Source organism: Oncorhynchus kisutch, linkage group LG23 (genome assembly GCF_002021735.2).
Source record: "Oncorhynchus kisutch isolate 150728-3 linkage group LG23, Okis_V2, whole genome shotgun sequence".
Taxonomy (NCBI): Eukaryota; Metazoa; Chordata; class Actinopteri; order Salmoniformes; family Salmonidae; genus Oncorhynchus; species Oncorhynchus kisutch.
This window is the reverse complement of record NC_034196.2, coordinates 27,742,115-27,814,203: the sequence shown is the minus strand read 5'-3', so window position 1 is coordinate 27,814,203 and position 72,089 is coordinate 27,742,115. Positions and strand designations below refer to the sequence as shown.

General features: G+C 43.2%; 1 long non-coding RNA gene across 1 annotated transcript; it reads left to right on the top strand.

Annotated features, from left to right (window-relative positions):
• Nucleotides 1-39,551: 39,551 nt before the first annotated feature.
• LOC116356629 (uncharacterized) lies at nucleotides 39,552-49,101 on the top strand. Its single transcript, XR_004205047.1, has 3 exons — nucleotides 39,552-39,975; nucleotides 48,036-48,150; nucleotides 48,302-49,101. It is a non-coding gene; the product is annotated as an uncharacterized LOC116356629 (long non-coding RNA).
• Nucleotides 49,102-72,089: the final 22,988 nt, after the last annotated feature.

Below are 72,089 nucleotides of genomic sequence, written 5' to 3'. Positions count from 1 at the left end.
CTGGGTTAATTCACTATGTTTACTGGGTTAATTCACTATGTTTACAGGGTTAATTCCCTATGTAATTATCCAAGATGGCGTAGCAGTCGGACGTCTTGTCGTGTCGTGTCCCTTGTATATATATGTATGTATATATCGTTTAAAAAAAAAATATTTTTCAATAAATATTTTTCTTCGTATATCTTTTAAAACATTTTGCTAAACCTCAACTTCCAAATACTCTCCTGCAACCCGCCTCACCCAATGTTGCTATTTTTTCTGAAGTATTTATATTTACTTCGGATCCGGATCCCCTCAACTGAAGCTAGCCAGCTAACTACCAGCTATCAGTCAGCAAACCATTGCTAGCGGTCTTCAGCTAACCGGTCATCAGCTAACCTTTAGCTCGGAAAGCTCTCGCCAGTTCGAACAACGCGACTCTATCCAGAGCATAACGGACCTATTATTATTTTTTATCCCCGTATTCCCACCGGATTCCCACCGCAAACGGAACATTTTCAACTGGATCTTCACAACTAGCTAACCGCAACCCCGGATGATTACTCCTGGCTAGCGTTTCCACCCACTTAGCTTGAAGCTAGCCCGGCCAGAGCTCCTGTGCTACCACCGAAGCATACTCCTGGGCTACAATATCCGGACCCACGACCGGTCTATCGATGTCACCGCATGAAGAGGCATAAACAGACTCACCCCATCGCGACGCCCCCCCAAAGGCTAACTTTCTAGCCCTTGCTATCTGCTTACTTGCTAATTCGGCCTGCTAGCTTGTTTAGCCCCGGTCCGCTAACTGCTAGCTTGTTTAGCCCCGGTCCGCTAACTGCTACCTTGTTTAGCCCCGGCCTACTAACTGTTAGCTTGTTAGCACAGGCCTGCTAACCGTCTGAATCGCCGCGTCACAAACACTCACTGGACCCATATTTACTTTCAATCTCTTTTCGATTTTTAATTTGTTTATACCTTCCGGTAACCTGCCTCACCCAATGTGATACGGAATCGCTATTATTTTAAATTTTTAGAACACACTCAAGAACCTCCAGAAGCCAGCTAACTAGCTGCAAGCTATTTAGTCATTGTACTCGCCAGTCCAGCTTCCCTGCCCCATCCACCGCTGCCCCCTGGACACTGATCACTTGGCTATATAGCTGATGCATACTGGACTGTCCATTAATCACGGTACTCCATTCTGCTTGTTTATGTTTTATCTGTCGGCCCCAGCCGCACTCAGGCTCTGTGTGTAGTTAATCCGACCCTCCCTGCCTAGTGTTGATGAATAGGTATATGAGAAACGAGACCAAGTCGAGACGCTGGACAAGGCGGTTACGGTATAGTAAAGGCCGTTTATTCAAGAGTAATGATATCTGGCAATTACGTGCACGGCTCCGTTTCGTCAAGTTCTCATTCGAACCATTGGAAAAAGAAAGAGGCCGGTCACAATCGTACAGTTCATTTTATACATTGAAATGACGTATGTAGATTCTAGTAGTCCTGGCTTTCTGGTAGGTTGTTTGCAGATGATAGACAGTCTCCTCCAGCCTGGTGTCAGTATCCCATTGGTTCTCGACGGAGTTCTTTGTCTTTGGAGCCCATCCAGAAGGGGAGGGGCTGCGTGTGTGTGAGTGTGTGTGTTCCTGTCTTGGCAAGTCTGTGTGTCTTTTCAGTGAGTGCGTGTGTGAGAGATTCTGTATGGCCCTTCCATGTTTTACTGTGAAAATACGTTGCTATGTGTGGACTGGCGAGTACAGAAGCCTCCTGCCTAAGTTTGTTTTACTCACTGCTTTAGCACACTCTGCTAACCCTGATGTCCTTGCCGTGTCTGAATGCTGGCTCAGGAAGGCCACCAAAAATTCTGAGATTTCCATACCCAACTATAACATTTTCCGTCAAGATAGAACTGCCAAAGGGGGAGGAGTTGCAGTTTACTGCAGAGATAGCCTGCAAAGTAATGTCATACTTTCCAGGTCCATACCCAAACAGTTCGAACTACTAATTTTGAAAATTACTCTCTCCAGAAATAAGTCTCTCACTGTTGCCGCCTGCTACCGACCCCCCTCAGCTCCCAGCTGTGCCCTGGACACCATTTGTGAATTGATCGCCCCCCATCTAGCTTCAGAGTTTGTTCTGTTAGGTGACCTAAACTGGGATATGCTTAACACCCCGGCAGTCCTACAATCTAAGCTAGATGCCCTCAATCTCACACAAATCATCAAGGAACCCACCAGGTACAACCCTAAATCTGTAAACAAGGGCACCCTCATAGACGTCATCCTGACCAACTGGCCCTCCAAATACACCTCCTTCTGTGAGCAGGCCTTTCTAATCGACCTGGCCCGGGTATCCTGGAAGGACATTGACCTCATCCCGTCAGTTGAGGATGCCTGGTCATTCTTTAAAAGTAACTTCCTCACCATTTTAGATAACCATTCTCTGTAAAAAAAAATGCAGAACTAAGAACAGATATAGCCCTTGGTTCACTCCAGACCTGACTGCCCTCGACCAGCACAAAAATATCCCGTGGCGGACTGCAATAGCATCGAATAGTCCCCACGATATGCAACTGTTCAGGGAAGTCAGGAACCAATACACGCAGTCAGTCAGGAAAGCTAAGGCCAGCTTCTTCAGGCAGAAGTTTGCATCCTGTAGCTCCAACTCCAAAAAGTTCTGGGACACTGTGAAGTCCATGGAGAACAAGAGCACTTCCTCCCAGCTGCCCACTGCACTGAGGCTAGGTAACACGGTCACCACCGATAAATCCATGATTATCGAAAACTTCAACAAGCATTTCTCAACAGCTGGCCATGCCTTCCGCCTGGCTACTCCAATCTCGGCCAACAGCTCCGCCCCCCCATGCTACTCGCCCAAACCTCTCCAGGTTCTCCTTTACCCAAATCCAGATAGCAGATGTTCTGAAAGAGCTGCAAAACCTGGACCCGTACAAATCAGCTGGGCTTGACAATCTGGACCCTCTATTTCTAAAACTATCCGCCGCCATTGTCGCAACCCCTATTACCAGCCTGTTCAACCTCTCTTTCATATCGTCTCAGATCCCCAAGGATTGGAAAGCTGCCGCAGTCATCCCCCTCTTCAAAGGGGAAGACACCCTGGACCCAAACTGTTACAGACCTATATCCATCCTATATCCATCCTGTGCACTTATTTACTTTTCTGCTCGTTTGCACACCAATATCTCTACCTGTACATGACCATCTGATCATGTATCACTCCAGTGTTAATCTGAAAAATTGTAATCCTTCGCCTACCTCCTCATGCCTTTTGCACACAATGTAAATAGACTCTTTTTTTTCTTTTTTTTCTACTGTGTTATTGACTTGTTAATTGTTTACTCCATGTGTAACTCTTGGCCAGGTCTCAGTTGCAAATGAGAACTTGTTCTCAACTAGCCTACCTGGTTAAATAAAGGTGAAATAAAAAATTAAAATTAAATAAAATGTTTACAGGGTGAATTCCCTATGTTTACAGGGTGAATTCCCTATGTTTTCAGGGTTAATTCCCTATGTTTTCAGGGTTAACTCCCTATGTTTACAGGGTTAATTCCCCATGTTTACAGGGTTAATTCCCCATGTTTACAGGGTTAATTCCCCATGTTTACAGGGTTAATTCCCCATGTTTACAGGGTTAATTCCCCATGTTTACAGGGTTAATTCCCCATGTTTACAGGGTTAATTCCCCATGTTTACAGGGTTAATTCCCCATGTTTACAGGGTTAATTCCCCATGTTTACAGGGTTAATTCCCCATGTTTACAGGGTTAATTCCCCATGTTTACAGGGTTAATTCCCCGTGTTTACAGGGTTAATTCCCCGTGTTTACAGGGTTAATTCCCCGTGTTTACAGGGTTAATTCCCCGTGTTTACAGGGTTAATTCCCCGTGTTTACAGGGTTAATTCCCCGTGTTTACAGGGTTAATTCCCCGTGTTTACAGGGTTAATTCCCCGTGTTTACAGGGTTAATTCCCCGTGTTTACAGGGTTAATTCCCCGTGTTTACAGGGTTAATTCCCCGTGTTTACAGGGTTAATTCCCCGTGTTTACAGGGTTAATTCCCCGTGTTTACAGGGTTAATTCCCCGTGTTTACAGGGTTAATTCCCCGTGTTTACAGGGTTAATTCCATGTGTTTACAGGGTTAATTCCATGTGTTTACAGGGTTAATTCCATGTGGTTACAGGGTTAATTCCATGTGGTTACAGGGTTAATTCCCTATGTTTACAGGGTTAATTCCCTATGTTTACAGGGTTAATTCCCTATGTTTACAGGGTTAATTCCCTATGTTTACAGGGTTAATTCCCTATGTTTACAGGGTTAATTCCCTATGTTTACAGGGTTAATTCCCTATGTTTACAGGGTTAATTCCATGTGGTTACAGGGTTAAAACAGAAACAACACAAAGGTTAACAGCTTAGTCATTCATTCCGAGTGGCTCAGATTAGGGCTATGGTTAAGGGAAGGCTTAATAAGTATTGAGGCTTGAAAGAGCATTGTGAACTGCAGTGGCGCAGTGGTCTAAGCAGAGCAGTCTGGCGCCAAGCAGCACCAGATCACGCCCAGTGCAGGATACAATTTGGCGATACATTCTTGCATGACCTGTTTATCAGTTATGACAGATATGACACAGTACTCTAACCACAGAATCTGATGTCATTATCAGCTGTCTCTCCCCCCCCCCCCCGTCCCTATCTCTCTCACTCTGGCCTTATATGACATTAGGGATATTGCTCACATTAATGTAATAATGTTATTAGATAATGGAGACAGACATCTGCTGGCGGAATATGTAATCATATCATATCTAATCCTATCTCGTCATCGCTGATGACTATCTCTCTGGGCAAATCTCTGCAACAGTAAATTATAAACCAATCCCGTTGTAGAGCAAAACGTTTGACATGAAACACGTGACTAAAAACTTTTTTAAATGTTTCAGTTTTTTAAGATCAAATGCAAGGCAAGGCAAATCGTTAGACTGAGGCATACAACACCCCTGCTGTCAGTCTAATCTCTCTCTGGGTCTCTATACATGAACAATATATCTGGGGATGAATAATGTATGATGATTGGCTTCGCAACCATCTTCATATCCAATCAGAATGGCCCAGGAGTAATGATGACATTTTACCTCTGGGGTTGGGGTCACTGGAGGTAATCTACGGTCGCACCCTTTAAATGGCACCCCCAAGGGTTACTGTGGAACTCAGTCCAATGTGTGAGAATGTATTAGTTTATCAGGCTCTCACCAGGGGTGGAGGGTTGCTTATCTTATGATGATCTAACTGTACACACACACACACACAAACGTATGAAGACCCAGACACACATATGAGGGGTATTACAGGCCTACACACGCTCTCCCTGGCTGCTCTTAGGCCTTATTTCTCCTACTGCACTGGTCATACATACTGACACTCCCTCAAACCACCACCAGCCAGGTCACTCCAGATCCAATGCAATATTCGATGTTCGTCCACTAGGGGCAACTTCGAGCACCATTACCATCAAGCAGAGGCTTGCGACTTGCTAGGTAGTTGTGGGTGCCTAAACATAACCGTTAAGTTGTTTCTGATTTAACCCTATCCAAACCGTAACCCTTAAAGTTTAAGGGTTAATGTTTGGGATAGGGTTTACCAATCAGAATGAATGCCTAAAGTTCAACATTTAACCTTAACGTTTATCTGGACAAATGTTGAATATTGTATTCAGATTGTGTCAGACGGTGAGATTTTGTTGCTCTCACATCACTATAATCACACTTATGGTAGTCCGTCGTAGCCGATGATGACTTCTGGTTAACAGTGAATTCTTTGGTGGCTGTAGAGTCCCATCCGAGATCTACAAACTTTATTGTGCCTTCAGAAAGTATTCTCAGTACTAGACTTTTTCCAAACTTTGTTGTGTTACAGCCTGAATTTAAAATTGTTTAAATGTAGATTGTGTGTCACTGATCTACACACAATACCTCATAATATCAATGTGGAATAACAAATTATCTATAAGGTCCCTCAGTGAATTTCAAGCACAGATTCAATGACAGACCAGGGAGGTTTTCCAATGCCTTGCAAAGAAGGGCACCTATTGCTAGATAAAAAACATTGATATCCCTTTGAGCATGGGTGAAGTTATTAATTACACTTTGGATAGTCACTACAAAGATACAGTCATCCTTCCTAACTCAGTTGCCCGAGAGGAAGGAAACCACTCAGGGATTTCACCAATGGGGATTTTAAACCAGTTACAGAGTTAAATGGCTGTGATAGGAGAAAACTGAGGATGGATCAACAATATTGTAGTTTTGTAATTGTATTTGTATTTATTATGGATCCCATTAACTGCTGCCAAGGCAGCATCTACTCTTCCTGGGGTCTGGCAGAATTAAGGCAGTTAAACATTTTAAAAACATTACAATACGTTCATTACAGAATTCACAACACACTAAGTGTGTGCCCCCAGGCCCATACTCCACTACCAGATATCTACAACACAAAATTAATGTGTATGTGTGTGTATAGTGCATGTGTTATCATGTGTGTGTATGCATGTGTCTGTGCCTATGTTTGTGTTTGTTACTTCACAGTCCCCGCTGTTCCACAAAATTTATTTTTACCTGCTTTTTAAATCTGATTCTATTGCTTGCATCAGTTACCTGATGTGAAATAGAGGGTCATGTAGTCATGGCTCTGTGTAGTACCTCCCATAGTCTGTTCTGGACTTGGAGATTGTGAGGAGACTTCTGGTGGCATGTCTTGTGGGGGTATGTATGGGTGTCTGAGCTGTGTGCTAGTATTTTGAACAGACAGCTCGGTACCTTCAGCTTGTCAACATCTCTTACGAAAACAAGTAATGAAAATGTCAATCTCTCTTCCACTTTCAGCCATGAGAGATTGATATGCATGTCATTAATGTTAGCTCTCTGTGTACTTTTAAGGGCCAGCCCTGCTGCCCTGTTCTGACATTACTGAACAGTAGTCCAGTTGTGAAAAAAACAGGGCCTGTAGGACCTGCCTTATTGATAGTGTTGTTAAGAATGCAGAGCAACACTTTATTATAGACAGACCTCTACCTGGATCATGTTTGAGAGGCTTCCATTAAAGAACACCCTCTGTGTTCTGTTAGATAAGTACGTTTTTATCCACATTATAGCAGAGGGTGTAAAGCCATAACAAATCAGTTTTTCAGCAGCAGACTATGATTGATAATGTCAAAAGCTGCAACAACAAAACAACTGTAGTTTCTCCACATCACTAACCTAAATGACAGTGTGAAAGAGGGTAGCCTGTAAAAATACAAATATTTCAAAACATACATCCTTTTTGCAATAAGGATGTTTGGGGAAAATCCATCACTGAGTACTACTCTTCATATTTTCAAGCATGGTGGTGGCTGCAACATGTGTATGTTTGTCATCAGCAAGGACAAGGGATTTTTAAAATAAAAATGAAAGGAATAGAGCTAAGCACAGCGTTCGTCGTCCTCCTCGTCTGAGGAAGAGTAGGAAATATCGGACCAATGCGCAGCGTGGTACATGTTCATGATGTTTATTTGCCTAAACACTGAAATACAAAATAACAACGTGTATAAACGAAACAAACGAAACAGTCCCGTGTGGAACAAACACTGACACAGAAAAATAATCACCCACAAAACACAGGTGGGAAAAGGCTACCTAAGTATGATTCTCAATCAGAGACAACTAACGACACCTGCCTCTGATTGAGAACCATACCAGGCCAAACACAACCACAACATAGAAAAAAGAACAGACTACCCACTACCCCTAAAACAAAGACATAACAAAAAAACTAAGGTCAGAACGTGACAGTGCCTCCCCCCCCAAAGGTGTGGACTCTGACTGCAAAACCTGAACCTATAGGGGAGGGTCTGGGTGGGCGTCTGTCCGAAGTGGCGGCTCTGGCGCGGGACGTGGACCCCACTCCACCATAGTCTTTGCCCGCTTGCCTTTAGAGCGGCGACCCTCGCCGCAGACCTCGGACTGGGGACCCTAGCATTCCAGCAGCGCCGGACAGACTGGAGATTCCGGTAGCGGCGGACAGGCGGGAGACTCGTCCTCCTCGTCTGAGGAGGAGTAGGAAATATCGGACCAATGCGCAGTGTGGTACGTGTTCATGATGCTTATTTGCCTACCCACCCCAACTCACGCCCTGACCAACCTAAAACAAAGACATAACAACAAAACTAAGGTCAGAACGTGACACACAGGCAAGGTCCTAGAAGAAAACCTTGTTCAGTCTGCTTTCCATCAGACACTGGGAGACAAATCTACTTTTCAGCAATGCACTAAATCAGGGTCGCTCAGAGTGATTCTTGGTACAGTAGTCTTAAACCAATCAACTTTGAAACAAAAGTATACACCTCACACACGTGGTTATAGGCTTAGAAATAATAAAACCCCTCTACCATGTCAGATATAGAGTTAAAATGTATTACATTTTCAGTTTGCATCCCAATATTACACTTTATATAAATCACAAAAGACTGAAATATAATGAAACTGTTTTACATAGACATTTTTATTAATTATGAAATTATGAAAAATATTATTAACATTCCACCCATGAGGCCAAAGAGGACTTGTTTGGTAATTGACTGCAGTAAAAAGCTGCTCACTAGAGTTACTTACCAAGAAGACATTGGATGTTCCTGAGTGGCCTAGTTTAGACATAAATCGGCTTGAAAATGTATGACAAGTCTTTGAAATGGCTGTCTAGCAATGACCAACAGGCAACTTGACAGAGCTTGTACAATACAGGTTTGCAAATCTCTTAGAGACTAACACAGAATTTACAGCTGTAATCCCTGCCAATGGTGATTCTAACATGTACTGACTCCGGGGATTGAATACTTATCTAATCAAAATATGTTACTGTTTTATTTTCACTTTGTTTTTAGCATTTTTCTTCTGCTTTCACATTACAGTATTTTGTGTAGATCGTTGACAAAAAATGACAATTAAATCCATTTTAATCCCACTTTATAACACAACATAATGTGGAAAAAATAAAATGGTTTGAATACTTTCTGAAGGCACGATATTCAAGCCTTGAGACAATCGAGACATGGATTGTGTATGCGTGCCATTCAGACAGTGAATGGGCAAGACAAAAAAATATTGGTAGGTGCCAGGTGCCCCGGTTTGTGTCAAGAACTGCAATGCGGCTGTGTTTTTCACGCTCAACAGTTTCCGTGTGTATCAAGAATGATCCACTACCCAAAGGACATCCAGACAACTTGACATAACTGTGGGAAGCATTGGAGTCAACATGGGCCAGCATCCCTGTAGAATGCTTTCGACACCTTGTAGAGGTGCAACTCAATATTAGTAAGGTGTTCTTAATGTTTGATATCCTCAGTGTATGTCTGTGTTGGTGAAGGCAGGCATGGTTGTATGTCTCCTGAGCTGTTTTTGCGGTATCTTTGTGCTCATTCCTTTCCTCTTCACCTCTGTACACCGCTCTAGCTGCTGTGCCCTCCAGGTCTGTGGGTTAATTGTTGCACTTCTTCAGCAATGTTTTCAGCTGGTCCTTGTAGCGCTTCATCTGCCCCCCTGTAGACCGCAAACCAAGGTGTAGCTGGCCATACAGGATCTTCTGCTACAGGCACTCCTGAGACAATCTGATGACATGCCCGAGCCAGTGGTGCAGTTGGTGTTGGGTGACGGTGGCCTCCATACTCTTGCAGTTGGTTTTAGCAATTCCTGTATGGAGCACACAGTCCTGCCAGGTTATTCCCAGAATGCGCTGCAGGCATCCTATATGGAATCTCTCAAACAGCTTGATGTGGCAAGGTGACCCAGGCTTCACAGCTGTAAAGAATTGTGGTGATGCTTTGGAGTGGAGATAGACGCAGATTCTTCCAAAACATCTCCGAGTTTCCTGAAGGCATCTGAGGCTTGATTGATCCTGTTTTGAATCGATGCTGCAGTTCTCTTAGAGGATGGTGTCCAGGGATTTGAATGACGGGACTATTGCCAGTGGTTTGTGTTTAATGGTAAGAACTGGTATGGTGGGTGGAGGGCTAGATAGGAGGAAGATGTAGAAGAGTATTTGTATTTGTCATGGTGTCATGACTTCTGCCAAAGTCGGTTCCTCTCCTTGTTCTGCGGTGCTCCACCTGCGTCAGGGGACGAGGAGTGCACAGGAGTTCGCTTTGTACTTTCGGACCCTGGCCTCTGGAGCGGGATGGAACGACAGGGCCCTGATCGACCACTATCGCTGCATTCCCCTCGAATATAAATATGCCGATTTGGCTCTCGCCTTCTCCAAAAAGAAGGCGACTCAATTACGACCCCATCGACAGGGGGATTGTGCGATAAATCTCCTGGTAGACACTGCACATCCCAGGAGTCATGTGTACCCTCTGTCACAGGTGGAGACGGTGGCTATGGAAACATATGTCTCCGAATCCCTGCGTCAGGAGTACATTTGGTCCTCCACTTCCCCCGCCTCCTCAAGTTAATTTTTTGTGAAGAAGAAGGAGGTAGGTCTGTGCCCATGTATTGACTTAATCAGATAACTGTGAGGTACAGTAACCCGCTACCTCTTATTGCCACGGCGATTGAGTCAATGCACGGGGCGCGCTTGTTCACCAAACTTGATCTCAGGAGTGCTTACAACCTGGTGCGTATCCGGGAGGGAGACGAGTGGAAGACGGTGTTCAGTACCACCTCAGGGCATTATGAGTACCTCGTCATGCCGTACGGGTTGATGAATGCTCCATCAGTCTTCCAAGCCTTTGTAGACGAGATTTTCAGGGACCTGCATGGGCAGGGTGTAGTGGTGTATATTGATGACATTCTGATATACTCTACACGCGCCGAGCATGTGTCCCTGGTGTGCAAGGTGCTTGGTCTACTGTTGGAGCATGACCTGTACGCCAAGGCTGAGAAATGTCTGTTCTTCCAACAGTCCATCTCCTTCCTAGGGTACCGCATTTCCACCTCAGGGGTGGAGATGGAGAGTGACCGCATCTCAGCCGTGCGTAATTGGCCGACTCCCACCACGGTAAAGGAGGTGAAGCGGTTTCTAGGGTTTGCTCATTACTACTGGGGGTTTATCCGGGGTATTGGTCAGGTAGTGGCTCCCATTACCTCCCTGCTGAAGGGGGGACCGTTACGTTTACAGTGGTCGGCTGAAGCAGACCGGGCCTTTGGTCACCTGAGGGCTCGAAACTATGACGTGGGGGACTGGGAGCTGTTGGCTGTCGTCAATCTTTGAAGGCTTTGAAGGCGTGGAGACATTGGCTTGAGGGGGCTAAACACCCTTTTCTCATCTGGACTGACCACCGCAATCTGGATTACATCCGGAAGGCGAGGAGACTGAACCCTCGCCAGGCAAGGTGGGCCATATTTTACACACTTTTTACCCTGACATTGAGCTCCCCTTCAGTGTCCCGCTGGGCGTCTGTATGTTCCGTCTGCTGTCCATGACCGGCTGATCTATTGGGCCCACACGTCACCCTCCACTGGTCATCCAGGCATCGATCTGATTGGGAAATACTGGTGGCGCACTTTGGCTAAGGACGTGAGGGTTTATGTTTCCTCCTGCTCGGTGTGCGCCCAGTGTAAGGCTCCTAAGCACCTGCCCAGAGGTAAGCTACACCCCTTATCCGTTCCACAGCGGCCATGGTCACACCTGTTGATCGATTTCCTGACTAATCTCGCCCCATCACAGGGAAACACCACGATCCTGGTTGTTGTGGATCGTTTCTCTAAGTCCTGCCGTCTCCTCCCTCTGCCCGGTCTCCCTACGGCCCTACAGACTTCCGACGCCTTGTTTACACACGTCTTCCGGCACTACGGGGTGCCTGAGGACATAGTGTCTGATCGGGGACCCCAGTTCACTTCGAGGGTCTGGAGGGCATCTTGGGGTCTCGATCAGCCTTACCTCAGGTTTTCACCCCGAGCATAACGGGCAGGTGAAGAGAGTAAACCAGGATGTGGGTAGGTTTCTGAGGTCTTATTGCCAGGACCGTCCAGGGGAGTGGGCAGCGTTCATGCCCTGGGCAGAGATGGCCCAGAACTCACTACGCCACTCCTCCACTAACCTCTCCCCCTTCCAGTGCGTACTGGGGTATCTGCCGGTTCTGACACCTTGGCATCAGAGTCAGACCGAGGCTCCTGGACAACTGGTTCCGGCGCGCGGAGGAAACATGGGACACCACCCATGTTCACCTTCAGTGCACCGTGCTACACCAGAAAGAAAGTGTTCGCACCGGGGGACCGGGTCTGGCTCTCGACCCAAAACCTGCCCCTCCGCCTGCCCTGCCGAAAGCTGGGTCCGTGGTTTGTGGGGCCATTCAATGTCATGAGGAGACTTACAGGTTACAGCTTCCCCCCCGATTACTGTATTAACCCCTCGTACCAAGTGTCTCTTTTCACTTTCCATTTGTTTTGTCTTTTTTTCACATGCCTGGTTTTCATTCCCTCATTACGTGTTGTGTATTTAATCCTCTGTTCCCCCCATGTCTTTGTGTGGTATTGTTTGTTTGTAAGTGCTTGTGCACATGTTGACTGGTGCGCGTTGGGTTTTGTACCCAAGTTGTTATTTTCTTGATGCCGTTGGTTTTGGTATTAAACTGCTCTGGCTATTACCTAGTTCTGCTCTGCTGCGTCTGACTTCCCTGCCACCAGTTACACACCCCTTACACATGGATCCCCATTAGCTGCTGCTTTGGCAGATCCAAATCCAGAAAATCACATTGCAGGATTTTTTATTAATTTATTTGCAAATTATGGTGGAAAATAAGTATTTGGTCAATAACAAAAGTTTATCTCAATACTTTGTTATATACCCTTTGTTGGCAATGACAGAGGTCAAATGTTTTCTGTAAGTCTTCACAAGGTTTTCACACACTGTTGCTGGTATTTTGGCCCATTCCTCCATGCAGATCTCCTCTAGAGCAGTGATGTTTTGGGGCTGTTGCTGGGCAACACGGACTTTCAACTCCCTCCAAAGATTTTCTATGGGGTGGAGATCTGGAGACTGGCTAGGCCACTCCAGGACCTTGAAATGCTTCTTACGAAGCCACTCCTTCGTTGCCCGGGCGGTGTGTTTGGGATCATTGTCATGCTGAAAGACCCAACCACGTTTCATCTTCAATGCCCTTGCTGATGGAAGGAGGTTTTCACTCAAAATCTCACGATACATGGCCCCATTCATTCTTTCCTTTACACGGTTCAGTCGTCCTGGTCCCTTTGCAGAAAAACAGCCCCAAACTATTGGTTTCATCTGACCATATGACATTCTCCCAATCTTCTTGTGGATCATCCAAATGCTCTCTAGCAAACTTCAGACGGGCCTGGACATGCACTGGCTTAAGCAGGGGGACACGACTGGCACTGAAGGATTTGAGTCCCTGGCGGCGTAGTGTGTTACTGATGGTCGGCTTTGTTACTTTGGTCCCAGCTCTCTGCAGGTCATTCACTAGGTCCCCCCGTGTGGTTCTGTGATTTTTGCGATCATTTTGACCCCACTGGGTGGATTCTTGCGTGGAGCCCCAGATTGAGGGAGATTATCAGTGGTCTTGTATGTCTTCCATTTCCTAATAATTGCTCCCACAGTTGATTTCTTCAAACCAAGCTGCTTACCTATTGCAGATTCAGTCTTCCCAGCCTGGTGCATGTCTACAATTTTGTTTCTGGTGTCCTTTGACAGCTCTTTGGTCTTGGCCATAGTGGAGTTTGGAGTGTGACTGTTTGAGGTTGTGGACAGGTGTCTTTTATACTGATAACAAGTTCAAACAGGTGCCATTAAAACCTGTTGTGCCTAGGGAGCAGTATTTTCATTTTTGGAAAAATAACGTTCCCAAAGTAAACAGGATATTTTGTCAGGACAAGATGCTAGAATATGCATATAATTGACAGCTTATGATAGAAAACACTCTAACATTTCCAAAACTGTAAAAATATTGTCTGTGAGTATAACAGAACTGATATTGCAGGCGAAAGCCTGAGAAAAATCCAATCCGGAAGTGCCTTATGTTTTGAAAGCTCTGCGTTCCAATGCGTCCCTATTGAGCAGTGAATGGGCTATCAACCAGATAACTTTTTCTACGTATTCCCCTCGGCGTTACTCTGGACCCTGATCTCTCTTTTGAAGAACATATCAAGACCATTTCAAGGACAGCTTTTTTCCATCTACGTAACATTGCAAAAATCTGAAACTTTCTGTTAAAAAATGATGCAGAAAAATGTATCCATGCTTTTGTCACTTCTAGGTTAGACTACTGCAATGCCCTACTTTCCGGCTACCCGGATAAAGGACTAAATGAACTTCAGTTAGTGCTAAATACGGCTGCTAGAATCCTGACTAGAACCAAAAAATTAGATCATATTACTCCAGTGCTAGCCTCCCTACACTGGCTTCCTGTCAAGGCAAGGGCTGATTTCAAGGTTTTACTGCTAACCTACAAAGCATTACATGGGCTTGCTCCTACCTATCTCTCTGATTTGGTCCTGCCGTACATACCTACGCTACGGTCACAAGACGCAGGCCTCCTAATTGTCCATAGAATTTCTAAGCAAACAGCTGGAGGCAGGGCTTTCTCCTATAGAGCTCCATTTGCCTACCCATGTAAGAGACGCAAACTCGTTCTCAACCTTTAAGTCTTTACTGAAGACTCATCTCTTCAGTGGGTCATATGATTGAGTGTAGTCTGGCCCAGGAGTGGGAAGGTGAACGGAATGATGTCTCAGGATGATAAGTTGGTGGTTGAAGATATCACTCTAGTGGTGTGGGGGCTGTGCTTTGGCAAAGTGGGTGGGGTTATATCCTTCCTGTTTGGCCCTGTCCGGGGGTGTCCTCGGACGGGGCCACAGTGTCTCCTGACCCCTCCTGTCTCAGCCTCCAGTATTTATGCTGCAGTAGTTTATGTGTCGGGGGACTAGGGTCAGTTTGTTATATCTGGAGTACTTCTCCTGTCCTATTCGGTGCTGTACAGAAACCCAGCCTAAAACCCCAAACAGCAAGCAATGCAAGTGTAGAAGCACGGTGGCTAGGAAAAACTCCCTAGAAAGGCCAGAACTTAGGAAGAAACCTAGAGAAGAACCAGGCTATGAGGGGTGGCCAGTCCTCTTCTGGCTGTGCCGGGTGGAAAGTATAACAGAACATGGCCAAGATGCCAATAATAATAATAATAATCACAGTGGTTGTCGAGGGTGCAACAGGTCAGCACCTCAGGAGTAAATGTCAGTTGACTTTTCATAGCCGAACATTCAGAGTATCTCTACCGCTCCTGCTGTCTCTAGAGAGTTGAAAACAGCAGGTCTGGAACAGGTAGCATGTCCGGTGAACATGTCAGGTTTCCATAGCCGCAGGCAGAACAGTTGAAACTGGAGCAGCAGCACGACCAGGTGGACTGGGGACAGCAAGGAGTCATCAGGCCAGGTAGTCTTGAGGCATGTTCCTAGGTCTCAGGTCCTCCAAGAGAGAGAATGAAAGAGATAAAGAGAGAAAGGGAGAAATAGAGAGAGAATTAGAGAGAGCATACTTAAATTCACACAGGACACCGGAAAAGATAGGATAAATACTCCAGATATAACAGACTGACCCTAGCCCCCCGACAAATAAACTACTGCAGCATAAATACTGGAGGCTGTGACAGGAGGGGTCGGGAGACACTGTGGCCCCGTCCGACGATACCCACGGACAGGGCCAAACTGGCAGGACATAACCCCACCCACACCACTAGAGGGATATCTTCAACCACCAACTTACCATCCTGAGACAAGACCGCGTATAGCCCACAAAGATCTCAGCCACAGCACAACCCAAGGGGCGCCAACCCAGACAGGAAGATCACGTCAGTGACTCAAGGCGCTCAAGGGATGCATCACTCCTAAGGACAGGATAGAAGAGCACCAGTAAGCCAGTGACTCAGCCCCTGTAATAGGGTTAGAGGCAGAGAATCCCAGTGGAGAGAGGGGAACCAGCCAGGCAGAGACAGCAAGGGCAGTTCGTTGCTCCAGTACCTTTCCATTCACCTTCACACTCCTGGTCCAGTCTACATTCAATCATAGGACCTACTGAAGAGATGAGTCTTCAATAAAGACTTAATTGTTGAGACCAAGTCTGCGTCTCTCACATGGATAGGCAGAACATTCCATAAAAATGGAGCTCTATAGGAGAAAGCCCTGCCTCCAGCTGTTTGCTTAGTAATTCTTGGGACAGTAAGGAGGCCTGCTTCTTGTGACCGTAGCGTACGTGTAGGTATGTACGACAGGACCAAATCAGAAAGATAGGTAGGAACAAGCCCATGTAATGCTTTGTAGGTTAGCATTAAAATCTTGAAACCTTTCATAGTGTAGTTACTTTTTCTTTAGTTTAGTCACATGATTTCTTACATTTGCCTTACTTTTGCCAATCAGTTGGACTGCCAGACTTAATTGCCATACCTTCTGCCTAATCCCTCTCAATCATACAATTTTTCAATTCCTCATCAATCCAAAGGGATTTAACCGTTTTCTACAGTAATTTTCTTAATGGGTGCATGCTTATTAGTAACTGGAATAAGTAGTTTCATAAATGAGTCTAGTGCAGCGTCTGGTTGCTCCTCATTACACACTACAGACCAGCAAGTATTCTTTACATCATCAACATATGAATCACCACAAATCGTCTTGTATGACCTCATATATACTATATTAGGCCCACGCTTTGGAACTGTGGTTTTCCTAGATATAGCTACTATACTGTGATCACTACATCCTATGGATTTGGATACTGCTTTAAAGCAAATATCTGCAGCATTAGTAAAGATGTGATCAATACATGTTGATGATTTATTCCTGTGCTGTTTGTAAGCTGCCCACTCAGGAAAAAACTTTAAACTGTAACCAGTGCCTGCCACCTGGATCAGGTTGTCAGTACCAGGGTTGACTGACACCCTGATTCAGGTGGCAGGCACTGGTTACAGTTTAAAGTTTTTTCCTGAGTGGGCAGCTTGATGATAGCCAGTCAATATTTAAATCACCCTGAAAATATACTTCTCGGTTGATATCACATACATTATCAAGCATTTCACATATATTATCCAGATACGGACTGTTAGCACTTGGTGGTCTATAGCAGCTTACCATAATAATGGGCTTTAGGTGAGGCAGATGAACCTGTAGCCATATTATTTCAACAGTATTTAACATTAGATCATCTCTAAGCTTTACAGGAATGTGGTACTAAATATAGACACCGCCTCCGTTGGCATTTCTGTCTTTTCGGTAGATGTTATAATCATGTATTGCTACCACTGTATCATCAAAGGTATTATCTAAGTGAGTTTCAGAATATGAATGTCATCTGTTACAAGCAAGTTATTGACTTCAAGGACATTGTTTCTTAGGCTACCTTTGTTAATATGGGCTATTTTTAGCACTTTTCTGGGTTGCTTGATTGTTTTTAGTGCTTTACTGGGAAGCTTATCAGAGGTAGACTTACTCATGTTATTTACATTGGAGCTGAGTGCAGGGTGAGCTGCATAAAGTGGTCCCCCTACTATTGCACACTACCTCAGTGCTAACAGCGTAACTGGTTTATAGGCTCAAGATGACTACTTACAGTAGTTGTAGGATAAACCAATGTACACTACCATTTGAAAGATTGGGGTCACTTAGAAATGTCCTTGTTTTTTAAAGAAAAGCACAAAAAAAGTCCATTAAAATAACATCAAATTAATCAGAAATAGAGTGTAGACATTGGTAATGTTGTAAATGACCTTTGTAGCTGGAAATGGCTGATTTATAATGGAATATCTACATAGGCATACAGAGGCCCATTATCAGAAACCATCACTCCTGTGTTCCAATGGCACATTGTTAGCGAATCCAAGTTTATAATTTTAAAAGGCTAATTGATCATTAGAAAACCATTTTGCAATTATGTTAGCACAGCTGAAAACTGTTGTTCTGATTTAAAGAAGCAATAAAACTGGCGTTCTAGGTGAGTAGGTGAGTATCTGGAGCATCAGCATTTGTGGGTTCGATTACAGGCTCAAAATAGTCAGAAGCAAAGAACTTTCTTCTGAAGCTTGTCAGTCTATTCTTGTTCTGAGAAATGAAGGATATTCCATGTGTGAAATTGCCAAGAAACTGAAGATCTCGTACAACACTAAGTACTACTACCTTCACAGAACAATGCAAACTGGCTCTAACCAGAGTAGAAAGAGGAGTGGGAGGCCCCGGTGCACAAATGAGCAAGAGGACAAGTACATTAGAGTGTCTAGTTTGAGAAATAGACACCTCACAAGTCCGCAATTGGCAGCTTCATTAAATAGTAGCCGCAAAACACCAGTTTCAACGTCAACAGTGAAGAAGCAACTCTGGGATGCTGGCCTTCTAGGCAGAGTTGCAAAGAAAAAGCCATGTCTCCAACTGGCCAATAAAAATAAAAGATTAAGATGGGCAAAAGAACACAGACACTGGACAGCGGAAGATTTTTAAAAAGTGTTATGTACAGACAAAAATAAGTTTGAGGTGTTCGGATCACAAAGGAGAACATGCGTGAGATGTAGAAATAAAATGAAAATATGCTGGAGGAGTACTTGACACCATCTGTCAAGCTTGGTGGAGGCAATGTGATGGTCTGGGGGTGCTTTGGGTTGGTAAAGTGGGAGATTTGTACAGGGTAAAAAGGGATCTTGAAGAAGGAAGGCTATCACTCCATTTTGCAACGCCATGCCATACCCTATGGACAGCACTTAATTGGAGCCAATTTCCTCCTACAACAGAACAATGATCCAAAGCACAGCTCCAAACTATGCAAGAACGATTTAGGGAAGAAGCAGTCAGCTGGTATTCTGCCTATAATGGAGTGGCCAGCAGAGTCACTGGATCTCAACCCTGTTGAGCTGTTGTGAGGGCAGCTTGACCGTATGGTAAGTAAGAAGTGCCCATCAACCCAATCAACTTGTGGGCGGTGCTTCAGGATGCATGGGGTGAAATCTCTTCAGATTACCTCAACAAATTGACAATTAGAATGCCAAAGGTCTGCAAGTCTGGAATTGCTACAAATGGAAGATTCTTTGACAAAAGCAAAGTTTGAAGGACACAATTATTATTTAAATTAAAAATCATTATTTAAAACCTTGTCAATGTCTTGACTATATTTCCTATTCATTTTGCAACTCATTTCATGTATGTTTTCATGGAAAACAAGGAAATGTTTAAGTAACCCCAAACTTTTGAACGGTAGTGTATTCGGTGCAATTAGGGGTACATAAATTAAATTACTTACATTGTGTTTGACAATGCCCCTAAGATCATGTACATTTGATGCAGCATTATGACGACTCATTGTCACAATGGAAGGGATTAACTGAGCTGGTCTTGGATCATTTACCAGTCATTGCTTCAATGCAGCCTTTAAATGCGAGTCCAAAACCAAAAAGATTTGGATGGACTCCGTCATTCCTGTAGAGTATCTTCTGTTTCCAGGTGTCAAAGTTATCAATAAAAGTGACTCCAGCAGAGCTATAGTAGTATTTTAGCGTGATGTGTAATGCCAGCCGTCTGCTGGATCTAGCACACCAATGATGGTACTGGACCTGAAATTATTGGACATTTTTGGAGTCTTTTAATGCTAAAATCAGTTCTTTAAAATCCATCAATGTTCCGAGCTAGCCCTCCTGATGTCGTTTAACCCCACATGGACTACGACAGAGTCAGCTCCCGGCATCTGGGTAGAACAGTCTGAAGCAGCCTTGTGATGTCCTGTACTCATGCTCCTGGGTAGAACAGTCTGAAGCAGCCTTGTGATGTCCTGTACTCGTGCTCCTGGGTAGAACAGTCTGAAGCAGCCTTGTTATGTCCTGTACTCATGCTCCTGGGTAGAACAGTCTGAAGCAGCCTTGTGATGTCCTGTACTCATGCTCCTGGGTAGAACAGTCTGAAGCAGCCTTGTGATGTCCTGTACTCATGCTCCTGGGTAGAACAGTCTGAAGCAGCCTTGTGATGTCCTGTACTCGTGTTCGTGTGGTAGAACAGTCTGAAGCAGCCTTGTTATGTCCTGTATAGCCTCATGATGTCCTGTACTCATGCTCCTGGGTAGAACAGTCTGAAGCAGCCTTGTGATGTCCTGTACTCATGCTCCTGGGTAGAACAGTCTGAAGCAGCCTTGTTATGTCCTGTACTCGTGCTCCTGGATAGCACAGGGTTTTTGCCTCTGGGACCAAGACGTCTCTCACCATAGAGCTTCCAGATCCGATTTTGATTGGAACGCCACCAAGGACAAAGGCGCCGGAACCTCTGGATCCAGGGCGGCAAAGCTGTTTCTGGTCTGTGTCAGTTCCGGGCTCAACATCCATGGAGACCTCCGTTGCCACCTCCATGGCTGGTTGGTTGGGTTGAGAACAGCTCCTTTCTCCATGGAAGGGGTAGACCCCTTCGGGGATGGAACCCTGCCTAGAACTGGCCAGTTGGCTGTGGAGAGCCAACACGGCGGTGAAACTTACAATAGACCAGAGCGGCATCAGGCTACCGGGGTAGAAGGGAAAAAAATGCTGGATTTGGGTTCCCCAGTAGCTTATGTAGTTTTCTACTTGCTTGCTAAGAGTAGCTACTTCGCTCCTGTAGTCCTCTGCAAGAAAGCAGTTGCTGCATTGAAAGTCAGCGTGGTCCACATTATCCCAGGAACAAAGCAAAGTAAACACAGCTCCTGCAACGCTGGAAACGCTCAATAGCGGCCTCCATTTGAGACCGTCAAGCCAGCTAGGCTAGCTGGGCTTTCGCGTCTCTCCCCCTACATGGAATCTGGCAGGATTCGCTCACAGCAATATAGCCCAACAGAGCCGCAGGATTCAAAATAGAATAAAAGTATATAAAAACACTATCAGCTTTTAAACCAAGGTCTTTAGTTCAGGATTCGGCCTTCAACAACAACAAACATAAGTCACACTGTGATGACATAGGGATTGACACTGTTCCTTGGATAGTACAGGTGCCAGCCCCCCCCCCCCCCCCCCCCCCTGCCTCACACCAGTGCATACTATGAAGGGCACGACTCCTGCCTTGCTATGGCCATCCAAGCCATCATCCCATCATGGAACTTGCAAAGGATGTTAACAAATTTGAGTGGGCAGACAAATTTGAGTAGAATGGCCCTTAGTAGTTCCCTGCTCACAGTTTCTAAGGCCTTGGAGAGGTCGACAAAGGCCATGAATGGATCTTGGTGTTGTTCAAGGCACTACTCCTGGAGTTTCTGTGCCGTGAGTATCAATAGATACAATACTGTGGGAGGGCGGTGTCTAGATAGTTTTAGGGAGGTATAGTGTGTTGGTACATTTGTGGGTGTCTCTGTGTGTGCAAGTGTGTTTGTGTGTGTCTGTGTGTGCATGCGTGTGCATGTGCGTGTGTGTGTGCATGCGTGTGAGTGTGCTTGTGTGTCTGCATGTGTGTAGTTAGGTTACACAGACAGATTTGAGAGTTAGGTAACAGATATATCCTAGTTGTTATTGGGGACATTGTAAGCGCAGACATGAAGAGACAGAGATTTAATTTAATTTAATTTGAACATTCAGGGGGAACTAAGATAATATTAATGAGCTTTCTCTTCACATTTAGAACTCAGTTCTTCTCCTGCAGCACTTCTGCTTTTTCCCTTTTTTCTCCCTCTATTTTTGTCATTCTCTCTCTGTCGCTTTTTCTCTCACCCCTTACCCCATGCTCCCTCTCCTCCAACTCAAATCAAATACAATATTATTTGTCACATGTGCCGAAAGCAACACCTTACAGTGAAATGCTTACTTACAAGCCCTTAACCAACAGTGTAGTTCAAGAAATTTAAGAACATATTCACTAAATAAAATCAAGTAAAAAGTAACACTGTAAAATTACGTTACAATGACGAGGCCACTGTATTTACAGGTACCGAGTAAATGTGCGGGGGTACAAGTTAGTCGAGGTCATTTGTACATGTAGGTAGGGGTAGAGTGACTATGCATAGATAATAAACTGTGTAGCAGCAGTGGAGAAAACAAATGTCTGGGTGTATATTTGAAGCTGTTAAGGAGCCTTTTGAACCTAGACTTGGCGCTCCGGTACAGCCGTGCTGTAGTAGAGAAAATAGTCCGTGACTTGGGTGACCCCCCCCCCCCATCTCTCCATATTTCCCCTTCCCTTCTCCATCTCCCCCCCTCTTGCTGTATCTCTCTCCTCCTCCCCATCCCCTTCTCTGGGTCTGGGGGATTAAGGGGACAGTCAGTTCTGTAGATAGATAGCCTGACGACTCACATTGAGTTCTTTCACTGCTCTGTCGTTCCCTACATTCTTCAGTCTGAGAGTGCCATTATTGAACTAGTTTGTGGTGTTGAGGGACACGAGGGGTGTTGTAAATTACTAAGTCATCAGTAATTGGATCGTCTCTAACCAATCAGAGGATCAACGCCAATGACTCATTTTCTAACCGAATTTACCCACGTGTGTTTTGGTTCTTGCCCAACCGATCGGTTTCTGGACGATGGCAATGAATGTGTTCGCATCCGGTGAAGGGTTGGCGAGGTAGAAACTAACGTCTGTGGGCGTGGCGTAGTGTTTGGCCAGAGCATGGCGTCCCGGTAGCCAGGCAAGTAGATAGCAGGGGGCTTAGAATATTTAAAGCGTTCCAGTGAAATCAGCCCCACGTCTAGCTACTGACCTGCTGATAGTTAGTGTCGCCTATATATGTGTGCATGTGTGTGTGTGTTGGTGTGTATATGTGTGGGGGGAGGGGGGAGGGGGTTAACCTGTTGGAGACTCATTACCCAAATTCAAATGTGAGATGTGTTTATCCCAAAAGTACCAGATCTTACACAGAGCCTTCCCGCCTGACTCCCCTCCACGTCTCTCCCCTCTTTTCTCCCTGTATTTTTCACTTCTTTCCGGTGTTTCTGGCAGTGGGATCCTTTCTCCTCCACCTCTGCTCTTTCTCTTATCACCAGTTAAGTATAGCTCATTAGTGACTTTCTGATTAAGTTGATTCAGGTCTGATTCACTTTATAGCACTGAATGAGTTCTCACACATACACACATGCTTGTACGCACACACTAAGACACACACAAACGCACTCTCCTCAGACTGGGTGAGGACATAGACATGTGATACAGCACTAGGTTCAGGGGCATGTCTACTACTTTCATTGTTCATGCTGGTTTTATTTGTGTGTGTTTCTCTCACTCTCTGCATTTCTCTCATTTCTCTCAAACACACAGAGTCCTACTCCATTTCAGGAATAGATTGCTGCCACCAGCGATCAGTTGTCACACACTCTGTTGAGACTAGCTCAACACCAGTGCAGTACCCTAGGTCGTGGGCACACACACACATACATATGCATGCACACAGCACTGGCCCTCCCGTTTCAGAGAGCTAATCAGGTGCTGCACACAAACAACATTTGCAGATCAGAGAGTCTTCTGTAAACACTGTTCCACCCAACACACTGTATTTTTGTGTGCACACCAGGGGAGAATGACTGCCCCCTCTCATTGAAGCCACGTAAGTTCAAGGCCGACTGCTGTACTGCAGGCATTGTTAGAAGAAAACAGTATCCCCATTATAGTGAAATGGAAAGTGGCAATCTTTGTGATCAATTTGTGTAAATATGTACTCATTCAAGGGTTTTTCTTTATTTTCACTATTTTCTACATTGCAGAATAATAGTGAAGACATCAACACTATGAAATAACACATATGGAATCATGTAGTAACCAAACAAGTGTTAAATAAATCAAAATATATTTTAGATTCTCAGTAGCCACCCTTTGTCTTGATGACAGCTTTGCACACTCTTGGCATTCTCTCAACCAGGTAGTCACCTGGAATGTATTTCAACTAACAGGTGTGCCTTGTTCAAATTGAATTGTGGAATTTATTTCCTTCTTTATGCGTTTGAGCCAATCAGTTTTGTTGTGACAAGGTAGGAGTGGTATACAGAAGATTGCCCTATTTGGTAAAAGACCAAGTCCATATTATGGCAAAAACAGCAAATAGAAATGACAGTCCATCCTTACTTTAAGACATGAAGGTCAGTCAATGTGGAAAATTTCAAGAACTTTGAAGGTTTCTTCAAGTGCAGTCACAAAAACTAGCAAGCGCTATGATGAAATTGGCTCTCATGAGGACTGCCACATGAAAGGAAGACCCAGAGTTACCTCTGCTGCAGAGGATGAGTTAATTAGAGTTACCAGCCACAGAAACTGCAGCCCAAATAAATGCTAAGTAACAGACATATCTCAGCATCAACTGTTCAGAGGAGTGCGTGAATCAGGCCTTCATGGTCAAATTGCTGCAAAGAAACCACTACTAAAGGACACCAATAATAAGAAAACTTCTTGGGCCAAGAAACACGACCAAAGGACATTAGAACGGTGGAAATCTGAACTTTGGTCTGATAAATCAACATTTGAGATTTTGGTTTTTGGTTCCGGATGATCTCTGCATGTGTAGTTCCCACCGTGAAGCATGGAGGAGGAGGTGATGGTGTGGGGGTGCTTTTGTGGGGGTGCTTTTCTGCAGCGATATGCCATCCCATCTGGTTTGCGCTTAGTGGGACTATAATTGATTGAGTGCTGCTTCAGATGACCTGGCCTCCACAATCACCCGACCTTAACCCAATTGAGATGATTTGGGACTAGTTGGGACGCAGAGTGAAGGAAAAGCAGTCAACAAGTGCTCAGTATATGTGGGAACTCCTTCAAGACTGTTGGAAAAGCATTCCAGGTGAAGCTGGTTGAGAAAATGCCAAGAGTGTGCAAAGCTGTCATCAAGGCAAAGGGTGGCTACTTTAAAGAACCTAAAATTAAAAATACATTTTGATTTGTTTAACACTTTTTTTGGTTACTACATGATTCCATATGTGTTATTTCATAGTGTTGATGTCTTCACTATTATTTTACAATGTAGAAAATAGTACAAAAAAGAAAAGCCTTGAATGAGTAGGTGTGTCCAAACGTTTGACTGGTACTCTATGTATGTATATGTATACATACATACAGTATATGCTGTACATATTTACACTAATGTATTGTATGTCCTTGAACCAATTATTTTTAAGTCGTACACAGAAGGATCATTTAGTTGCTAGTGGAAGCCTGCAGTACTCTGGTCAGCCTTCAACTTCAATTATAGGCGATTTTATACCCTACAGAGACAGAAGATTCTGAGTGTGACAAAAGGGCGTCTAGTTGTAGTGCACACCGACATTCGACGTACTCCCGTGCCACATGAAAATTGGAATGTGCTGTATCATTCCGTGCGCAGCCATGGGGGCAGTGTTGTGTAGACATTGAAGCTCGCTTGGTTCATTGATCTGTTCTATAGCCAAATTCAGCCTGCGGGACGCCAGTAGGGGAACCCTGTTATTATATGCTATGCATCAAAGTAGCTTATTTTGCATTGATAAGCAAATATAATTGTTCAGACAATGAACCAAACAGCAATGTAGCCGTATACCCCCCCCAAAAGGTGTTTTGTTTAAAAATAATTACTAGTGATTCCAGGCTATTGGTAAAAACAGCTTTGAGATATGTGATTTGTGTCTGTGAACCAAAACATGATGACATTCTATTTTTATCTGATATGGGAGTGAATACATTCACATCAAAATGGGATAAGGTTGTAGGTTACACTGGCAAGTATAAGAGTATTTTTCAGGGCAAATTATTTAATTATAAATCTGAATATTTCACATGGTGATGTGGGAAGCTAATCAACTTCTTTCTTCTCAAGCTAATCAACTTCAAAATCACTTCAATTTCAAGATTGCTGTCTTGGTATAGCTTAGCATTAAATAAGCAGTCTATTTTCCGTTGATAACCAACTATAATCACAGCGACTGTTCAAACAATAAATCAAACAACATTGTAGCCTTATTAGAATCCCACAAAAAGGTATTTTACTTAGAAGTGAAAAAGTTAATTTTGGCTATTTTGAAACTTAAAACAGATAGCCTTTTGTTTTTTTCCGTGACTAAAAATGATCACATTCTATTTTTAAATGATTTCATTTTTTAAATGTACCTTTATTTCAGCAGGGAGTCATGCTGAGACTACGGTCTCTTTTGCAAATGAGCCCTGCATGAACACAACAATAAAAATCGAATTACACCGTACATACACTATATATACAAAGTATGTCGACACCCCTACAAATTAGTTCAGTCACTTTCAATGTGGCACCGTCATAGGATGCCACCATTCCAACATAAATTTGTCAGTTCATCAGATTTCTGCCCTGCTAGAGCTGCCCCAGGTCAACTGTAAGTGCTGTTATTGTGAAGTGGAACAACAACGGCTCAGCGACGAAGTGGTAGACCACACAGAACGGGAGCGCCAAGTGATGAAGCACGTAACACATAAAAATAGTCTGTCCTCCAGTAGCAACAATCACTACCGGGTTCCAAACTGCCTCTGGAAGCATCGTCAGCACAAGAACTGTTTGTCGGGAGCTTCATAAAATGGGTTTGTTTCCATGTCTGAGCAGCCGCACATAAGCCTAAGTTCGCCATGCGCAATGCCAAGCGTCGGCTGGAGTGATGTAAAGCTTGCCACCATTGAACTCTGGAGCAGTGGAAACGCGTTCCCTGGAGTGATGAACCACGCATCACCATATGGCAGTCTGATGGACGAATCTGGGTTTGGCGGATGCCAGGAGAACGCTACCTGCCCGAATGCATAGTGCCAACTGTAAAGTTTGGTGGAGGAGGAATAATTGTCTCGGGCTGTTTTTTATGGTTCGGGCTAAGACACTTAGTTCCAGTGAAGGGACATCTTAAATCTACAGCATACAATGACATTCTAAACTATTCTGCGCTTCCAACTTTGTGGCAACAGTTTGAGGAAGGCCCTGTTCTGTTTCAACATGACAATGCCCCTGTGCACAAAGCGAGGTCCATACAGAAATGGTTTGTTGAGAACGGTGTGGAAGACCTTGACTGGCCTGCACAGAGAGCTGTTCTCTTCCCCATCGAACACCTTTGGGATGAATTGGAACGCAGACTGCGAGCCAGGCCTAACCACCCAACATCAGTGCCCGACTTCACTAATACTCTTGTGGCTGAATGGAAGCAAGTCCCCGCAGCAATGTTCCAACATTTAGTGGAAAGCCTTCCCAGAAAATTGGAGGCTGTTATAGCAGCGACGGGGTGAACCAACCCCATATTTATGCATATGATTTTGGAATGAGATGTTCGATGAGCAGGTGTCCACATACTTCTGCTACTTCTGGCTTCTGGAAGGAAATGCTGTCAGAATGCTCAACCGCTGTCGCTCATTCAGCCTACAGAAACTTTCAACCTGTTCTCGCCATGAAGCAACGAGTCGGAGTCAGAGGCCGAGCCTTCTCTGGTCTCTCCTCCACCCGTTATGGGGTCTATGCCACTTTGTTTACATACTCATCTCATATGTATATACTGTACTCGATACCATCTACTGTATCTTGCCTATGTCGATACCATCACTCATTCATATATCTTTATGTACCTATTCTTTATCCCCTTACACTTGTGTCTATAAGGTAGTAGTTTTGTAATTGTTAGCTAGATTACTTGTTGGTTATTACTGCATTGTCGGAACTAGAAGCACAAGCATTTCGCTACACTCACATTAAAACCTGTTGCGGATTGTGGTCCCTGTACAGGAACCAAAATCAGCGGAAATTTCAGAGCGCCACCTTTAGTACTCGATAAAACTCAAACTTTCATTAAAACACACATGCAAGATACTCAATTAAAGCTACACTCGTGACTCCAGCCAACATGTCAGATTTGTAAAATGCTTTTCGGCGAAAGCATGAGAAGCTATTATCTGATAGCATGCACCCCCGAAATACCTGAACGAGACCTAAACAAAAGATTTAGCGGTAGCCGGCGCTACACAAAACGCAGAAATAAAATATAAAACATTCATTACCTTTGACAAGCTTCTTTGTTGGCACTCCTATATGTCCCATAAACATCACAATTGGGTCTTTTTCCCGATTTAAATCCGTCATTGTATACCCAAAATGTCAATTTATGAAGGCCGGTCTGATCCAGGAAAATTCACCTTTACAAGACGCAACGTCACTTTTTAAAATGAAAAAAGTTGCCTATAAACTTTTACAAATCACTTCAAACTACTTTTGTAAACCAACTTTAGGTATTAATAAACATTAATAATCGATCAAATTGATCACGGGGCGATCTGTATTCGATAGCAGCAAGTCTTGAAATCATCGTCCATTTTTTCACTTTCATAACTTCCTCCGGTGCACCCCAAGACAGGAAGTGCCTATACGTCATCCCACCAAGGATAAACCAGCAATGAAATGCCAGTACTGGCGACATCGTGTGGAAGCTGTAGGCATTGTAAACGGAACCTCATCTATTTTCTATCGACTTAGACAATACATTGACTGGCGGATTAATATTTTTTTTGTGTTTTCGGTGAACAGTTTTCCCTGGGATTTTTACTCCTAAACACATTCTGTTATAGCCACAGACATGATTTAACCAGTTTTAGAGACTTCAGAGTGTTTTCTATACACACATACTTATCATATGCATATACTATATTCCTGGCATGAGTAGCAGGACATTGAAATGTTGCGCGATTTTTAACAAAAAACTGCGAAAAGCTGCCGAAAATTCGCATCATCCCTAACAGGTTTTAACATCTGCTAACCATGTGTATGTGACAAATACATTTGATTTGAGCTGCCAAAGCCTCTGACAAATTGGAAATTGTAGAAAAAGCTGTTGCGTAGCAACTCACTGCCTTCCTGAAGACAAACAATGTATACAAAATGCTTCAGTCTGGTTTAAGACCGCATCGTAGTACCGAGACTGCACTCGTGAAGGTGGTAAAATACCTTTTAATGGTGTCAGCTCGAGGCTCCGCATCTGTCCTTGTGCTCCTAGACCTTAGTGCGGCTTCCTTCTTTTGGAGAGATTGGAAACCCAAATTGGTAGACACGGACAAGTTCTGGCATGGTTTAGGTCTTATCTGTCGGAAAGGTATCAGTTTGTCTTTGTGGATGGTTCTCCTCAGACAAATCAACTGTAAGTTTTGGTGTTCCTCAAGGTTCCGTTTTAGGACCACTATTGATTTCACTATATCTTTTACCTCTTGGTGATGTCATTCGGAAACATAATGTTAACGTTCACTGCTATGCGGACGATACACAGCTGTACATTTCGATGAAACATGGTTATGTCTGAAACACAGTTTCAGACATAAGGAAGTGGATGGTGGCAAATGTTTTACTTTTAAACTCGGACAAAACAGAGATGCTTGTTCTAGGTCCCGAGATACAAAGAGATTTTCTGTTGGATCTGATAATTAACCTTGATGGTTGTACAGTCATCTCAAATATAAATGTGAAGGACCTCTGTGTTACTCTGGACCCTGATCTCTTTTGAAGAACAAATCAAGACTATTTCAAGTACAGCTTTTTTCCATCTTTGTAACAATGCAAAAATCTGAAACTTTATGTCCAAAAATGAGGCAAAAAAGCGAATCGATGCTTTTGTCACTTCTAGATTAGACAACTGCAAATGCTCTACTTTCTGGTTACCTGGATAAAGCACTAAATGAACTTCAGTTAGTGCTAAACATGGCTGCTAGAATCCTGACTAGAACCAAAAAATGTGATCATATTAATCCAGTGCTTGTCTCTCTACACTGGCTTCCTGTTAATGCTAGGGCTGATTTCAAGGTTTTACTGCTAACCTACAAAGCATTACATGGGCTTGCTCCTCCCTATCTCTCCGATTTGGTCCTGCTGTACATACCTACACGTACGCTATGGTCACAAGGCACAGGCCTCCTTATTGTCCCTAGAATTTCTAAGCAAACAGCTGGAGGCAGGGCTTTCTCCTACAGAATTCCATTTTTATGGAATGGTCTGCCTATCCATGTGGAAGACGCAGACTCAGTCTCAACCTTTAAGTCTTTATTGAAGACTCATCCCTTCAGTAGGACCTACGATTGAGTGTAGTCTGTCCCAGGGGTGTGAAGGTGAACGGAAAGGCACTGTAGCAACGAACTGCCCTTGCTGTTTCTGCCTGGCCGGTTCCCCTCTCTCCACTGGGATTCTCTGCCTCAAACCCTATTACAGGGGCTGAGTCACTGGCTTACTGGTGCTCTTCCATCCTGTCCCTAGGAGAGATGCATCCCTTGAGTCCCTGACGTGATCTTCCTGTCCGGGTTTGGCGCACCCCTCGGATTCGTGCCGTGGGGGAAATCTTCGTTGGCTATACTCAGCCTTGTCTCATGGTAGTAAGTTGGTGGTTTGAATATATCCCTCTACTGGTGTGGGGGCTGTACTTTGGAAAAGTGGGTGGGGTTATATCTTGCCTGGTTGGCCCTGTCCGGGGGTATCGACGGACGGGGACACTGTGTCTCCAAACCCCTCCTGTCTCAGCCTCCAGTATTTATGCTACAATAGTTGCTGTATTGTGGGGCTTGGGTCGGTCTGTTATATCTGGAGTATTTCTCCTGTCTTATCCGGTGTCCTGTGTGAACTTAAGTATGCACCCTCTAATTCTCTCTCTCCCTCCCCTCCCGGAGGACCTGAGCCCTGGGACTAACTGGTTATGCCTCAGGACTACCTGGCCTGATGACTCCTTGTTGTCCCCAGTTCACCTGGTCTTGCTGCTGCTCCAGTTTAAACTGTACTCCCTGTGGCAATGGAGCCCTGAACTGTTCATTGGAAGTGTGACCTTGTCCCAAACCTGCTGTACAACTCTCTCTCTCGTTCTCTACCACACCTGCTGTCTCTAACTCTGAATGCTCGGCCATGAAAGCCAACTGACATTTACTCCTGAGGTGCTGACCTGTTGCACCCTCGACAACCACTGTGACTATTATTATTATTTGACCCTGCTGGTCTTTTATGAACGTTTGAACATCTTGGCCATGTACTGTTATAATCTCAACCCGGCACAGCCAAAAGAGGACTGGTCACCCCTCAGAGTTTTTCCTAGCCACTGTCCTTCCACATCTGCAATGCTTGCTGTTTGGGGTTTTAGGCTGGGTTTCTTAATAGCACTTTGTGACATCGGCTGACGTAAAAAGGGCTTTATATTACATTTGATTGATTGATTGATATATCTATATACAGTTGAAGTCTGAAGTTTACATACACTTAGGTTGGAGTCATTAAAACTCATTTTTCAACCACTCCACAAATGTATTGTTAACAAACTATAGTTTTGGAAACTCGGTTAGGACATCTACTTTGTGCATGACACAAGTAATTTTTACAGACATATTATTTCACTTATTAGTCACTGTATCACCGTTCCAGTGTATCAGAAGTTTACATACACTAAGTTGACTGTCCCTTTTAAACAGCTCGTAAAATTGCAGAAAATTGTGTCATGACTTTAGAAGCTTCTGATAGGCTAAGTGACATAATTTGAGTCAATTGGAGGTGAACCTGTGGATGTATTTCAAGGCCTACCTTCAAACTCAGCACCTTTTTGCTTGACATCATGGGAATATCAAAAGAAATCAGGCAAGACCTCAGAAAAACAATTGTAGACCTCCACAAGTCTGGGTCATCCTGGGGAGCAATTTCCAAACACTTTCATCTGTACAAACAATAGTACGCAAGTATAAACACCATGGGACCAAGCAGCCGTCATACCGCTAAGGAAAGAGAGGCGTTCTGTCTCCTAGAGATGACCTTGTGGACCTTGTGAAGATGCTGGAGGAAACAGGCACAAAAGTATCTATTTCCACAGTAAAACGAGTCCTATATCGACATAACCTAATTGGCTGCTCAGCAAGAGAAAGCTAGACTATGGTTTTCAACTGCACATGGGGAGAAAAATTGTACTTTTTGGAGAAATTTTCTCTGGTCTGAAACAAAAATAGAGCTGTTTGGCCATAACGACCATCGTTATGTTTGGAGGAAAAAGGGGGAGGTTTGCAAGCCGAAGAACACCATCCCAACCGAGAAGAACGGGGTTGGCAGCATCATGTTGTGGGGTGCTTTGCTGCAGGAGGGACTGGGGCACTTCAGAAAATAGATGGCTTCATGAGAAAGGAAAATTATGTGGATATATTGAAGCATCATCTCAAGACATCAGTCAGGAAGTTAAAGCTAGGTTGCAAATGGGTCTTCCAAATGGACAACTACCCCATGCATACTTCCAAAGTTGTGGCAAAATGGCCTAAGGACAACAAAGTCAAGGTATTGGAGTGACCATCACAAAGACATGACCTCAATCATATAGAAAATGAGTGGGCAGAACTGAAAAAGCATGTGCAAGGAGGTCTACAAACCTGACTCAGTTACACCAGCTCTGTCAGGAGGAAGGGGCCAAAATTCACCCAACTTATTGTGGGAAGCTTGTGGAAGGCTACTCAAAATGTTTGACCCAAGTTAATCAATTTAAAGACAATGCTACCAAATACTAATTCAGTGTATGTAAACTTCTGACCAACTGGGAATGTGTTGAAAGAAATAAAACCTGAAATGAATCATTCTCTCTACTATTATACTGACATTTCACATTCTTAAAATAAAGTGGTGATCCTAACTGACCTAAAACAGGGGATCTTTACTCTGATTAAATGTAAGGAATTGTGAAAAACTGAGTTTAAATGTATTTGGCTAAGGTGTTTGTAAACTTCCGACTTCAATTGTATGTGACATAGTATGCAATTTTCGGGGACCGCTTTTGGCTCATGAGCGCTACTTCAGAACTACTGGCTAAAAACTATACACTAAGTACCAAAGAATCTCTTTAATAATGTTCCTCAAGAGTGGACTGTTCTGACTTGACACACAAACACTCACACGGACACACACACACACACACACACATGCTGGGTCACCTGCATGGTCAGACGCAAAGCAACACCCCTGGAAGTTTCTTGCTCAAGGGCACAACGGCAGTCGCGGCCATCTTAGATTCCAGCTGCTGCTTCACATTGCAGACTGATCTATTCCTGGCTGACCCAGGATTTAAACCACTAACTCTCACTAAAAGTCACCATTCTCTAGTCACCCTCCCTAACCTAAACCTAAGTGGTGTCCCAATTTAGGATAAGTGTCTAGATTGTGTAACTTTATAGATTATTATAAGTGTCTAGGTAATTATGAATTCTGTGTAAATATGACAGTGAATTACTGGATGAATTGAGCTGTTGTCATGGAAACTATTGGTAGAAGTGCAGGGGGGAATGGTACTGACAGGTTCCTAATGGGCCTCTCTCCTTCTCTTTCTCTCCCTCTCTCTCCCTCTCTCAAACACGCAGTCATGGAGAGCCATACACTTCTGTCTATACTGCGGTAATGGGCATGTAAGCGTAGGTATTTTCCCCTACTGGAGGTCTTTGTACTTTTCCCTCCCTCCCTCTTTCTCTCTCTCTCTCTCTCGCTCTTTCATTATTGTCGTCAGCTCTTTTAGTCATTCACTCTTGCCCTTCTGTTGAAAGCCAAGCGGCCTGAGCCTGTTCTTTACAGACGTGTGTTATTATGTCATAATGCAGCAGTCAGGCCAGAAATCCGAACTGGATCCTTGTGACGTCCTTACCCCTTAGAAGTTGACAATTAAAATGTTTAAGGTAAGGGTTAAGGTTAGAGTTAGAGTTAGGTAAGCGTTATGGTTATGGTTAATGTTAGGGTTAGGGTTAGGATAAGGCTAGGTGTTCATTTTAGGGTTTAGGGTAGAGACGTCTCAAGGACGCCGGATAGCACTGAACCACAGAACCATTTTCTCTCCTTAGCTCCCTCTGTGCATGTATGCATGTGTTTTGGTCATGTGCGTGTGTATATAATGTCTGTGTATTTTGTGCACACATGTCCCAAAGAGTAACGGGAAGAGGGAAAAACAGTAACTGCAGGTCTCTATTAAAGAAACAAAACAGTGAACTGATCTGCCCTGATAGAACACTATCATTCTCACAATAAAAAACTACATAATATATTAGGCCAAAGCAGAACTATTTCCCAAAGCATTAATCATTGAAAATCACATCTTTCCAGCATTCCTATAACACACACACACACAAACATATACACACACAGACATACACACGCACAAGTACATACATTAATCATTTAGAAATAACGCATTTTCCAACAGTCCTGCTCCTAGCTAGCACCTCTCCCCTGTGTCTGCTTTGGCAGCCTGTCAATATGCCCTAACCCAGTTCAACAATACTGGAGTTAATAACACACACAGTTACACACCACAATGCTACAGAAAAACAACACACACACATACACACACCGAGCACACACTCTAACACACTAGCACACACAGCCTAATAGAATAATTAACCTTTTTCCTTTCAATTATGATTATGAGCTAATGAGGCTAACGAGGAAGTCTGGGTTGAACTCATACAGCGTGTGTGTGTGTGTGTGTGTGTGTGTGTGTGTGTGTGTGCGCGATGAAAAGCTCTGTGCTCTTTCTTTCGCTTTGTTCTTAGAGAAAGAAATTACTTTCTAAAAATATAATGTATTCACTTCATGCTGAGCAGGACCTCAAAGAGAGTATTTAAACTTTTAAATTGTAACTCAGGGCAGACAACTGGGGTGACTTTCTCATATATCTCAATAGCACACACACACACACACAAAGAGTGCCAATGCTGCCCTATTACTCTGTATCCAGGGAGACGAGAGTCCTAGTCTCCATGTTTCTGCCATTGACCCTGCATGCCTGTGCATTTACAGTCTACAACCCTCAAAGACTCAAAGCACGCAAATACACACCTACCTCTACAAAAACAATTGTCAAAAATTAGATACAATTTTATTCAGAGGATGCTTCAGGAGGGTGGTCACATGTGCTAGCAAGGCAGATGCTAGCAAGGCAGAGGTCCTGGTTTCAAGCCTCGTGTGAACCGAATCAGGAGGAATTGATGCTCACTAAACAAGCAGCGTGACATACTTTACACACACACTCTGTGACCAGTAGATGGCTTTAGAAGGCTTTAGTGGAGATTGCTTGTTTGTGTTTTTGTTTCTGGAGTACTTTCCATCTATAAACTTTCAGGAATTTCAGAGTAACTCTGTCTACATCTGATCTGACCCTGTCTATAGCCTGTCTAAACCAGAGCCACATGCAGTTTGACACAACCCTGGGACATTCAAATCTAAATATTTTGTGTAGGATGCCAGCTCTGTTTATAATGGAATTCCTTTCAGCCATAATCAGTATGCTGTACCTTGCTGAACACAACCCTAATCTGACTAACTATGACTGGTCTGACACTGAACACAGCCCTAATCTGACTGTCTATGACTGGTTTGACTGAACCTTACACTGACTCTGTCTATGACTGGTCTGAGTGGTGGAACTGTGCCTCATTCTATATCTAGATGACTCATGCCATTGTGATGGATAATTGTATCATGTGAAGAGACAGCCTTGAAAATGTTCATCTTGTCTTTCGTGTCATAAATAATCCTTGGTTCCTGCCTGTGCTTGGTAAAGATATGAATGGGGGCGACATGCCCCTCTCCTTAGGACCATCTGGCAGAACGCACAGAATATGTTCTATAAGTTAAGATAGGAGACAGTGCCAGACACATGCCGGAACCAACCCTATGTAACTTGTCTGTGTAAGCAGTACATAAGAGATCTAACGGGACTGCCCCAAGAGAGCTCCTGACAGTCGTGTACTCCAGTTAGCTGTTAATAAACAATGATTCATTTAAGATTGACTTCAGATGTCCCTGTTGGTAATTTCTGTGATGTGTAGAATTTCCACAACAATTTGGCATCACAAACTGGATGATTGATTATGCCTGCGGAGCTTTCAAGTGGGGGTCTGCAAGGAAAACCAGTGGCACATTTTATGAAGAGTGAGGGAAATTCCTTTCTGACCCAAAAATGATGAGGACCCGCCCACACTAGACCCTTACTGTGAGCTGCCAATGAGGAGACACATCATCCGCAAACAATTGAGGGACATGGTGACTGAATTTCAGTAATCAAATTTAAATGAATCTGTATAAAAAATAAATAATAAAACCAATAAAATGGAACAATAAAAAGGTATCCATAGTCTCATGAGAAGGCTATTCACTAGTCTTATGTGAGAAGACTAGAGTGAAGGTGTAACGGTACCATGGAAAGCCCCACTGACAGCTGTCTGTAGGCATTTATAAGAGAAGTGTCTACGTGGTCTGCAACCACTAGTAATAGCACAATATGTTTTTTAGCACAGGGTGTTATTGTATATGTATAGGAAGTAGCGGCAAAAAGAACTGTTGAAAATACAAATAGTGGATAGGAAGTAATGACAAAGGACGTGTTAAGCTGATTGAAATTTGGATAATAGGCTGATTAATTGAAATTTGGATATAAGCTGATTGAAATTTGGACAACAAGATTGAAATTTGGATAGTGTGAGGGTTGAAATTTTGAAATTAACCTTATTGAAACTTAGATAATAGCATATTATTACTATTAAGAATTGAGTGAATGAGAGCTGTCAGGGGACGAGATCTGGTGTGTCTGTATGATCTATAACATTATCTATGGTTCTGTCCACCACTGCCTGTTGGATCTACAGGTAGGGGATAACATGTCTCAGGATCTAATTCGATTGTAACATTTTTCAGAGGATAACATGTCTGAATAGTAATGAGGATAACATGATAACATGTCTCATTCGAGGATAACATGATAACATGTCTCATTAGTAATGAGGATAACATGTCTCAGAGGGTAACATGTCTTATTACAGATAACGAGGACAACATGTCTCATCAGTGGCGTTTGATGGTATAAATGTCACACCCTGACCATAGTTTGCTTTGTATGTTCTATGTTTTGTTTGGTCAGGGTGTGATCTGAGTGGGCATTCTATGTTGGATGTCTTGTTTGTCTGTTTCTGTGTTTGGGCCTGATATGGTTCTCAATTAGAGGCAGGTGTTAGTCATTATCTCTGATTGGGAACCATATTTAGGTACCCTGTTTGGTGTTTTGGCTTTGTGGGTGGTTGTCTCTGTGTCAGTATTTGTACTACACGGGACTGTTTCGGGTTTTCACATTTCTTGTTTTTGTAGTTTATTCATGTATTGTTTCTTTATTAAAGAACCATGAATTATAACCACGCTGCATTTTGGTCCGCCTCTCCTTCAACGTTATTATGTATGTGGTGATATGAATGGAGAAAGTACTATTCCCGAATTTGCTGTTACTAGAGAACACTAGTGTAAAACTTTAAACCCCTGTATGAATAGAACACAAGTGTAAAGGAGGTATAATGGGTTAATAGAGATAAAGTAACATATGAAGAGCATAACGGGTTACTAGAGATTTGATGAAGTAACAATAAAAAATGTAAAAATTATATACAACTTCCACACCCACATGTAGACGTACGTAAATGGGTTGAAAAGTATTAAGAGAAATTAATAGTATAATGGGTTACATCCTGGGAGCTAGAATTCAGTATGCCCCTATACTTTCCATTGTAAGAGCATGGTCTCTCAAAAAATAAAATAATTCTGGTTGGTTTTTCTTTGGATTTTCTCCTACCATATCTATTGTGTTATATTCTCCTACATTACTTTAACAATTCCACAAACTTCAAAGTGTTTTCTTTCCAATGGTACCAATTATATGCATATTCTGGCTTCAGGGCCTGAGTAACAGGCAGTTTACTTTGGACACGTCATTCAGGTGGAAATTGAGAAAAAAGGGCCCTAGCCCTAAGAACTTTTAAGTGTCAGCGATTGTTGCCATTAATGCTAGTTAGTGGTAGTTTGACCATCAGAGGGCATCTTTGAGAAGCATTTGACTGTTTTTAATATTGGCTGTACTAGAGAATTTAAAACCTTTTTTGGTAAGAACATAGTATATAGGATTCATTTTAAGAAATGTAACTTAATTTGATAATTATTGTGTTTCAAAGAAAAATGGAAAATTATACATCTGACAGACAGCATTCATTAACATTAAACAAGGATTAGATGGAGGTAGATGTTATAGGAAGAGCCATGGTTATACTGTATACCTGAGGGTAAGATGGGATGTATCAGGGCAACTACAGTACATTCTATTCATCGAGAAGAAAATGAGGGGGTGACTGGCTTTCAAAAGTTGGCTCTGTACAATGTGACCACGAGTGAAGAGGAAAATGATCCTAACATATCCACACCCTAATTGTAGGCTAACCAATAACCAAAAGGAGATTCAGTGAGAAAAAAAATCTAGTTGAAGGTGATGAGTGATCGGCAAAGGCAACCTGGAATCAGCATCGCTCTAATCACAGTCAGAAAACAGTTGAAGAAACTTGAGTGGACTTATGGAAAGGCTCTGTAAGACATTTTAAATATGTAATTATTTTTTATATTTTTTTCCCAGAACATTAACCATGTGTGTTTTCTTGTTTTGTACTGTTCTGTAGTTTCGACCCAATGATTAGTCTGACAAACACCCATAGGTTTTAGGCCTGCAATAGGTTATAATAATCCATGCCTTCTGGGAATGTTTGAAAGTCCAAAGTTAATTTTGGCTGTCAGAAGTATTAAAATCAACCAATGTCAGCCTTTAAATGCTTTCTTATCCAAATGTTTAAAGTGTGTGTGGGCGACAGAGAGAATGCATTTGACTATTTTGAATACTAGGCCTTTCAGGAGGAACGGAAAATTGCATATCAATTCATAAACCATGTGCCATGGAAGTGGTACATCGAAAAGCTTTTCCCAACTATTTTGCAATCTATATGGCACAGCTGTCAATTTTTTGGTCCTTAAATGAAACTAGTAAATATTTTTATTTATCACAATGTTCTTTAACCAATTTTGTTCTTTAATGCAGGGCAAACTGTAACGGTTTTCCTCCTCTTCTGAGGAGGAGTAGGAACGATCGGACCGATAAGCAGAACACTACAATAGAAAGTCAACAAAAAGAACAACCGAAACAGTTCCGTCTGGTAACTAATACAAAGACAGACAACAACTACCCACAACCCATAGTGGGAAAACAGGCTGCCTAAGTATGGTTCTCAATCAGAGACAACGATTGACAGCTGCCTCTGATTGGGAACTATACCAGGCCAAAACCGTGTTTGTGTCGCCAACTCCATTCTCCGGTACCCCTCCTCGCACTGTTCTAGAGAATCCCAGGCGGGCTCCGGCACTCTCCCTGGGTCGAGCGACCACCTCTCTATCTCCTCCCAGATTGTCTCATACTCCAGATAGCGCTGCTCACCTGTCCAGGAGTCCCTTTCACCACACTGCTTGGTCCTTTGGTGGTAGGTAGTTCTGTAACGGTTTTCCTCCTCTTCTGAGGAGAAGTAGGAAGGATCGGACCAATATGCAGCATGGTAAGTGTTCATCATTTTATTAAACTGAACTGAACACTACAATACAAATAAACAAAAAGCACACCCGAAACAGTTCCGTCTGGTAACTAACTAGACAGAAAACAACTACCCACAACCCATAGTGGGAAAACAGGCTGCCTAAGTATGGTTCTCAATCAGAGACAACGATTGACAGCTGCCTCTGATTGGGAACCATAACAGGCCAAAACCAGATATACAAAACATAGAACAAAAACATAGAATGCCCACCCTAGTCACACCCTGGCCTGACCAAAATAGAGAATTAAAAGCCTCTCTATGGCAAGGGCCACTTTAATAATGCAATGTCTTAATAATAAGTAAGTGTTTCAATACTTATTTTTTCCCCATTTCACTTGATAAAGGCTCCAATTGATAAAGTAATTTCTACCCTCCGAATTCATATTCATCATATAAATAAGTCATTTCATTTTGTCTGGCTTGCCATTCCAAATAACATTGAATATGTTTTGCCCATATAACTAAAACAGGTCACTACTGTAGGTGTAGGCAAAACCATTAGCAAATAGGTGAACTGTAATATAATTTGTGTTCCACAATAATTCACTGTTGCCTCCTTTTTCAGGTATCGTGGCTTGAGATTTCTTTAAGGAAGAAATCATCAAGAGATTTGCTGGACCCAATGCCAGAAAGATGTTTCTAGGACAAGATTATTTCTTTCAAGGTAGGATTATAGCAATATTTTGTTATGTTTAGGCCTATTTACATGTATATTTCTAGTATTGTGCCTAATGTTGGCGGTTTGGCTAAATGTATTTCTTTCTTCTCCAAATGAAGACTGTGACCCAAAACACATTGCAACCCAGGTTTCATTGCAAATGAGGGCATAAACTGGGCCAAGAAGCCAGCAGAGTATGTAGACCTTTATGTAGTAAAAAAAGGGTTAAATAAAAATAAATACCTGCAAGACTTTCATAAGCACATTACTCAGCGCTAGTGAGACTCATGTTACCTATGGTAGACCTACAACAAAGCAACAAATACATTGATAATCTCAGCAAGGTTTTACCTGTGGTCATGGAGATGGGGGGGGGGGGGGGGGGAAGTGCAACTAAAAATTAGTTGAAATAAACATCTGCATTTTGAAAGTCTTTTTTCTCGTTATTTTATTAATGAAAGCGTAAGGATGTTGAAGAACAGATACTGTACAGTATACTTTAGTACTTAAGGTTCAAATACATTGCAAGTTGGGGTGATTTTCACACCCACAGTAGCCAGGCTATTAAACTACCATTTTGTACATAAATTGATGTATGAAGAGTCTATTGTTCTGCAAACGTTGTTTACATGATGGACAACACCTGCAACAGTACACTTGTGAAAAACAAGTGTTTGTAAAATAAAAAATATAAATGCCTCCAGCTGTACATCACTACTGTAAATAAAAACACAGCATCTAAAGTGGCAGAAATATATTATTGAATTCGATTTTAAAAAATGCACATAATGATTGTTTACATTCTTCATTGTAACCACAATGTCACAAATAATTAAACACACACAACATGAGCAGATTAACTTGGTCAAAACAGTCACAGCATTTTTCATTAGGGCAAATCTGGTCTGTGAGAATATCGAAGGGGCTTTAATATAATTATAATGCAGGGTTAATATTAATAATAATCGTTGGATAACAGATCGACTCTCGTAACTCAATATGAGGCGGCTTCTATCTTCGATATAATCATTAATTCAGAAGGTTAAACTCACAGATTTTAGGACTGCAGTAGGTTATAATAATATTAGTTGTATTATTTGTTCTCTCTTTTATGGTGGATTAAACTGAAATTGCAACTAAAGTTCTATGGCTTGATTAAAAAATAACGATATTTTGGAGATTATTTTGTTTCAAATAACCGAAAGTGAGCGGTTGTATTCTGAATAAAGGGAAATGGGCCATTCTTAAACAAGGGGTGAGAGATTCTTACTAATTTGTAAATAAAGCCAGTTTGTTATTTAGAATGTTTTATTTCTGTTTTTAGAGGAAGAGAAATCAAAAGCCACCGTGCCTATTTTTTGAAAATCGTCAGTCCACATGTCAAGTGAAATTCCCCCATTGTATTTACCCAAGTTCTCTCTTAACTCCAGGACCATCGACAGTTTTTTCTTGTTGTTTCCTGATGCAGGACTCTAGTGCCAGAGAAGAGAGACTCTCAGACTGAAAACACAACCACTAATTGCCACAGTTTAGACTACAAATAGATCAGTGTTCTAACTCCCCCTTGTGATAGTGTGATGCAATGACAGAATGCCACCATCTACCACTAACGGCCGTGGCTTAAGCTTGTGACTTTTAAAGGAAGAACCACTGTACATGTTAACCTTAAAATAATATACATTTAATAAGTGTTATTCAGAAAGTGTATATTCAACAGAAATTGGTAAAACATATGAATATTATTGTTAGGGAAACAATGCCTTCCAATACAAAGAAAGTTATCATGTTTGTTTTGTTTTGAACCTTGTTTGAGAGTGATCCGTGTGTATTAGCAGTAGTGATTGAGAATGTCTTCCTATTGGGAAGAAGGCAGTGGTAGTTGGAGGAAACAGATATGGAGACTAGAGTATGTAACAAAGTGAATGGAAATATTAGTGGCTTTCAGATGGCACTTTAATAATCCAATGTCTTAATAATAAGTAAATGTTTCAATACAAGGTCACATGACGAACAGAGGGATTGAACTTCAGGACTGACATTAAATTAGAGGCCACCATCTGTTGTTTAGTTTAGAGATAATCTTCCTGTGAAAAATAAGTAGAACTCACTGAACTCAAACAGGCTATAAGGGACACAGTATGAATAATTGAATAAGAGTCGTTTTGACAACTTCCAATTATTATTAGTCAACTCTATAGTTTGTGTAGGAACAGTGATTTAAGAAAGAAGGTAATGTCATCTAAAGCAAGAATATGTTTCCATTACGTGGAAACTGTGTCCAAAACTGAAGTAGATCCATGTACCGAATATTGAGCTGATAAGCCAGAACCCACTTTTTGGAGGTCCTAGCAGATTTGTTAATCAACAGGTTTCATATTTTGACTAGTTGATGTCACAGGACATAATAAAATAATAATAAAAATATCAAATATCAAAATGATAAGATTACAAGAGTGGGGCTAGTTCTTTATACCTATGGTTTTATCCAGATTTCTTACCCACAATGCAGTAAACTCAATTTAGATTTAGAAATTTTGGACTGATTAAGACGGGAAAACTAGGTACATGTTTATTTTCTTTCTTCCAGGACTCGGTGTCCACCACCAAGTTTTCTGATGAGTTTACCAATGATTCTGAATCTCTTCCTTTATAAGGCTTTCTGAGATGCACCTTAAATTCTCTAGGATAGGGGGCAGCATTTGGAATTTTGGATGAAAAGCATTCCCAAATTCAACCGCCTGCTACTCATCCCCTGAAGATAAGATATGCATATCAGTAGATTTGGATAGCAAACACTCTGAAGTTTCTAAAACTGTTTGAATCATGTCTGTGAGTATAACAGAACAAGTAGCCCTGTTCAAAACGAGGGTCACTTCATGTGTACTGTTTGATAGAGGCGAGTGACCAGAAAGCTAGCGTCAGTTTTTTTTCTTCCTGTATTGAACACAGATTATCCCGTCTTCAATTTTATCGATTATTTACTTTAAAAAATACCTAAAGTTGTATTACAAAAGTAGTTTGAAATGTTTTGGCAAAGTTTACAGGTAACTTTCGAGATATTTTGTAATCACGTTGCACAAACGCGCCAAATAAATTGACATTTTGGATATATATCGACGGAATTAATCGAACAAAAGGACCATTTGTCATGTTTATGGGACATATTGGAGTGCCAACAGAAGAAGCTCATCAAAGGTAAGGCATGATTTATATTATTATTTCTGCGTTTTGTGTCACTCCTGCAGGGTTGAAATATGTTTTCTCTCTTTTGTTTACGGAGGTGCTATCCTTAGATAATAGCATCGTTTGCTTTCGCCGAAAAGCCTTTTTCAAATTGGACATGTTGGCTGGATTCACTACACGTGTAGCTTTAATTTGGTATCTTACATGTGTAATTTATTAAAAGTTTCAAATCAAATCAAATCACATGTATTTATATAGCCCTTCGTACATCAGCTGATATCTCAAAGTGCTGTACATAAACCCAGCCTAAAACCCCAAACAGCAAGCAATGCATGTGTTGAAGCACGTTGGCTAGGAAAAACTCCCTAGAAAGGCCAAAACCTAGGAAGAAACCTAGAGAGGAACCAGACTATGAGGGGTGGCCAGTCCTCTTCTGGCTGTGCCAGGTGGAGATTATAACAGAACATGGCCAAGATGTTCAAATGTTCATAAATGACCAGCATGGTCAAATAATAGGTCTGGAACAGGTAGCACGTCCGGTGAACAGGTTAGGATTACATAGCCGGAGGCAGAACAGTTGAAACTGGAGCAGGAGCACGGCCAGGTGGACTGGGGACAGCAAGGAGTCATCATGCCAGATAGTCCTGAGGCATGGTCCTAGGGCTCAGGTCCTCCGAGAGAGAGAATTAGAGAGAGCATACTTAAATTCACACAGGACACCAGATAAGAGAGGAGAAGTACTCCAGATATAACAAACTGACCCTAGCCCCCCGACACATGAACTACTACAGCATAAATACTGGAGGCTGAGACAGGAGGGGTCAGGAGACACTGTGGCCCCATCCGATGATACCCCCGGACAGGGCCAAACAGGAAGGATATAACCCCACCAACTTTGCCAAAGCACAGCCCCCACACCACTAGAGGGATAACTACAACCACCAAGTTACCATCCTGAGACAAGGCCGAGTATAGTCCACAAAGATCTCCGCCACGGCACAACCAAAGGGGGGGCGCCAACCCAGACAGGAAGATCACATCAGTGACTCAACCCACTCAAGTGACGCATGGGACAGCATGAAAGAGCACCAGTAAGCCAGTGACTCAGCACCTGTAATAGGGTTAGAGGCAGAGAATCCCAGTGGAAAGAGGGGAACCGGCCAGGCAGAGACAGCAAGGGTGGTTCGTTGCTCCAGAGCCTTTCCGTTCACCTTCACACTCCTGGGCCAGACTACACTCAATCATATGACCCACTGAAGAGATGAGTCTTCAGTAAAGACTTAAAGGTTGAGACCGTATCTGCGTGTCTCACATAGGTGGCAGACCATTCCATAAAAATGGAGCTCTATAGGAGAAAGCCCTGCCTCCAGCTGTTTGCTTAGAAATTCTAGGGAAAATCAGGAGGCCTGCGTCTTGTGACCGTAGCGTACGTGTAGGATTGTACGGCAGGAACAAATCAGAGAGATAGGTAGGAGCAAGCCCATGTAATGCTTTGTAGGTTAGCAGTAACACCTTGAAATCGGCCCTTGCCTTAATAGGAAGCCAGTGTAGGGAGGCTAGCACTGGAGTAATATGATCTAATTTTTTGGTTCTAGTCAGGATTCTAGCAGCCGTATTTAGCACTAACTGAAGTTTATTTAGTCCTTTATCCGGGTAGCCGGAAAGTAGTATGTTGCAGTAGTCTAACCTAGAAGTAACAAAAGCATGGATTAATAATTCTGCATCATTTTTGGACAGAAAGTTTCTGATTTTTGCAATGTTACGTAGATGGAAAAAAAGCTGTCCTTGAAACAGTCTTGATATATTTGTCAAAAGAGAGATCAGGGTCCAGAGTAACACCGAGGTCCTTCAAAGTTTTATTTGAGACGACTGTACAACCAAGCAGCTATCCACATCCTCATGTCTGAAACACAGGCCTCTAGCGAGGGCAATTTTGGGGCTTCACCATGATTCATTGAAATGTACAGCTGTGTGTCCTCCGCATAGCAGTGAAAGTTAACATTATGTTTTCGAATGACATCCCCAAGAAGTAAAATATAGAGTGAAAACAATAGTGGTCCTAAAACGGAACCTTGAAGACCACCAAAATTTACAGTTGATTTGTCAGAGGACAAACTATTCACAGAGACAAACTGATATCTTTCTGACAGATAAGATCTACACCAGGCCAGAACTTGTCCGTGTAGACCAATTTGGGTTTCCAATCTCTCCAAAAGAATGTGGTGATCGATGGTATCAAAAGGACCACTTAAGGTATAGGAGCACGAGAACAGATGCAGAGCCTCGGTCTGATGCCATTAAAAGGTCATTTACCACCTTCACAAGTGTAGTCTCAGTGCTATGATGTGGTCTAATACCAGACTGAAGCATTTCGTATACATTGTTTGTCTTCAGGAAGGCAGTGAGTTGCTGCGCAACAGCCTTTTCTAAAATGTTTGAGAGTAATGGAAGATTTGATATAGGCCGATAGTTTTAAAAATATTTTCTGGGTCAAGGTTTGGCTTTTTCAAGAGAGGCTTTATTACTGCCACTTTTAGTGAGTTTGGTCCACATCCGGTGGATAGAGAGACGTTTATTATGTTCAACAAAGGAGGGCCAAGCACAAGAAGCAGCTCTTTCAGTAGTTATAGTTGGAATAGGGTCCAGTATGCAGCTTGAAGGTTTAGAGGCCATGATTATTTTCATAATTGTGTCATGAGATATAGTACAAACAATTGAGTGTCTCTCTTGATCCTAGGTCCTGGAGTTGTGCAGACTCAGGACAACTGAGCTTTGAAGGAATACGCAGATTTAAAGAGGAGTCCGTAATTTGCTTTCTAATAATCATGATATTTTCCTCAAAGAAGTTCATGAATTTATTACTGCTGAAGTGAAAGCCATCCTCACTTGGGGAATGCTGCGACAGTATCAAAAATACATTTTGGATTGGTCTTATTTTCCTCAATTAAGTTGGAAAAATAGGATGATCGAGCAGCAGTAAGGGCTCTTCGATACTGCACGGTACTGTCTTTTCGAGCTAGTCGGAAGACTTCCAGTTTGGTGTGGCACCATTTCCGTTCCAATTTTCTGGAAGCTTTCTTCAGAGCTTGGGTATTTTCTGTATACCAGGGAGCTAGTTTCTTATGACAAATGTTTTTAGTTTTTAGGGGTGCAACTGCATCTAGGGTATTGCGCAAGGTTAAATCGAGTTCCTCAGTTAGGTGGTTAACTGATTTTTGTCCTCTGACATCCTTGGGTAGGCAGAGGGAGTCTTGAAGGGTATCAAGGAATCTTTGTGTTGTCGGTGAATTTATAGCACGACTTTTGATGCTCCTTGGTTGGGGTCTGAGCAGATTATTTGTTGCAATTGCAAACGTAATAAAAGGGTGGTCCGATAGTCCAGGATTATGAGGAAAAAAGATCCACAACATTTATTCCATGGGACAAAACTAGGTCCAGAGTATGACTGTGACAGTGAGTAGGTCCAGAGACATGTTGGACAAAACCCACTGAGTCGATGATGGCTCCGAAAGCCTTTTGGAGTGGGTCTGTGGACTTTTCCATGTGAATAATAAAGTCACCAAAAATTAGAATATTATCTGCTATGACTACAAGGTCCGATAGGAATTCAGGGAACTCAATGAGGAACGCTGTATATGGCCCAGGAGGCCTGTAAACAGTAGCTATAAAAAAGTGATTGAGTAGGCTGCATAGATTTCATGACTAGAAGCTCAAAAGACGAAAATGTCATTTTTTTGTAAATTGAAATTTGCTATCGTAAATGTTAGCAACACCTCCGCCTTTGCAGGATGCACGGGGGATATGGTCACTAGTGTAACCAGGAGGTGAAGCCTCATTTAACACAGTCAATTCATCAGGCTTAAGCCATGTTTCAGTCAGGCAAATCACATCAAGATTATGATCAGTGATTAGTTCATTGACTATAATTCCCTTTGAAGTAAGGGATCTAACATTAAGTAGCCCTATTTTGAGATGTGAGGTATCACGATCTCTTTCAATAATGACAGGAATGGAGGAGGTCTTTATCCTAGTGAGATTGCTAAGGCGAATACCGCCATGTTTAGTTTTGCCCAACCCAGGTCGAGGCACAGACACGGTCTCAATGGGGATAGCTGAGCTGACTACACTGACTGTGCTAGTGGCAGACTCCACTAAGCTGGCAGGCTGGCTAACAGCCTGCTGCCTGGCCTGCACCCTAAGTTTGATTTTTATAGTAATTTATTTGAATTTGGCGCTCTGCATTTTCTCTGGCTTCTGGCCAAGTGGAACGCTAGCGTCCCACATATCCCAGAGAGGTTAAAGGGCATACAAATGTAATTTTCTGAAGAATCTATTGCCTGAGTTTTTGTTGCAGACCTGTAAATTCTCTTTATAAGATTTGTACTGACAAAAAAAAACATAGTAAACCTGGTACACAAAATGTTTGAAATGTTTGAAATATCTTTAAATAATGAGTCTGGGGTACAAGGAAAGAAAAGGGAATGTAAAATGGGGTTGATTGACCTCTGACCTCTGTTCTGAGTTTCTGGTGAGGCCTGATCACCCTCATCAGATAGGCTAGAGACATTGGGTGAGATTTAAATGTAATACCTAAACACTGATAATTAGGAAGAAGTATAGAATTTATCAACAGTCCTATGTGTGATTCGGACCACGAGAAGGAGAGAGAAAGAGAGCTGCCCCTGAATGAGGGAAACCTAAATTGATTTTGTTCACATGCCTGCCTGTAAAAGGAAAAAATATATTTTGGTAATGGTTGACAGGTACTCCAAATGGATTGATGTTTTCCACACCTTGAGTAATGTATGAAGAAGTGCATCAAGTGATACATGAAGAAGTATATTGATGTTGTTTGTTTTGTTTTTGTCTTGCTTCAAAACAAGTCTCACCAGATTGGATCTGCTGGATGGTTGGGATTTCTCACTAAGGATTAGCTATCAATTCCCTGACCCTGTAACTCTGGAGTGAGTTAATTTGAAGGGAGAAAAATGGTTTCAGGTGTGTGTTGTTATTCTCTTTGACATTTGTATTAAGAGTATTGGAAGTAGTAATAGCGTGTCATACTGTAAATAATTTTTCTGGATTTCCTGAATCAGAAATGCCATAAACTAAACTGTTGTTCTGGTCTGTCCTCTCTCTCTCTCTCAAGGTTATGGCAAAGGTGACCACAGATGGTTCCTAGATGCATGAAAGGGATAATTCGGCAGAGAACAGTGTGAGCCTCACCCCCTCTAACTGGTTGAAGTATTGGAGACAATGGCGTTCACTATGGTCCTTCACCACTTCTACCGTGAGACCTGAGTCCGAACCAGCAACCTTTACATAGCATCTGCTGGTGTACTGGTAGGACAATTGACAAGACATTAACGACTGGAAAGGATGGTGGTGGCTCAGGTGAGCAATTCATCTGCTTGGGAAAATCTGATTACTGAAATCGGGACATTACCAAGTGTCTAATGTTTAATGCGTTGATGTTGTTTACTTGCTACTTTGATTGTAGATTTGAGCTTTATTATGATGATTATGAATGAAATTCTATTACTCCCGTTAATAGAAGTATAACCTTTATTATGATTTATTATAATGTATATTCATAGAACCTCCTTTTGATAGAAGCTCAAATCTAAATCCTTACATTAAAATGTAATGATAATTATCACAGATTGACTGATAAGAGGAGGGAATGTGATGGAAAATGGTATCATGTGAAGAGACAGCCTTGAAACTCTTGTCTTTCGTGTCATAAATATTCCGTGGTTCCTGCCTGTGCTTGGTAAAGATAAGAGCAGGGGTGACATGATCCCCTCCTTAGGACCATCTGGCAGAACACCCAGAATATGTTCTATAAATTAAGATAGGAAACAGTGCCGGACACATACCAGAACCTCTGGTCTGATGAAACAAAAATAGAACTGTTTGGTAATAATGACCGTCGTTATGTTTGGAAGAAAAAGGGGAGGCTTGCAAGCCGAAGAACCCCCTCCCAACCGTGAAGCACGTGGGTTGCAGCATCATGTTGTGGGGGTGCTTTGCTGCAGGAGGGACTGGGGCACTTCACAAAATAGATTGCATCATGAGGGAGGAAAACATCTCAAGACATTAGTCAGGAAGTTAAAGCTTGGTCGCAAATAGGTCTTCCAAATGGACAATGACCCCAAGCAAACTTCCAAAGTTGTGGCAAAATGGCTTAAGGACAACAAAGTCAAGGTATTGGAGTGGCCATCACAAAGCCCTGACCTCAATCCCATTGAACATTTGTGGGCAGAACTGAAAAAGCGTGTGCGAGCTCTGTCAGGAGCAATGGGCCAAAATTCAGCAATTAGCAATTAGTATTAGTACTTCGGTCTCCGCTGTTTTCTCAGCGGCAGCTGTAAGCGGTGGTCTTGTCAGTCGCGGTCTCGTCAGCAAAACTAAGACCATCGCCTAAACAAAGACGGTTCTGCTGAATTGCTCTGCAGTTATTCCAGGAAGGAAAGAGAGGAAGGCTCCACAACCCACCACTCTTTCATTTCTTACCTAGTTCTTTTCAGATTTCATTTTGCTCTTTTGTAGCTTTGACTGTGTGCAGGTTTTCCATACCTATTCGCTCCTCTCCCTTAAGGCTTTACAGATGCTCCCCACCCCTTGGCTGCAACCCATCCGGCGAGCAGAAACCATGTAAAACTCCTGGTCTCTGGCAGCTTTTGGAACTGCAGAACAGCCTATGCTGCCATTCAGTCCCTTGACTTTTTGGCCCCTAACAAAGACATGGATCACCCCAGAGAACACTTATACTCCAGCTACTTTCTCTTCAACTGACTGCATTTTTTTCTCTTATAGTCCAAGAGCATCTTGTCATTGCGGTGGTGGCACAGGGCTACTCTTTTCTCCCTCTCTCACCTCTCCATTTCCTCCTTTGAATTCCATGCTGTTACTGTCACTTGTGCACTCAAGTTAACATTGTTGTCATCAATCACCCACCAGGGCCCCTTAAAGAGTTCCTCAATAATTTTGACACATTGTTAAGCTCATTTCCTGACGATGCCTCACCGCTCTTCGTACTTGGCAACTTCAACCTCCCAACGTCTGCCTTCGATTAATTTCTCTCACTCTTTCCCCTCCATGACACTTTTGACCTCACCCTTTCCCAGTCCCCTCCCACTCACAAGGCAGGCAATATGCTTGATGTCATCTTGATCAGAGGCCGTTTGCCTACTAATCTCACTGCCACCCCCCTCCAGGTCTCTGATCCCTACTTTGTTCCCTATTCTGTCTCCCTTTACTCTAACCATAGCCACTCAGCCCCTACCCAGATAGTCATGTGCTGTCGAAAATCTTTGTCTCTCTCCCACTACACTCGCCTCTTCTATCCTAACATCACTCCCTTCAGTTCAATCCTTCTCCCTTCTCCCTTCTTTCTCCTGATTCTGCACCTTCAACCCGCATTCTATGACTCGGACTGTCCCCTTTCCTCCGGCCTGGCCCTCCCTTCCTGCTCTGTGGCCGAGTGACTCATTGCGAACTTACAGAACAGGGCTGCGGGCAGCTGAGCGTAAATGGAGGACAACTAAACTTATCATCCTTTCACTCCCTCCTCTCTACCCTCTTTCCTCTGTATCCAATGCTAAAGCCACTTTCTATAACTCTAAATTTCAAGCTTCTGCCTCTAATCCCAGGAAACACCTTTTCCTCCCTTCTTAATCCTCTACCACTTCCCTCCCTCTCTGCGGACAACTTTGTCAACCACTTTGAAAAGAAGCTTGACAACATCCGCTCCTCATTCAATCGGCCTATTAAGTTCACTGGTCCCATTCACACAACACTAACCTACGCCTTGACCTCTTTCTGCCCTCTCCAGATTAAATATTTTGACTAGTGATTTCCAGCTGCCCAACAACCTGCTGTTATGGGATTTTTATCAATAATGACTCAGAGATATACTGCACTATAACTGGCAAGAATTCTACCCTGTCTTTCTTGTAGTATTCAATTATGTTTGTCCATTATGAAGTGGTTATATGGCATGTACCTAGGAAGAAAGGAATGTATGTGGAGATAAGAGAGGACAGGGAGGGCACCTCCAGAGTTATGGTGTCTCGGGGAGCTTGGAACGGTCAGTTGAGGGGTTATAAACTGTGGTTAGACTCATGAGAAAATCCATGTTGGTGTGTATGTGTGTGCATAGTTGAGGATGATATAAGAAGAATGGATTTGTGAAAACTTTGGAGCTCTTGCAAATAAATTGGAACCTGATCAATTGTGAGCTGGGAATTCTGTCTGTTTTATTTAAGACCAGAACTTTACAACCTCTGGGTATCAGACAGATCAATATAATTGGAATTTATGAACACTGATTAAATAATTACTTGACACCTGCCTGGACCCCATTCCCTCCTCCCTTCTTCAGACCATCTCTGGAGACCTTCTCCCAATCTTCACTTCCCTCATCAACTCATCCCTGACCACCGGCCATGTCCCCTCTGACTTCAAAATTGCCTGAGATGCTCCTCTCAAAAGAACACCTGACTCCTCTAACAGACCGGTATCCCTTTGTTTTTTGCTTTACAAAACACTGGAGCGTGCTGTTTCTAACCAACTCTTTCGCTATCTCTCTCAGAACGATCTTCTTGACCCTAACCAGTCAGCCTTCAAGACATTTCACTCAACCGAGACTGCTCTTATCTGTGTCACGGAGGCTCTCCGCCCTGCCAAAGCTGAGTCTCTCTTCTTTGTTTTCATCCTCCTAGATCTATCCGCTGCTTTCGACACGTGAAACATCAGATCCTTCTCTCCACCCTCTCAGGGATGGGCGTTTCAGGCTCTGCACACTCTTGGATTGCATCCTACATGGCAGGCCGCTCCTACCAGGTGATGTGGAGAGGATCTGTGTCTGCACCACGCACTCTCACTACTGGTGTCCCCCAAGGCTTGGTTCTAGGCTCTCTTGTCTTCTTTCTATACACAAGTCACTTGGCTCTGTCATATCCTATCTCTTATCTATGCTGATAAAAATAAACTACTCCTTCCCCCCTTCGGACACCCAGGTGGAGACACGCCTCTGTGCGTGCCTGGCAGATATCTCAGCTTGGATGTCGGCCCACCATCTCAAGCTCAACCTCAACAAAATGGAGCTGCTCTGACTCCCAGGAAAGGGTTGCCCGCTCCAATACCTCTCCATCACAGTTGACAACTCCACGGTGTCCGCCTTCTAGAGTGCAAAGAACCTTGGTGTGACCCTGCATAACAGCCTGTCATTCTCACCAAACATCAAAGCAGTGACTCGCTCCTGCAGGTTTATTCTCTACAACATCCATAGAGTACAACCCTACCTCACACAGGAAGCGGTGCAGGTCCTAACCCAGGCACTTGTCTTCTCCTGTCTGGACTACTGCCACTTGCTGTTGGCTGGGTTCCCAGCTTGTACCATCAAAGCCTGCAATTTATCCAGAATGCTGCAGCCGCCTGGTGTTCAACTCTCCCAAGTTGTCCCATGTCACCCCGCTCCTCCACACACTCCACTGGCTTCCAGTCGAAGCTTGCATCCATTACATGACCATGGTACTTGCCTATGGCACAGCAAGAGGAAATGCCCCTCCCCACTTTCAGGCTATGCTCAAACACTGCACCCCAACCTGATCATTCTGTTTCTCCACTACGGAAGTGTACGGGAGGGCAGCTCCTGCTCAGCCCAGTCCAAGTTCTTCTCTGTCCTGGCAACCCAATGGTTGAATCAGCTTCCCCCTGAAGCTGGGACACCAGAGTCCCTGCCCATCTTCAGAAAACATCTGAAACCCTACCTCTTCAGAGACTGTCTTAAATAATCCCACAGGACCACCTCCTCACCCCGACCACCCCCTAAGAAAAATTACACATTTTATGAACTATGAACACTCGCGCTTGACTTTCTTTCCAGCTTACTAGCTCTGACTTTGCTGATATCTAATTTACTGAGGAAAATGTACTTACTATGACTGTGATACACCATATGTATGTGGACACCCCTTCAAATGAGTGGATTCGACTATTTCAGTCACACCCATTGCTGACAGGTGTTTAAAATCGAGCACAGAGTTATTCAATCTCCATATACAGCCATTGGCAGTAGAATGGTCTTATTGAAGAGCTCAGTGACTTTCAATGTGGCAATGTCATAGGATGCCACCTTTCTAACTTCTAATTTCGTCAAAATTCTGCCATGCTAGAGCTGCCACAGTCAACTGTAAGTGCTGTTATTGTGTGTAAGTGCTGTTATTGTTAAATACAAAATGTCTAAGAGCAACAACGGCTCAGCCGTAAAGTGGTAGAACGCGCAAGCTCACAGAACGGGACTGCCGAGTGCTGAAGCATGTACTGCGTAACAGATTGTCTGTTCTCGGTTATAGCACTCACTACCGAGTTCCAAACTGCCTCAGGAAGAAGCGTCAGCACAAGAACTGTTCGCCGGGAGCTTCATGAAATGGGTTTCCATGGCTTAGCAGCCGCACACAAGCCTAAGATCACCATGTGCAATGCCAAGTGTTGGCTGGAGAGGTGTAAAGCTCACCGCCATTGGTCTCTGGAGCAGTGGAAATGCTTTATTTGGAGTGATGAATCACGCTTCAAATCAAATCAAAATCAAATCAAATTGATTTGTCACATACACATGGTTAGCAGATGTTAATGCGAGTGTAGCGAAATGCTTGTGCTTCTAGTTCCGACAATGCAGTAATAACGAACAAGTGATCTAACTAACAATTCCCCAAAAAACTACTGTCTTATACACAGTGTAAGGGGATAAAGAATATGTACATAAAGATATATGAATGAGTGATGGTACAGAGCAGCATAGGCAAGATCACCATCTGGCAGTCCGACAGCGAATCTAGGTTTGGCGGATGCCAGGACAATGCTACCTGCCCCAATACATAGTGCCAACGGTCATGTTTGGTGGAGGAGTAATAATGATCTGGGGCTAGGCAACTTAATTCCAGTGAATTAATGCTACAGCATGCAATGACATTCTAGACGATTCTGTGCTTCCAACTTGGGAAGGTCCTTTGCTGTTTCAGCGTGACAATGCCCCCATGCACAAAGTGAGGTCCATACAGAAATGGTTTCTTGAGATTGGTGTGGAAGAACTTGACTGGCCTTTACAGAGCCCTGATCTCAACCCCATCAAACACCTTTGGGATGAATTGGAACACCGATTCTAAGCCAGACCTAAACGCCCAACATCAGTGCCCGACCTCACTAATGCTCTTGTGGCTGAATGGAAGCCGATAACAGCGTCTGCTAAATTACTAAAATATGTAAATGTACAAATGTAAACCAACGGCAACAGTGGGAGGAAAACACAGGCCATTACTCTCCTCTGAACTGAAACACAAAACCTGAAATACATTTACTGTATTGACTTACTGAAGTAACATTTTTAGCTCTTCTTTCTTATTGCAATGGTTTGCCTCAGACTGACTTAGAGCTCCAACAGACTTTCACCCTCATAGATAAGACAACAGTTCATCATCTCACCTCCATTCACACACGCCAGGTCATTACAACTACTTGTTATTAAAGACGTGAAGGGATATGAGAAGGAGTGAGCGGAATACATCTGTTTTCCCCTGACTGTGAAAGGAAGAGTGTTGTTAGCCAGTGTGTCTTACAGCAGTGATTAGTTATGGACTGCTGTTATGTCCTCTTTGCCAGAACCATCCGGCTCCCCAGTACGGAGCCAATTCAGCAGCCAGTTTCACTTTCAGCCTATTCTCCATCAGGAAACTGGCGTCCGTGAGATGCCCACTCACACAAACACTGACACACAGCAGCAAGGCTTTCTGCTGAACCCTTACAAACACAGATACACACACACACATACACACACTCCTGGCGTGTTGAGCCTCATATGGCAGAGGAACAACAGGAGGATTAAAACTACTATTCACCTCAAACACACTGACAGGCAGCCAGAGCGAAATAATAGTGTTTGAGGTGGGGTGTGTAGGGTGAGGACATGTGAGGTGAGGAGTGTGTGTGTGTGTGTGTGTGTGTGTGTGTGTGTGTGTGTGTGTGTGTGTGTGTGTGTGTGTGTGTGTGTGTGTGTGTGTGTGTGTGTGTGTGTGTGTGTGTGTGTGTGCGCGCTAGGGGGAAAGGGCAGGGAGATGAAAGGAGAGTGCTGCTTTCAATTTATTTTCCTGCAGTGATCACGACATGAGACAAACACACACACACAAACACACACTCTCTCTCTCTCTTCTGTGCAGACTGCTCTCTCACCCTCTGCATGTAAAGTCTCTCTGCAGGTGAGCGATTAAGGCACTGACTGCAACCTGCATCAGTGAGAGACACACACACCACACACACACACACATACACAAACATCAGCTGTATGTCCACCTGTTAGTGTGTGATTTGTGTTTTGAGCAGTAGCTGGAATCCCTCACCAGTGCTGGAACCAAGCCATTCCTAAACAATGGAACCTGTCCTTTCAACCAATAATAACCAGACAGGCCTGGGAGAAAGAGTGGAAGGACTGAGAGAGAGACCATATGACCATATTAGAGACACACATTTCCCCAAGATTACACAGATACGCAAAGAATTTGAAAACAAACCCAATTTTGATAAACTTCCATATCTATTGGGTGGAATACCACAGTGCGCCATCACAGCAGCAAGATTTGTGACCTGTTGCCACATTATGAGTAAATATATTATGAGTTAGACTGCTGGATATGATCTGTCATCAGTCAGTCAGTCAGGTAATTGAGTTAGACTGCTGGATATGATCTGTCATCAGTCAGTCAGTCAGTCAGGTAAATGAGTTAGACTGCTGGATATGATCTGTCATCAGTCAGTCAGTCAGTCAGTCAGGTAAATGAGTTAGATTGCTGGATATGATCTGTCATCAGTCAGTCAGTCAGGTAAATGAGTTAGACTGCTGGATATGATCTGTCATCTGTCAGTCAGTCAGTTAATTGAGTTAGACTGCTGGATATGATCTGTCATCTGTCAGTCAGTCAGTTAGTCAGGTAATTGAGTTAGACTGCTGGATATGATCAGTCATCAGTCAGTCAGTCAGTTAGTCAGTCAGTCAGGTAATTGAGTTAGACTGCTGGATATGATCTGTCATCAGTCAGTCATTCAGTTAGTCACGTAATTGAGTTAGACTGCTGGATATGATCTGTCATCAGTCAGTCAGTCAGTCAGGTAAATGAGTTAGACTGCTGGATATGATCTGTCATCAGTCAGCCAGTCAGTTAGTCACGTAATTGAGTTAGACTGCTGGATATGATCTGTCATCAGTCGGTCAGTCAGTTAGTCACGTAATTGAGTTAGACTGCTGGATATGATCTGTCATCAGTCGGTCAGTCAGTTAGTCACGTAATTGAGTTAGACTGCTGGATATGATCTGTCATCAGTCAGTCAGTTAGTCAGGCAATTGAGTTAGACTGCTGGATATGATCTGTCATCAGTCAGTCAGTCAGTTAGTCAGGTAATTGAGTTAGACTGCTGGATATGATCTGTCATCAGTCAGTCATTCAGTTAGTCACGTAATTGAGTTAGACTGCTGGATATGATCTGTCATCAGTCAGTCAGTCAGTCAGTCAGGTAAATGAGTTAGACTGCTGGATATGATCTGTCATCAGTCAGTCAGTCAGTTAGTCACGTAATTGAGTTAGACTGCTGGATATGATCTGTCATCAGTCAGTCAGTAAGTCAGTTAGTCAGGTAATTGAGTTAGACTGCTGGATATGATCTGCCATCAGATGGTCAGTCAGTTAGTCAGGCAATTGAGTTAGACTGCTGGATATGATCTGTCATCAGTCAGTCAGTCAGTTAGTCAGGTAATTGAGTTAGACTGCTGGATATGATCTGTCATCTGTCAGTCAGTCAGTTAGTCAGGTAATTGAGTTAGACTGCTGGATATGATCAGTCATCAGTCAGTCAGTCAGTTAGTCAGTCAGTCAGGTAATTGAGTTAGACTGCTGGATATGATCTGTCATCAGTCAGTCATTCAGTTAGTCACGTAATTGAGTTAGACTGCTGGATATGATCTGTCATCAGTCAGTCAGTCAGTCAGGTAAATGAGTTAGACTGCTGGATATGATCTGTCATCAGTCAGTCAGTCAGTCAGTCAGTTAGTCAGGTAATTGAGTTAGTGTTTCAGAGTTGTGAGGTAGACTGCAGTATGTGATCTAACTCCCACAGAGAAAGGCCTGGCTTGTTCTGACCATCATGCCTTAGGGAGTCAGTCCTCTGAACATCGGTATCTACTGACAATGGCCCAAAGCCTTTTCAGACCATCTGTATTCCTCCACCAGTACACTTGGTACTTTCTCTTTCCTGAAAACTTCCCCAATAAATACAAATCAATGAAAAATACTATTCATGGAGACTCATCTATTAGCAGCACTCTACAGCGATGCCTGAACATACTACAATAACTATATCTGCCAGTTAGAGCTTCTGCTGATAGAACTGTTGTGTAGAACACTTCAAATGTGTTATAAGGTATGTATGATGGTAAAGCACAAAACTTGTCTTCATGCCCAAATAAGAGTGTCGGTATGAAAAAGGTGGCATATATTTGAGGAGGCATTTTTTCCACGTTGACTGCATACAGCTGTTACCTAGCAACAGCTGTTAATGGATGTAGAATGTGCATACTGGTTATTCTCAAATATTGTTTTATTGCTTTCGTGATATTTTATTCTAATTATTAATCATTGCTCTTTATTCAGACATTTCTGAAACCACACACATACAGAACTGGACATCTTCGTGCCGAAGATTGAGGACAGCTAGCATGCTAGCAACATACTGTTTGGAGAGGTAGTATGGAGGATGATGATTAGGGAGTGGGGAGGTGGGTGAGATATTGTCAATATAATTGCATAATAGAAATGGAATTTGATTTGTATGTGATTTGTATGTCCAATTACAAAAACTCTTATTTTTTAAATATAAACTATATAAATATAAATATATTTTTCAAAAAAAGAAACGTCCCTTTTTCAGGACCCTGTCGTTCAATGATAATGTGTAAAAATCCCAAATAACTTTGCAGATCTTCATTGTAAAGGGTTTAAACACTGTTTCCCATGCTTGTTCAATGAACCATACACAATTAATGAACATGCACCTGTGGAATGGTCGTTAAGACACTAACAGCTCACGGACTGTAGGAAATTAAAATCACAGTTATGAAAACTTAGAACACTAAAGAGGCCTTTCTACTGACTCTGAAAAACACAAAAAGAAAGATGCCCAGGGCCACCGCTCATCTGCGTGAACGTGCCTTAGGCATGCTGCAAGGAGGTGTGAGGACTGCAGATGTGGCCAGGGCAATACATTGCAATGTCAGTACTGTGAGATGCCTAAGACAGCGCTACAGGGATACAGGACGGACAGCTGATCGTCCGCGCAGTGGCAGACCACGTGTAACATCACCTTCACCAGACATCACCATCCTGAGATGACCCTCCAACATGACAATGCCACCAGCCATACTGCCTGTTCTGTGCGTGATTTCCTGCAAGACAGGAATGTCAGTGTTCTGCCATGGCCAGCGAAGAGCCCGGATCTCAATCCCATTGAGCACATCGGGGACAAGTTGGATCGAAAGGTGAGGGCTATGGCCATTCCCCCCCAGAAATGTCCAGGAACTTGCAGGTGCCTTGGTGGAAGAGTGGGGTAACATCTCACAGCAAGAACTGGCAAATCTGGTGCAGTCCATGAGGAGGAGATGCACTGCAGTACTTAATTCAGTTGGTGGCCACACCAGAGACTGACTGTTACTTTTGATTTTGTCCCTTTGTTCAGGGACACATTATTACATTTCTGTTAGTTACATTTCTGTGGAACTTGTTCAGTTTATGTCTCAGATGTTGAATCTTGTTATGTTCATACAAATATTTACAGATGCTAAGTTTGCCTGAAAATAAACACAGTTTACAGTGAGAGGATGTTTCTTTTCTTGCTGATTTAATATATATATTTACCCCTTTTTCTCCCCAATTTTGTGGTATCCAATTGGTAGTTATAGTCTTGTCCCATCACTGCAACTCCCGTACGGACTCGGGAGAGATGAAGGTCTAGAGCCGTGCGTCCTCCAAAACACAACCCAGCCAAGTCGCACTGCTTCTTGACACAACATCCGCTTAACCCAGAAGTCAGCCGCACCAATGTGTTTGAGGAAACACTGTACACCTGGCGACCATTTCAGCGTGCATTGCACCCGGCACGCCACAGGATTCGCTAGTGCACGATGGGATAAGAACATTCCTGCCGGCCAAACCATCCCCTAACCCGGACAACGCTGGGCCAATTGTGCTCCGCCCCATGGGTCTCCCGGTCGCAAACCAGGATCTCTAGTGGCACAGCTAGCACTGTGATGCAGTGCCTTATACCACCGCGCCACTCGGGAGGCCACTGAAAAACCCTTCCTTTTTAATCAAATCACTTGCTAGCTGGTGGTGAAGTATGTGGCCATTGAGGACAGCAGTGTCGATCAGATTGAAAAATATATATATTTTTTAAATTCTGCATTTGTGAGTTCTCATTTTGAAAGACATTGCTAATGCTACAGCTTAGTCCACCTGCGAAATACATAAACATCAACACTGAATGGCTCCAGGTTAGTGTCAGGGGTGACGTGATTGGCTGCTGGTGTGGTGATACTGATGATTTGTCCCCACAGATGGTTTGTTTACATAGCAGGTTAGGATAATTAATGTGGTCGGTTAGGAGAACTAACACAGCAGGTTGGGTGAATGAATGTAGCAGGTTAAGAGAATGGTTAGGAAAATTGTCAAGGTTAGGTTTAGCTACAATGCTACATTGTGGTCCCCAAAACGACAGACACTAGACAGGGCTGTTGTAGGCCTACCCCATCTAACCACAATGGTAGAAACGTAAACAAATCATCGTTAGCGACAAATGATCATAACACCGGCATGGGCCACTTGTATCAATAAACCCCAATCAGAAAATGGTGTGTGTGCTAATCCTTTCGTTATTTACTCTTTTATTCACCTTTTTAAGTGCTGTTGACAAATCATGCATTCTGATTTTTGCATAGATTGTAATGGACACATATGATACAGTGGGGCAAAAAAGTATTTAGTCAGCCACCAATTGTGCAATTTCTCCCACTTAAAAAGATGAGAGAGGCCTGTAATTTTCATCATCACTTCAACTATGACAGACAAAATTAGAAGAAAAAAAATCCAGAAAATCACATTGTAGGATTTTTAATTAATTTATTTGCAAATTATGGTGGAAAATAAGTATTTGGTCAATAACAAAAGTTTATCTCAATACTTTGTTATATAACCTTTGTTGGCAATTCTTCACACACTGTTGCTGGTATTTTGGCCCATTCCTCCATGCAGATCTCCTCTAGAGCAGTGATGTTTTGGGGCTGTTGCTGGGCAACACGGACTTTCAACTCCCTCCAAAGATTTTCGATGGAGTTGAGATCTGGAGACTGGCTAGGCCACTCCAGGACCTTGAAATGCTTCTTACGAAGCCACTCCTTCGTTGCCCGGACGGTGTGTTTGGGATCATTGTCATGCTGAAAGACCCAGCCATGTTTCATCTTCAATGCCCTTGCAGATGGAAGGAGGTTTTCACTCAAAATCTCACAATACATGGCCCCATTCCTTCTTTCCTTTACACGGTTCAGTCGTCCTGGTCCCTTTGCAGAAAGTAGATTAGTAGATTTGCAGTGGTCTGATACTCCTTCCATTTCAATATTATCGCTTGAACAGTGCTCCTTGGGATGTTTAAAGCTTCGGAAATCTTTTTGTATCCAAATCCGGCTTTAAACTTCTTCACAACAGTCTCGGACCTGCCTGGTGTGTTCCTTGTTCTTCATGATGCTCTCTGCGCTTTTAACGGACCTCTGAGACTATCACAGTGCAGGTGCATTTATACGGAGACTTGATTACACACAGGTGGATTGTATTTATCATCATTAGTCATTTAGGTCAACATTGGATCATTCAGAGATCCTCACTGAACTTCTGGAGAGAGTTTGCTGCACTGAAAGTAAAGGGGCTGAATAATTTTGCACGCCCACTTTTTCAGTTTTTGATTTGTTAAAAAAGTTTGAAATATCCAATAAATGTCGTTCCACTTCATGATTGTGTCCCACTTGCTGTTGATTCTTCACAAAAAAATACAGTTTTATATCTTTATGTTTGAAGTATGAAATGTGGCAAAAGGTCGCAAAGTTCAAGGTGGCCGAATACTTTCGCAAGGCACTGTAGATGGGCTGTTTACAGATGGGCTATGTACAGGTGCAGTGATCTGTAAGCTGCTCTGACAGCTGGTGCTTAAAGCTAGTGAGGGTGTCTCCAGCTTCAGAGATTTTTGCAATTTATTCCAGTCATGGGCAGCAGAGAACTGGAAGGAAAGACGAGCAAAGGAGGAATTGGCTTTGGGGGTGACCCGTGAGATATATCTGCTGGAGCGCGTGCTACGAGTGGGTGCTGCTATGGTGACCAGTGAGCTGAGATAAGGCAGGGCTTTACCTGGCAGAGACTTGTAGATAACCTGTAGCCAGTGGATTTGGCGACGAGTGTGAAGCGAGGGCCAACCAACGAGAGCATACAGGTCGCAATGGTGGGTAGTGTATGGGGCTTTGGTGACAAAACGGATGGCACTGTGATAGACTGCATCCAGTTTGTTGAGTAGAGTGTTGGAGGCAATTTTATAGATGACATTACCGAAGTCGAGGTTCGGTAGGATGGTCAGTTTTACGAGGGTATGTTTGGCAGCATGAGTGAAGGATGCTTTGTTGCGATATATGAAGCCGATTCTAGATTTAATTTTGGAGATAAGAGTCTCCAATCCAGATGCAAGTCTTAATGTGAGTCTGGAAGGAGAGTTTACAGTCTAACCAGAAACCCAGGTATTTGTAGTTTCCACGTATTCTAAGTCAGAGCTGTCCAGAGTAGTGATGCTGGACGGGCGGGCAGGTGCGGGCAGTGATCGATTGAATAGCATGCATTTAGTTTTATTTGCGTTTAAGAGCAGTTGGAGGCCACGGAAGGAGAGTTGTATGGCACTTACAGCTCTAGAACACCAACAAACATGTTCACTTACAGCTCTAGAACACCAACAAACATGTTCACTTACAGCTCTAGAACACCAACAAACATGTTCACTTACAGCTCTAGAACACCAACAAGCATGTTCACTTACAGCTCTAGAACACCAACAAGCATGTTCACTTACAGCTCTAGAACACCAACAAACATGTCACTTACAGCTCTAGAACTCCAACAACCATGTTCACTTACAGCTCTAGAACACCAACAAACATGTTCACTTACAGCTCTAGAACACCAACAAACATGTTCACTTACAGCTCTAGAACACCAACAAACATGTTCACTTACAGCTCTAGAACACCAACAAAACATGTTCACTTACAGCTCTAGAACACCAACAAACATGTTCACTTACAGCTCTAGAACACCAACAACCATGTTCACTTACAGCTCTAGAACACCAACAAACATGTTCACTTACAGCTCTAGAACACCAACAACCATGTTCACTTACAGCTCTAGAACACCAACAAACATGTTCACTTACAGCTCTAGAACACCAACAACCATGTTCACTTACAGCTCTAGAACACCAACAAGCATGTTCACTTACAGCTCTAGAACACCAACAAGCATGTTCACTTACAGCTCTAGAACACCAACAAACATGTCACTTACAGCTCTAGAACTCCAACAACCATGTTCACTTACAGCTCTAGAACACCAACAAACATGTTCACTTACAGCTCTAGAACACCAACAAACATGTTCACTTACAGCTCTAGAACACCAACAAAACATGTTCACTTACAGCTCTAGAACACCAACAAACATGTTCACTTACAGCTCTAGAACTCCAACAACCATGTTCACTTACAGCTCTAGAACACCAACAAACATGTTCACTTACAGCTCTAGAACACCAACAAACATGTTCACTTACAGCTCTAGAACACCAACAAACACGTTCACTTACAGCTCTAGAACACCAACAAACATGTTCACTTGCAGTTCAAGAACTTCAACAAAACATGTTCACTTACAGGTCTGGAACAACAACAAGCAGGGTTCTAGAAAAACAAATGTTGGACAACAAACAGTTCTTGATTTTGGAGTGAAAACTGACACACAGATGCCTGCTTCTGAGAATAAAAAATACAGTAGAGAGAAAAAGAACATAGAAACAGACGTAAACACAGAGATAGGGAGAAAAAGAGGGAGAGTGACTAACATAAAGGGACTTGAGAGACACAAAAACAGATTGAGGTAGAGAGAGAAAGAAAAGGCTTGAGAAGTAATTATCTTTCTGAAAAAGTCTGTCTGAAAAGTCAGTAGAGTCAGAATAAAGGATTGTCATGAACCACACACGAACTCACACACACACGCACACTCACAACATACACACACACACACACACACACACACATTCACACACATGTACAGGCACGGACACACAATCATTGGTGAAGCTCCAGGACAAACTCTATAACAGCTCAAATGTCTCCAGCCCAACTCACTGTCACATGGTAACACATATATTAACTGGTTGGATTAAAAACCAATCCATGAGTGGAGAGTAGAGAGCTGTTACAGCAAACATACACGCAGACTCCTCTTTCTTTCTCACACACACACACACACACACACACACACACACACACACACACACACACACACACACACACACACACACACACACACACACACACACACACACACACACACACACACACACACAGATAGAAACACAAAACTCAAAACTTGCTGGGGATAGAGGATAGAGCTAGTGTTTGTATGTTGGCCATGTCTCTCACAGAGACTTGGCATTGTGATGGCTGATGTTGTTCTAATGTCTCTCCTCTGGTTGAATCGTCTCTGCTGATTGTCTTCCTTTGTTGTTTCAATGTGATTTGGCTTCATCAGAGCTCTGTTTGACTTTCCTATAATGTCATGGCAAATCGCATAACAAGCTCTCTTTTTTAAATAATTTGCACTATAATCAGATATTAGAATTGGATTCGGATTTCAATGTTGTTCTGGTGGAACAACAGAGGTAATGAGTGACTAATGATGCTGTCTGCTCTCGGAGATATTGTACTGGAGGACTGTAATGTTATAGTGTTGTAATGTAATGTGGAGCCATGTGGTCATTGTATCTCCCTGGAGAACAGGCTCATCTCAGACCTGCTTTCCTCATCCCTTTCCTTTCCTCATCTACTTTCCTCATCCCCTTCATTAAATCCTTTCCTTGTCATCCTTCCATGTGTGTGTGTGTGTGTGTGTGTGTGTGTGTGTGTGTGTGTGTGTGTGTGTGTGTGTGTGTGTGTGTGTGTGTGTGTGTGTGTGTGTGTGTGCGTGTGTGCGTGTGTGCGTGCGAGTGAGGTGAGTGAGTGAGTGAGTGGGAGTAGAGGGGTGTGGGTGTGTGGATGAGGGGAAGTGGGGGGGGGGGCTACGCGTTTGTGTGAGTGTATGTTCTGAGTGTGTGATTAGACTTGAGATGGGAGCGTACTGGGAGGCATTCCCACTCTGCTCAAGAGTGGAAGTACCTGCCAAGCTTAGATAAGAGAGATAGAGAGGGAGATTGAGTGAGTGAGTGAGTGAGTGAGTGATATTGAAGAGATCTGGTCTTAAGTTTGGTCTGTGTATCACCGTGTCATCAGATGTCTTACTTCACGGATCGATACCTCTGTTCTTCAGTGACACACCCACACACACAGACACACACACACCCAAGCGCGCGGACACACACACACACACACACACACACACAGAGAGAGTTATGCACCGCTATGTGCTGGTATGTTAATACCTGTAGCTGTGTAGATCAGCAATGGAACTTAGGTGAAACGGTGGTGATATACTGGTTTCAGGGAATTGTGTGTGTATGTGTGTTGACTGGCTGATAGTTAGTGTCGCCTATGTGTGTGTGTGTGTGCGTGTGCCCACGTGTCAGAGCATTACATAGCTTGCCAGAGTGGATGTTCTTTCTTTCTCCTTCAGCAGACACACACACACACAGATCAGTCAGTAATCCCAGAATCCTTTGCCTGCAGACTTGCGTCATTCGGCACGAGCCAGAGAACCTCCTCGGCAACATCTCTCCATACTTCCTCTCTCTTTCCCTCTTTCCCTCTCTCTGTCGCTACATCTCTACCTTTTTCTCTCTCTCCCTCTCCACAGCTTTTCACTCTCTTCCTCTCCTCACCACCTCCCTCTCTTCCTTCCACTCTCTCCCTCTCCACAGCTTTTCACTCTCTTCCTCTCCTCACCACCTCCCTCTCTTCCTTCCGCTCTCTCCCTCTCCACAGCTTTTCACTCTCTTCCTCTCCTCACCACCTCCCTCTCTTCCTTCCACTCTCTCCCTCTCCACAGCTTTTCACTCTCTTCCTCTCCTCACCACCTCCCTCTCTTCCTTCCGCTCTCTCCCTCTCCACAGCTTTTCACTCTCTTCCTCTCCTCACCACCTCCCTCTCTTCCTTCCACTCTCTCCCTCTCCACAGCTTTTCACTCTCTTCCTCTCCTCACCACCTCCCTCTCTTCCTTCCACTCTCTCCCTCTCCACAGCTTTTCACTCTCTTCCTCTCCTCACCACCTCCCTCTCTTCCTTCCGCTCTCTCCCTCTCCTTTACAAGCTCTCGCCCCTTCTCAACCTCGCTCACTCTTTCTTTCTCTCTTTCTCTCTCTCTCTTATCATTTCTCCTCTCCTCTTATACCATCCCATTCCCTGCCCTCTCCTCTCCTTCTCTACCCTCCCTCCTCTTCTTTCCTTTCTCCTACATTCATTATGTTTAGTCATGTATTTTTCGGTACTTGACCCCCCTCCCCCTCATCCTAACAAGCTCGTCTCCATAAAGGCCAATAAAGCAGCTAATTGGTTGGTCGACGGGCTTTTGCCGAGCCGGTCGTCAGGGTGGGATTGATTTGTCTGTTTTAAGACTGATAACACAAGTAATAGCCTCACCACCTCACACAACCACACACACACATTCTGAAAACACACACGTAAACACATACAGTTAAACTATACACCCTGCCCATCACAATAAAAATTACATTTAGCATGCAGAGAATGCTGTCAGACAAAGGATGTGTGTGTGTGTGTGTGTGTGTGTGTGTGTGTGTGTGTGTGTGTCTGTCACGACCGTGTGTGTGTAGTGCAGGGCAGTGGTGCTGCCTGATTAGCCTGATCGAACTGTGAACTATGCAGAAGGCATATTTTACATATTGAAAACACTAGACTTCTCTTCTCTTCCCTGTCTTAGGTCAGTTAGGATCACCACTTTCTTTTAAGAATGTGAAATGTCGGAATAATAGTAGAGAGAATGATCAATTTCAGCTTTTATTTCTTTCATCACGTTCCCAGTGGGTCAGAAGTTTATATAAACTCAATTAGTATTTGGTAGCATTGTCTTAAAATGGAACATTTTGGGTAGCCTTCCACAAGCTTCCCACAATAACTTGGGTGAATTTTGGCCCATTCCTCCTGACAGAGCTGGTGTAACTGAGTCGGGTATGTAGACCTCCTTGCTCGCACACGCTTTTCAGTTCTGCCCAAAATTTTCAATGGGATTGAGGTCAGGGCTTTGTGATGGCCACTCCAATACCTTGACTTTGTTGTCCTTACACCATTTTGTCACAACTTTGGAAGTTTGCTTGGGGTCATTGTCCATTTGGAAGACCCATTTGCAACCAAGCTTTAACTTCCTGACTGATGTCTTGAGATGTTGCTTCAATATATCCACATAATTGTCCTCCCTCATGATGCCATCTATTTGGTGAAGTGCACCAGTCCCTCCTGCAGCAAAGCACCCCCACAACATGATGCTGCCACCCACGTGCTTCACGGTTGGGATGGTGTTCTTCGGCTTGCAAGCCTCCCCCTTTTCCTCCAAACATAGCAATGGTCATTATGGTCAAACAGTTCTATTTTTGTTTCACCAGACCAGAGGACATTTCTCCAAAAGTACGATCTTTGTCCCCATGTGCAGTCGCAAACAGTAGTCTGACTTTTTTATGCCGGTTTTGGAGCAGTGGCTTCTTCCCTACTGAGCGGCCTTTCGGGTTATGTCGGTATAGGACTTGTTTTACTGTGGATATAGATACTTTTGTACCCGATTCATCCAGAATCTTCACAAGGTCCTTTGCTGTTGTTCTTAGACATGGTCTATCAGGACAGTTAGATACAGTACATGGTCTAAGAGGACAGTTAGCTACAGTACATGGTCTAAGAGGACAGTTGGATACATGGTCTAATAGGACAGTTAGAGACATGGTCTAATAGGACAGTTAGATACAGTACATGGTCTAAGAGGACAGTTAGAGACATGGTCTATCAGGACAGTTAGATACAGTACATGGTCTAAGAGGACAGTTAGAGACATGGTCTATCAGGACAGTTAGATACAGTACATGGTCTAAGAGGACAGTTAGAGACATGGTCTATCAGGACAGTTAGATACAGTACATGGTCTAAGAGGACAGTTAGAGACATGGTCTATCAGGACAGTTAGAGACATGGCCTAAGAGGACAGTTAGAGACATGGACTAGGAGGACAGTTAGCGACATGGTCTAAGAGGACAGTTGGATACATGGTCAAAAGTGGACACTTGGCGACATGGTCTAAGAGGACAGTTAGCGACATGGTCTAAGAGGACAGTTGGATACATGGTCTAAGTGGACAGTTAGATAAATGGTCTAAGAGGACAGTTAGAGACATGGTCTAAGAGGACAGTTGGATACATGGTCTAAGTGGACAGTTAGATACATGGTCTAAGAGGACAGTTAGAGGCATGGTCTATCAGGACAGTTAGATACAGTACATGGTCTAAGAGGACAGTTAGATACAGTACATGGTCTAAGAGGACAGTTAGATACAGTACATGGTCTAAGAGGACAGTTAGATACAGTACATGGTCTAAGAGGATAGTTAGATACATGGTCTAAGAGGATAGTTAGAGACATGGTCTAAAAGTACAGTTAGCGACATGGTCTAAGAGGACAGTTAGAGACATGATCTAAGAGGACAGTAATAGACATGGCCTAAGAGGACAGTTAGAGACATGGCCTAAGAGGACAGTTAGAGACATGGTATAAGATGACAGTTAGATACATGGTATAAGATGACAGTTAGATACATGACCTAAGAGGACAGTTAGAGACATGACCTAAGAGGACAGTTAGATACATGGACTAAGAGGACAGTTAGATACAGTACATGGTCTAAGAGAACAGTTAGATACATGATCTAAGAGGACAGTTAGCGACATGGTCTCAGAGGACAGCTAGCGACATGGTCTAAGAGAACAGTTAGATACATGGCCTAAGAGGACAGTGGTAGACATGGTCTAAGAGGACAGTTAGCGACATGGTCTAAGAGGACAGTTAGCGACATGGCCTAAGAGGACAGTTAGAGACATGGTCTAAGAGGACAGTTAGATGCATGGTCTAAGAGGACAGTTAGATGCATGGTCTAAGAGGACAATTAGAGACATGGTCTAAGAGGACAGTTAGAGACATGGTCTAAGAGGACAGTTAGAGACATGGTCTAAGAGGACAGTTAGAGACATGGTCTAAGATGACAGTTAGATACATGGCCTAAGAGGACAGAGGTAGACATCGTCCACGAAAATAGCTGAAATCACTGGTATTATCAGTCAGACTGATTAAGATGAAGGTTGCTTCAACACCTTGAGAATGAAACCACTGAAATTCTGCCAACCCAATGGTTTTCCAATTGTCAACTATAAGAATGAGCCGGTTCGAAGTGGGAGGGAAGCTTTGATACACACGCACTCACACACACACACACACATACACAGTTGATGTTTGCACAGGGACATCGGTCTGAACACAGATTGTTTCCTGCACCAAAAAAGAAAATGGTTTTCTGATTGAATCAACAAATACCTGCTGCTCCTTTATCCAGCCAGGTCACCCGTGCTAGAAGTCAGTCTTCAACGTCCATCTATGTCTGAGGACGTCGGGAGATTAAGTTGAAACAGGCCACCAGGGGCAACAGTGAGGACTATCACCTTCACATCATTTTTTGGTGATGCTAGGTTGTTGTGAATGGGGATGTTGGATGGGTGCAAGATTGTGCCTCTGATTTCAAAGGTTCAAGACTGAATCAAGCGATAGAAAGTTGTTTTTCTTTAAAGCCTATCCCAAACCTTAACCCTTACTGTAAACATGCCTAATCTTAATTAAGAATTTGATGTTAATGTCTGAACGTAATCGTAACCTTAAAAATTAGGAGTTAATGCCTAAACGTAACGGTAAAACACATTTAAATTTGACGTTTGGAACAACTTCAAAATAAAGATATTTTAGAAACATGGATGAATGTCTAGTTCTGACACGAGTCTGTGAGAGCCCACACACACACACACACACACACACACACACCAATGCTAGACAGTGCTGGTCCTAAACAACGTGATTGTCAAAGAGGAGAGCATGTTCCTTCAGTGTCTCGCATTCTGCTATTCCAACAGAGGGGTCCAATTACTTGTAATGAACCATTCGACCTTGTTCTTATCATAAGAACAAAGCCAATAGTCCATGTGTAAAACAGTTGGCTTCATAGGAACAATACTGATAAAAGCTTTACTCATATTCAATTTAATATTCATAGTTATTCTCTGGAAAATACCGTTTGATCATAAAAAAAAACATCCCCCTCCATTTAACTCTGACGGTTGTATTTCCATAATATCTAACATCTTCTTAGAAGAAGAAACATTAACGAACGTGACTCAGAATCAGCTCCTCAATTAAATTGAGGAGAGGAGAGGATGATGACTGTGACATGATGGTAAATCAATTCGTCCTGAAAGTGGTTGAAATTACCTAATGTGTGTGCGCGTGTATGTGTGTGTGTGCTCACACACGTCTGTCTGTTTAAGTGGCTGTCTCAGCATCTGTTTGGTTGTGTGTGTTGTCCTTTTCTCTCTATAATTATTTTAGTGGAACATACTTCACGTTGTTCTCAGTAGTTACTGGGTCTGTCAGGAGGGTGAGAGGGAGAGAAAGAGTGAATGGGGAGGGAAGTAAGAGGGACAGGAAATAGGGGATAGAGAGAGGGACAGGAAATAGGGGATAGAGAGAGGGACAGGAAAGAGGGGATAGAGTGAGGGACAGGAAAGATGGGATAGAGAGAGGGACAGGAAAGAGGGGATAGAGTGAGGGACAGGAAAGAGGGGATAGAGAGAGGGACAGGAAAGACGGGATAGAGAGAGGGACAGGAAAGAGGTAGATCAAATGAGGAGACGGAGAGTGAGATGGAGAAGAATAGGGCTAAGCCGCCTCTCTCTCTCTCACGCACGCACGCACGCACACACACACACACCAGTGGAATGTGCATATTAGAGGGATTCAATCTGTTAATATACTGAGAGGGAGTAAGGAGAGAGTGAGAGAGAGACAGAGAAAGAGAGAGAGCAGAATTAGGCCGATACCCGCTAATTATCAAAATCCAGAAAAGAGATGTTAAATTCTACAACCACCTAAAAGGAAGCGATTCCCAAATCTTCCGTAACAAAGCTATCACCTACAGAGAGATTAACCTAGAGAAGAGTGCCCTAAGCAATCTGGTCCTAGGGCTCTGTTCGCAAACAGAAAGTATACAGTGGCAGAATACCTGACCACTATGACTGACACAAACTTAAGGAAAGCTTTGACTATGTACAGACTCAGTGAGCATAGCATTGCTATTAAGAAAGACCGCCGTAGGCAGACCTGGCTCTCAAGAGAAGACAGGCTATGTGCACACTGCCCACAAAATGAGGTGGAAACTGAGCTGCACTTCCCAACCTCCTACCATGTGTATGACTATATTAGAGACTCAAATTTCGCTCAGATTACCCAGATCCAAACAAACCCGATGTTGATAAACTTTCAGATCTACTGGTTGAAATACCAGTGTGCCATCACAGCAGCAAGATTTGTGATCTGTTGCCACAAGAAAAGGGCAACCAGTGAAGAACAAACACCATTTTTCCCCTTATGTACTTTAACATTTTGCACATTGTTTTGAGAATGACACAAATATTAATTTTCACAAGTCTGCTGCCTCAGTTTGTATGATAAGCAATTTGCATATACTCCATAATGTTATGAAGAGTGATCAGATTAATTGCAAGTCCCTTTTGCCATGCAAATGAACTGAATCCCCCCAAAAACATTTCCACTGCATTTCAGCTGAGAGAGAGAGAGAGAGAGAGAGAGAGAGAGAGAGAGAGAGAGAGAGAGAGAGAGAGAGAGAGAGAGAGAGAGAGAGAGAGAGAGAGAGAGAGAGAGAGAGAGAGAGAGAGAGAGAGAGAGAGAGAGAGAGAGAGAGAGAGAGAGAGAGAGAGAGAGAGAGAGAGAGAGAGAGAGAGAGAGAGAGAGAGAGAGAGAGAGAGAGAGAGAGAGAGAGAAGAGAGAGAGAGAGAGAGAGAGAGAGAGAGGAGAGAGAGAGAGAGAGAGAGAGAGAGAGACGAGAGAGAGAGAGAGAGAGAGAGAGAGAGAAAGAAAATTTGACCAGTCTGCTTATATCTGCTCCTCCACAGAGAAAGAAAGAGAGACCGAGAGAAGGCAGAAGCAGAAAGCTGGTGTTTCACACACGTGTTGCAGGACTCAGGAACATGGCCTAAAATGAGTTGACAGGAAAGCAACGTTTAAATTCTTCCTTTACCATATCAGCTTCAGGTTCTACAGCCAATAGGCTATATTTGAACCTCAGCGTAATGATGGTTATACATTGCCCTCTGCTGGGAACATAGTGAACTTAGCCAGGCAGCATATAAATTGTTTAGTGCACACCCCCAAAGGAACACACTGAGGTGCACACACCCACTCACACACACAAAAACAAACACACACATAGCTTGAAACGCACCCTACCCCTTGGAGACTCTGATAGAAATCCCATCTGGGCTGGT